Source organism: Phycodurus eques, chromosome 16 (assembly GCF_024500275.1).
Source record: "Phycodurus eques isolate BA_2022a chromosome 16, UOR_Pequ_1.1, whole genome shotgun sequence".
NCBI lineage: Eukaryota > Metazoa > Chordata > Actinopteri > Syngnathiformes > Syngnathidae > Phycodurus > Phycodurus eques.
Genome location: NC_084540.1, coordinates 13,564,015 through 13,636,103, shown reverse-complemented (window position 1 = coordinate 13,636,103; position 72,089 = coordinate 13,564,015). Strand labels below are relative to the sequence as shown.

Below are 72,089 nucleotides of genomic sequence, written 5' to 3'. Positions count from 1 at the left end.
GACAACACCCACCATCCACGCAGACACGCACAAACAAATATAACAAGCCATATGCAGTGCAGTTCCAATACAAAACAGTTTGCCAGTGATTTGAAAAATGTGTTGCGACACCCTCGTGCAAGGTCATAAACTAAAGTCAAACGAGCAAACCAACCAGCTTGGCAGCCAAGTCGGGCCACAAATTCATTGCCACTCCCTGCTTTACGTCATCCATTGTACCGTAGCTTCCTGTTCCTCGACCACAAATTTCTATTCATGCCCAAATGGCCCACTGATCGTTACTAACATATTACATCACTTGATATTTGGACCATCTCCAAGGGGGGTTTACAATACGAATAAACAAGACCCACCACATTAATAATATAACATTAATAATAACAACATGCTTGGACACTTTGTGTAAGTGTAGTTTGCAATGCATCATACGTTTTTTTTTGACTGTAGTTAAATGCCATAAATATAAATATTACAAGGCAACTCCAATTACATAAACGTTGTTCGATAGGTCTAGAGTACCGATCTTTGCAAAGGCAGATTTTTGTTAAAGCAAAGTCAGCGTATTTTCCCTAAGTAGGTGAGTGTGAGCAATTATGCAGGATTCATTAAAGACCTGTTGCTAATAAATGCAATGATGCAAATTACTTTTACATGACACACACGATTGCCAAAAACCTTATTGCAATAATGACAAAAAAAAAGATTTCAACCATCAAATGTAATCTAATTAGAGGATATTGCTTCATATGTGTAACCAAAAAGTGCCCAATAGTCTGGTCTGAATTTAACCCAAATGCAGCAATCTCAGGACTTTTTCTTTCCTCATTCAATGCAGTGACTCACATTTTCTAAATTTGAGTGGCTAATTTTCTTCAATCGTACAAGGTAAGCAAGGAGGTTGTGCCGCAGCCTAATGCAAAGTAACCGACTCACCTATTGTTTGCCATCTGTGGCTGGTCACGGCGAAACGAAACGCCATTCACCAACGCTGCCTCACTCATCCCCTTCCTGCCCCCACCCCCTCCATCTCTACCCTGCTTTCATGAAACAGCCAATAGATTGGTCATCTGCAGCGTCATTGATCCATGGGTCACCACGGCGATAGTCTTACTCCAAGGCATGGGCCAGTTACCAGCTGTGCGTGCGTGCGTGCGTGTGTGTGTGTGTGTCTGCCATCTGGCTTGTAGTTTCTTGCTAAAATTTGATTATCTTCCCATTTACATCCCAATTTCATCTACAACCCCCAATTCTTCACCTCCACACCCCCAGGACATCAAGGGATCCTGACCAGTATTTTGCATCATGTATCAAAGGAACCAGTTAAGATCTGGATCACAGCACATACAGTCACTATCTGGCCACAAACATCTTAAACTAATAATTGATTAGCCCAAAGCTGCTCTGGCCTTTAGACATTTGATACAATATGACTATTATGACCTAATGCTCACATGCCTCAAAAGTACATGACCCACTTATGTATTGGACAATTGAATTCTCTAAAGCCAAACTAATATAATAAGCACATGCAGTGCAGTGCTTTGAGGCCTAGTCTTCGAATGCCGTTTTTTTTCTTTGTTTCTCGTATAATCACAACAGAGCCCCTGTCCTGCTCGTGCGTTCCTATTCCCCACTACCCACTTGACTTCCTCCCAGTGCTCTCTGCTCCAATTGGCTAAAAGTGAAAGCTTTGGGGGCCCTTTCAGGCTCTCAGGAAACCAGACAACTGAGCAAACCTTTAACCACCACAACTATCAAATGACAACGAAACATAAAAGCATCACCTTTAAATCAAAGTGCATAGACGTCATATTATGCAACATTTTGAAATGAACACAATTTTGTATTATAATACAGCCATAATGCAGCAATACAATGTTATGTTCAGCAAAAATAACACGCACGCACACCTTATTCAGTCCGGCTTATCTATCCTCAGCCAACTGTGTTGGGAAGACTCCTTTTTGTATTGACACATTTCACATGCTAGCATTCCTTTCATTACATTCTTGCAACATTGAGGGCTCCAACTTCCTGATCTTCCGCATCCCATCATGCCCTCTTCAGCAACACCAACAAGTGACACAATCCAGGCGCCTACACACACCCATGACACACAGCCGTTTGGCCGTTCCTTTACATAACATCACAGGCCTTCACTCCTACTCTTTAATCAAAAGTGCCATGTATTTCTCAAATTGTATGAAACAAAATGTACGATGTCCACAGCTTCACTGATATGCCCCAAAATAGTGCCTTTAAATAACATCAGTTTCTTACTTTCATCAAAACTTCACATATTTAATTCTGAAATTGTATTTTTTTTTTAAAACTATTTCTAAAAGCACTAACATGCACCACTTCCCTTACATAATCAGTATTCTTTCATCAAAGTTCCATGTATTTAATTCTCAAATTCCATTAAATAAAGCTCTGTCCACAACTTGTACCAACTAACATGTCCCAAAAACACAGCCTCTATAAACAAATGAAAAGATAAAGACAACAGAATGATGGCTAAACCAGTCAAGGATATTTTGATATGCAGTACAAGTTCACTTGTACAAATAAACTCCCCTTGGTTTCCAGTCCGGCAAATCAATAACATTATCCTTGTACAAACAACACAGCATTAAACAGGTAGTAAATAGCCATCCTACCTCAATTGGATGCTTGAAGCGAAGAAAGCTGGAGAAAGTTCTGGACGTTCTCTGTCGAAGAAGCGACGATATCAGTGGAATTCAGAGTGTACGAGCACGATTAATTTATAGCTTTAGCTATGTACAATTACCCTTTCATGCCTATATGACGTAGCAAGGGGGCATTTTCAATCAGCTCTTTAATATTCTCGACGTTACGGTCAGGCGGGACATTGGTATGTGACGTAATAAAGACACCAAATGGTTTACTGTAGTTAAAGTTAACGCTGCGTTTCAGCTTTTTTTTTTTTCCTCCTCTCATTCTTTTGCCTACAGTATTTGAATATTAACATGATAAAGTGATGAACAGCGGTACAGATGTATGGAAAGATGAATGGACGTTTTAGAAACCTCATAGAAGTGTCCTAGCTCGGTGGATAACCACACCTTTTTTTGTAAAATATATTTGAACCACCATCTTTTTTGTTTTGATTTCGGTTTCAGTATAATGTACCAAACATTCACAGAGTAGATGTTCTTCGTGCAAAGTCTAAGTAATATGTCATGTAAATTTGATCAAGAAGAGAAACATTCCCGATCTCCGAGATACATTGAACGCTTCATTAAAAGCAGCGCCCGGCATCTTTAGCACTTTGAATGAACAGGACGCTCTGTTCTGATTGGTTGTCAGTGCCGCAGGCTTCTCTGTTGTGATTGGCTGGCAGTGTCTGCCATATAAGGAAACGACAGCAGCGGCAGAGGAGGCAGGAAGTGGACTAGAGCGGAAGTATAGAACCGGCTCCCTGGTTGAAAGCGTGTCATTCCAGCATTTTCTTAAGTCTTTCCGTTCTCCTGTTACGCTTGTCTAATGAACATCCTCCCCATGACACTCCCCCCCCCCCCCCCCCAATATTATCTTTCACATGGTCCAAAGTCATGTGTTGAGTCATTAAGAACATTTATTTCAGTTTCGTGGCATACACAAAAAAGCTACATGTTTTTAACAACTCAGGGTTGGACAAAGTCTGCGTTGAGCAATATTGTCGTGGAGCAACGTGTTACATCAGCATGACATAATTGAGATCTGTTACAAAATTCAGACATTGACAAATAGATATTTTTTAAAAAATGCACAGAACTGTTTCGATGAAGTAAAAGCTAGCATTATACAAGTCCTGCTAGCTTAGTCAAAAGAGTAAAACAAGTTACTGAGCTTTTATTGTAGAAAGTACAGTACAAGAGGTACATTTATCCATGAATATTACAGGGCTGCAAGGCCAGATGTGATTAACCTTTTGTAAAAATGCAGCATTTGACAATTTTCATGCTGTCTTGTGCTTTTACATCTTGACTTGTGCCTAATTTGACATTCTTTTCGCGTGACAATCATAGCCCACTGAAACGCAACACAGCAAAGATCATGCTGATCTCATGCATGCTTCATGTCTCACCGTCCTTGTGACTGGAGAGGACAGCGTGATGTCACCACTCTTATTGCTTTGTCTTTGTTTATTTGTGTTTGAATTAGCAAAGATGTGCGAAAATCTTGCAGTCTGTGTGCGCAGCTTTGCACATTGTTCTCTATCTATTTGTTGACCTGGACATGAATGAGCGAGGCCACACCCTTTTGCTAAATCTGACGTCCATAAAAGGAGATCTTTAGGTTTGTCACATGACAGCAATCTGAGGAATGCAAGCGTGGTCACATGGGATGCAATCTCAAATGCTCTCAGGACTATGAAATGATGTGCATGTCACTGTGTTGTGTGCAAGTGTGCTCATAAACTCCTGTCCATGCAGTGAGTGAGTGAGTGAGTGAGTGAGATGAGGGGAATTCAAGGCCTCAAAGCTTTCACTTCTCTGTGGGTTGATGCTCCGTCTCTGGAAAGTGCAGAAGAGGAGATTGCTCATTTCATAATGTGATGAGTAATTTGTCACTTCATGTGTGGCGTGTAAGAACGAAAATTAAGACTATTGGGTTAATTTTTTATTTTTTTATTATACCAAACAGTAGGAACATTTTGCCTCTGATCTTCCCCCTTTATGGACTCTTCCATCCCTATACGGTATGTGTGAGTCATGACACTATTCTCTACATGTGTGTTGTTGAAAGAAGTGGAAAAACACAACCTGTGGTTGCAGCTGGTGTGGGTGCATGTTTGCTCAATGCTGTCCCCTAAAGCTGCCGGGGTGAACACTGAAACCCTGAGCTTGTCATTTTTCGTACAGAGGCACTTCCTCCACTTCCTACAACATGAGGCACCATATAAGGTGACAAGTCTGCAGGTATGGACTTAATGGTATCGCCACATGGACATAGTGGATGCGGATGAACACGGGATCGTCTTCACTTTCATCTACTGCGGTGTCAGCATGCATGGTAGTCATGAGGAAGGAAGTTTTAGGCAACTTTGGCAAGATCTCTGACTCAGACACGGCACCTATCACATTTAATCCCGCAACTTCACTGCTTACACACAGCCTCACATTGATTTTCCATCATTTTATCTCTTTGTGTGTTTTGTCTTTTATTCTTGGAGTGCGTCACGTTATAACTGTGACACTTGTATTTGTGTCAAGATGGGCTCACAAGCGTTATACAAAGCACCACTCCCTTCTCTCTTTCGATCTCAAGAAATTCGCTTCTCCCTCGGCATAGTTCCCAACAAGGTGCTTTCCACAAGCTGTGTGGTATTCACTTCCTCTTTGAGGGATGGGGGGATTTTAAAAGTGGAAACTCTTCTTCTACAAAACCAGCATGATGTGTTCTTCTACTTTTGTGTGGAAGTGTGTACATGCACAAGTGCGTCAGTGTTATGTGGAATTATGGAATCATTATGTGGAAGGCTTGGAGCCCAAGCGGACACAGTTGGAGGGCCCCACAATATAGGTCAATACCACTTTCCTTACATTCATGACTATCAAAATCAGAATCAGAATCATCTTTATTTGCCAACTATGTCCAAAAAACACACACGGAATTTGTCTCCGGTAATTGGAGCCGCTCTAGTACGACAGCAGACAGTCAATTGACAGAGAACACTTTTGAGACATAAAGACATTGACAATAAAACACAAGCTGTGTGGAATTCACTTCCTCTTTTTTTTGGGGGGGGGGTAAAATGGAAAAACTAACTTTTTCTACAAAACCGGCATGGTGTGTTCTTCTACCAGTGGTAAATACTGATTGGCAGGTTGACAGCTCTCTGCAGTGATTGGCTGTTGACTGCAGGTAATCACCTGGACTGGATTACCTTTTAAGGACCGGTAGTGCTATAAATCCCTCCTCCCACATAGCTCCTCCTTTTCCCTTTTCATATTGCATCACATCTTTTTTTAAACATTCCCTTCCTGAGTTTACTCTCCTCACCTCTGTGCATCTGTTTTAAAAAAAAAAAAAATCATTTTCAATTCCCCGGCTGCTTTTACACACTCTCTTCTCATAAAGAGTTAAGAGGACAATAAGAGGGGAGAGGTGGAGAAGGACATAAAGATACAAGATGGAGTGAGTGAGACTTTCTTGTTTCGTGAGACTGTAAGGTGATAACCTGGAACATACCAAGGTTGCGAGTTATATAAGATTTAGCAGACCCATTGAGAAACATAATGTCTGTGTGTGTGTGTGTGTGTGTGTGTGTGTGTGTGTGTGTGTGTGTGTATGAGAAAAAGGTATGTGTCACCATACGCCTCACTTTGCTTTGTTTGTCTCCTGTTTCTTTGGTAACAAAAGTAAAACTAGGTCAGTGGACCTTTTTATGTCAAAGTTCCAGTTTTTTCATTCATCCGTGTTGGAATCCTCTCCTAGAAACTCACTTTTATAATCTCTCGTGATTTGTGTACATTTAAGTTGAAATACAATATGGACCTTGCTCATGTAATGCTGTTCACGGTGCTTGCAAATCAGTGACGTGACATTTTCATGAATTCTTTAGTCACATTTTTTTCTTTTTTTTCCTGGAACAACTTTGTTCAATAGAATCCATCCAAGTGGAAGCTACAGACGTTTTAAATCTGAGCAAGCGCGAATATAGGCAGTAGATCAGGACCGTAGCAAACCCAGCCCAAAATTTACAACATTTGGGATCTTAGAGACTTTTTATGATTGTTACTCTACTCTTACAGTGGAAGGGCTGAGTTTGATTACATATTCAGTACTTTTTAACAGAGCGTGCGTGTGTTGGCACATGTGTTTGCACATGGTGTGTGTCTATTAAAGGTTCGCAGTCATCAATTATTCAAACAGTGAGAACAAAAAAACACATTGTAAAATGAATTGGCAAAAAAAATTACATACAGTGTATGTTAAGATGACAGCAGTTTTGTGCTTAAATATCCCAATTTGAGTCCTGTACATGCATCTGCGTTTGCAAAGTATAGGGGAAAAAAAATCCTTTTGGAGGGGTGGGGGGCAGTGGGCTGTGTAATAAGAGGCGGGCAGAGCCCACAACTGCTGTGTTGTATTTGAAGCTCTTAAGGCAGGGGTGTCAAACTCATTTTTGTCGCGGCCCACATTGTAGATACGGTTTTACTCGGAGGGCCATTATGATTGTAAAACCATATCAATGTTTTATTGCCTCATCATATTATTACACATAGACAACAAATTGATTGAACTAATTTGGAAATCAGAAGTCAAGGATAATGGTTTGTTCAACTATTGTTCAAGTAACTATAAAAGGGGTTTGGAGGCAAAACGTGCAATAGTTCATTACTATTTATTACATACGAATATACAAAAATTTGGAACAGATTTGAGCAAAGATTCATGGAAGTTCACACACATGATTTGCTTTCGTGGGCCACATAAAATGATGTGGCGGGCCAGATCTGGCCCCCGGGGCCTTGAGTTTGACACCTGTGTCTTAAGGGGAGGCCCCATCACCTCTTTGTAGCAAAAAGCATCTAAAAAGTCCTGATTGCCAATAAAAAGAAAGATGAAAAGACTGGAAGGAGGGGGTGTAGCGGAAGACACATTGGGAAAGAGAGTGGATGAGGGTGGGGGAATTCCAAAGGGGATAGGGGTGGCAGGATGGGGGCTGGGAAAGTGGTGGCAATTGCCAACAACACCTGCTACTGTTCATCCATTCACAGATGTGGCGTGACATCTATTCTCTACGGATGCTGTGGGTGATGCAATGCTCACTTGTCGCCAGTGGGTGGCACACTGGAGCTCCTTTAAACTCCGCTGAAGAGACTCGAAGACTCCCAGGCAGAGAGAGAGAGGGTCTCATTGATTTTCATAACGCATGCAGACAGGATGTGAACGCTATCTGCATTTGGGCCTAAAGTGTCAAAACATTAAAACAGTTAAATAAAATAAATCATACTCCCCAGAGCTGCTGATTATTGCATTTTTAATATGTTTTGCCAATCTGTCACAGGTTTTGCTCTGACCGACCACTCAGACGTCAGAAAAATGATGACATCATCGAAGGCCAGCTTGCTGGCCCCATAGATATCTGACAGGCCCCGTGAGGATGAATTTGAAATCTGACTGCTTAAAGAAACATTCCCATTGCTAATATAATTTATGTTAGGTCAGCAAGCGCTACTGATTCTGAAGGCCCTGGGCAGACTAGACTGACATGGCAGCACGTAGCGGCTGAAATCTAATAGGACGAAAAATATAACATACATTATAGAAACAGTGCACCCAAGAGAAATGCTAAGAAATGAAGAGGATAGACTGAATAATTAAATTAATACAATTTCATGGAAGAAATATAAAAATTTTGCTTGTAAATAGGACATTGCTTCTGATAGTGTTTAGGGCAGCGGAGAAGGCCTTGCTGACCCAATATAACCAAAATAGAATTTAGTGGGGGAAAAAAGTGCATGCACAGTACACATTATCATTATAAACATATACAATTGCGCTTTTCTATTTTTTATATAGTACCGTGCAAATGGTTTGTTCTTGTGCCTAAAGGAAGCACCAGCCGGTATAAAACACAAACAAGGAGACATGGAAGGAAGTGGGAATACTTGCGCCACGCACAGCAGAGTGCATTCATGTGGACAGGATGTGTCAAAAGAAAGAAAAAGGTATTTTTAGCGGCATCCTGATCAAGTTTCCCCTGTGGTCAGAAGTATCAATGTTTTTTTTTTTTCCTTTTTACCCTGAGAGGAAAAGCCACATGTCTCATGCCACCTCCATCATGCTCAGTCACACACACATAATTTGTCCATGTAAACACATTTATGTCCTTACATGACAAACACACAAACACACACACACACTGATGATCATGTAAGCGCTAGTGTACTACTCATGGCTCACATCTCTGTTGACTGACCTACATCTTGCTGTCAGCTGCAAGCCAGACAGTCCATACGTACATGCACGCACACTGTGTACTGGCTGCCTTGCTGTTGCCATGACAATAAGCGAAGCTGGGGGGGGGGGCAATGCCAAAGCATGCACACGCATGGGGACACACACTGCTCCATTGTGACCTTTGACCTGACCGCTGTCAGGCAGAATGGCGAGTGTGAGGGGTAACCCAGTTGCTCTGGCCTCCACTTCTTTGTTAAAGGAGATGAGGCCCTTGGTTGGGCTGCAGCTGTGTGTGCACACCCTCGCAAACTAAATGCACATTCCTTTATGATTGCGCCATGACACGCACACACACACGCATATGGCCCCCTCAACTTTAATCAAGGTCCTCAGACATCCTTGGACAAACAACAACTTTTCACATTTCTCAACGGATACATACACAGTACAGCGCTTAACACGTTTATTAGACAACCGCCACGTCTTTATATCAGAGATAGCATCATAGAGTGCTTTAATTCAGACTCTTTCATATTCATCGAGCGCTTGACGTTTTACCATTTTGAACAGGGATGAGGAATGTCTAACTGATTTCAGCTTTTTATACCAAAGTTTGACCCAGCTCAATGGTCTTCTCTGGGAAGTCAGAAAAATGCCCCATGTTTAGTGTTGACCAAAGTGGAGAAAAATGCATCTAGATCTGCACCTATATCCAGATCCAGACCAAAATAAAATGGGCTTGGTACACACCGAAGCCCACTCAGTTTTGTGGCCATTGTTTCAGAGACTTTTTGTTAAAATCCGCATCCTGCTCACAAATGTCAGTGAAAACATCCATCCATCCATTTTCTAAAGCACTTGTCCTCTTGAGTCACGAGTGCACAGCTGACTTTTGGCAAGACGCCGGTTACACCCTTGGACTGGTTGCCACCAAAACACAGGGCGCATATAGACAAACATCCTTTCACTCATCTTCAAACCAATGGAAAATGTTGAGTCTTCAATGAACCTAACATGCATGTTTATGGGAGAAAGCCAAAGTACCTGCACCCTAACCCACGCAAGCACAGGGAGAATTATGCAAACCCTACACAGGAAGACCGAAGCAGGGATTCAAACACTGAACATCGAAACTGTGAGGCAGACATGCTAACCACTTGTGTACTTATCTGCCTCAACTAAACAGGCCTTTATCCATCCATTTTCTGAGCCGCTTCTCCTCACAAGGGTCGCGGGCGTGCTGGAGCCTATCCCAGCTGTCATCGGGCAGGAGGCGGGGTACACCCTGAACTGGTTGCCAGCCAATCGCAGGGCACATAGAAACAAACAGCCATTCACACTCACAGTCATGCCTACGGGCAATTTAGAGTCTCCAATTAATGCATGTTTTTGGGATGTGGGAGGAAACCGGAGTGCCCGGAGAAAACCCACGCAGGCACGGGGAGAACATGCAAACTCCACACAGGCGGGGACGGGGATTGAACCCGGGTCCTCAGAACTGTGAGGCTGACGCTCTAACCAGTCGGCCACTGTGCCGCCTAACCAGTCCTTTAAACTTTTATAATTCATTTCTCATTATAACTGAAGTCCAATTAGAAGCATTTACTGAACTTTATTGTAGAGGCAGCAACAGAGTTCAAAAGAATTGCTCTTGATCTTTTTCCTAGTCATGTCACACATTTTTCCTGCCGTGTTTTGCCAGGGAGAATTAGTGGAGCACAATGATTTCATATTCAATTTTGTATCGCAGCTCTGTATTAAATGAAAAAAAAAATTATTAGAAAGAAAGAAAAGCAATACCACCTGGGGTCATGATTCAGATTCAGATTATTTATTAGTCCCAGAAAGGCAATTCAGTTTTACAATCAACCCGTCCATAGTAAAAAAGTAACAACAACAAGGAACTAGATATATGTACATACACAAAGATATACATACACATACACACTAATATTTCATGGCATCACAACAACAACCACAACCAGTGACTGTACAGCCGAACGACATGCAGAATGAATGATTGCTTCTCAATGTATTCCCTATTTTGTGCATTTACCAACCTTATTGCAGAAGGGATACAAGTTTTTTTTTTTCCGGACCGGCACATAATACCACTGACCTGAGTACCTTATGGAAAATTCACCACCAAGTACATGACTGGGTTGGGTTAGAATTTTCTTTGCTTTCTGGACCACCTGTGTTGTCCAAAGGGAGCAGAGGTCCAATAATTTTGGAGCACATTTTAATGATGCATGATGGAGTTGATGTTGCTCCTTTGTGGATGTAAACATGTCTGGATTCATCACTTCAATGAACAGACAAATAGATTGCAGCATTCTGTTTTTAAGATTCTCAGAGTTTTTTTGCCATGAGGTGCCATATTTAACTTCCAGTGACCAGTACGAGAAATTGTGAGGGTGATAACAACAGATTTAACATGCCTGCTCCGCATTCACACTTGAGACATTGTAACACTAACGAGACACGTGACACTGGGAGGGAAAATGGCTAAATGGTCCCAATTTGAACATTTTCAAGTCGGGTTGTCCTCACTTTTGTTGATAGCGGTTTATAAATTATTATTAGTACTTTAAATTGTCGCAAAGTGAAATTTCTTTGTTTTTATCCCATGAAAAGATCTATAAACAAACATAAAAACTTAATATTTACTCACTTTTGTGAGACACTGTAAAAAGATAGAGCCCAGATAGATAGAGTTAGACAGCTGCAAATTGGTCATGGTTTGACATTGAACTGGTGATTCTTGTTTGTCTCTTCACTTCATAAAATGCCTGATCCCAGTGAAAGCTGTCCGACACCTGCCGAGATTGATTCGTATCTTCAGGAACGCTTCGTCTTGGAGGACATGAGATCCTGGCTGTTTCTCTTGCTTGTGTGGAAACATGACCCACCCAGCTGTATGATGCAGGGAAGAGAAATGAGGAGGGCTAAGTCCCACCATGAATTGAGTCAATACAATCAATAGAATCACCAGCTGTGATAATGGAGTTTGAAAATGCTATATTGCAGGGGAAAAAAATATGATGCTATAATGCAGAAAATGCTATATTCAACTGTTCCCTTAACAATGGCCAAAAAGAAATAACTTGGTCATTGGTCCACTTCCCTCCCTCTGCCATTCATCAGCGACATATATACATCTCATCTTTCCATATTTGTCACATGGTTATTATTAGGAATGTCTGATCCTAGGACAACCAATCAAAGTATAACACATAGAAGAATAGTAAATATTTAAAAAATGAATACAGGTAATCTGGTTTTGGGTTGGTCAAGTCAGTGATATTCCATATTTGGCACACACAGTGACACAATTGTTGAAACCTTAGTTGTCATTGGTCCACACTCAGAGGTGTGTGAGGAAAAAAGGATGCTAATTGGGCATCTTTGTCTTTTACTGCAACAATGTAGTGCTGCGCCATCTGCGGGTGTAGTGAGCGCAGCAAGTGTGTCAGGTTGTCAGAGTGTGTGTGCAGTACACTGTTTGTGTTTGTGTGGCTTGATCACTGCAGCAGGCAGCTAGCCCAGTTTGTGAGTCTACATCTTGCAAAGCAGACATCACACCCACTTCTCCTTCCTCTCCATGTCATTTGTGGGCCGGAGCGTTCTTTAGTAACGCATCTACAATCATTTGTTGTCACAGCTGCATACTGCATTTAGTAGCGTTTCAACATGGATTTACTGGCCACGACATTAGGTACGTTTCAGAACCTAATAAGGTTTCTAAAGCATTCAGGGTTTGTAAAAATAATCACGCTTTCGACACTGTCAGACCTGGATTGACTTAATAATTGACTGTATTTATTATTGTGGCGGAATCATGGCCAGCAAGGCCGTCTCTGCTGGCCCAAACATTAGCAGAAGCACCTACCAACATTTACTACCTAAATTCTAAAATGTGTTCCGTGAAATTGTAATAATGTTGTTTCCATACTTATGACGTGATCTACAAAATTGAATCAGTTCACCTTGGCAAAAGATTAAAATGTCTGAAAGTCAAACGCTGCACTGCAAGTAATAGAACTAGAGAGTCCCTAAAACATGCAACTCAGAGTCCCTAAAACCTCCTTGGATGTCCTGGATGTATAAACATCCATCCATCCATTTTCTGAGCCGCTTCTCCTCATTAGGGTCGCGGGAGTGCTGGAGCCTATCCCAGCTGTCATCGGGCAGGAGGCGGGCTACACCCTGATCTGGTTGCCAGCCAATCGCGGGGCACGTACAAACAAACAACCATTCGCACTTACATTCACACCTACGGTATGAATGTAAGAGTCTTAGAGTCTCCAATTAATGCATGTTTTGGGGGTGTGGGAGGAGAAAACCCACGCAGGCACGGGGAGAACATGCAAACTCCACACAGGCGGGGCCGGGGATTGAACCCGGGTCCTCAGAACTGTGAGGCTGACGCTCTAACCAGTCGGCCACCGTGCCGCTGAGTAAGCAAAAACTCCATAATACAGTATTGTAATCTAATTCTTCCCAGAAGAGTGGAAACAGTTGTTGCTGCAATGACGGGACCAATTCAATATTTTCTATCATGATTAGTTCCTTCTGTGAGAAACAGCTGTTCTTATACTTTTGTCCATAATGTGTGATTTATAGGGGCCACTTTGAAGCTAGACAGAAGTCTTGGTTGGAATTTCCTCTCGGTTTGTGTGTAATCCTCTTGATAGAGGGGAAAACTTTGTTATACTTTCTTTCTTAGTCCTTAGTCAACACAGAATTTGGAGTCTAATTCCTGACTGAGTAAATGGGGATTTTACACCGTTACCCCCCCCCCCCCCCTCTTAAAAAGGGAAGAATTGATTCTTGACAGGGTTTTTATTTCAATGTGTTTATAACGGGTCTAAGGTCACAGGGAGCCGCTGACAAGACATCTTTGACTTAAAGTAGGGTAGTTTTACCTCCTATGGTTGCTTTCCACAACTTAGAGATTCCCTCTGCATAGCACCAACAACATCAGTAACGTTCAGGCTGCCAATGAGGTTTTGAAGACTCCACTGCTCACAAAACTTAAAAGGCTGAGCTACATCAGTACTTTCACTTGGACTGAAATATGGCTTGAAATGCTTATTGCACGTGTGTTTGATTGCACACTCATGCACATGCACGCACAAGATGCACGCCAAGATCTGTTTGGCCTCTTTGTTTACAGAGCCAGATCGCTGCTTCCCTCTGATGTGCGTGCTTGCCATCAATGGAGCTTTGTGTGACGATGCACACGTCCCGTCGTCCTCATGACTTGAGAGTCCATCTGAGCAGTTTGAGAAGGCGGTGTGATATTATTAGAGTTAGGGTGACAGTTTATGAAGAAAAAACTAGGACTACCTTGCCTACTCTAAATGGCCAAGCCCATTCCTGCAGGGGGTGGGCCTGTGTGTGTGTGTGGGGGGGGGGTGACCTACTCAGGTATAAAACAGCTGGAAAGGTACATCACATACTATTTAAAAATATTAGCAACACGATCAAAAAATGTGATTACCACGTGCGCCTCGCAGTCAAGAGGTTCCAGGTTCGAATCTCAGCTCAGGACCTCGTGCTTGGAGTTTGCATGTTGTCCCCATGCTAGTGTGAGTTTCCACCCTCAAAACATGTGTACGGTACGTTAGTGTATGTTTCATGGAAATGTCGACCCTCCCAACATGGCTGCCACATAGGCAGGTTGGCCTGGCTGCTCCAGCGCCCTGGCGTATCAAGTCTAGCTATGGTGTAGTCCCTCCCTGGAAGCTAGCGACGGCTAGCTTACCACCAGTCTCAAAATCTGCTGTATCCGCCGACGACAGTAAAACTGTACATTTTAGGGTGGCCTTTTATTGTGAGCAGCCTAAGGCACACCTGTGTGCTAAGCATAGTGGTTAATCAGCATCGCCACACCTGTGAGGTAGATGGACTATCTTGGCAAAGGAGAAATGCTCGCTAGCTATGGACAGATTGGTGAACAGTATTTGAGAGAAATAAGGTTTTCATGTCGAAAAAGGGCGCCACGGTGGTCTGACTGGTTAGCACATCTGCCTCACAGTTCTGTGGACCGGGGTTCAAATCCCGGCCCCGCCTGTGTGGAGTTTGCATGTTCTCACCGTGCCTGTGTGGGTTTTCTCCGGGCACTCCGGTTTCCTCCCACATCCCAAAAAGGTTGATTGAGGACTCTAAATTGCCCATAGGTGTGAAAGTGAGTTTGAATGGTTGTTTGTTTCTATGTGGCCTGCGATCGGCTGGCGACCGGTTCAGGGTGAACCCCGCCTCCCGCCCGAAGATAGCTGGGATAGGCTCCAGCAGCCCGCAACCCTGGTGAGGATAAGCGGTAAAGAAAATGGATGGATGGAGAAAAAGGTAGATCTTTTGAGTTCAGCTCATCAAAAATGGGAGCAAAAGCAAGTGTTGCATTTATATATTTTTTCAGTATACTTAAATACGAACGTTAATGGTAAAAATGAACGTTCACTGTCAATTATATACGGTTTTGATAACTTGGCACAACAACAAAAAAAAAAAAAACTTGCCATTAATTCATGACACATTTCTTTGTACTTGTAAAAGTAAAACAATGACAAATTGCAGTGCAACAGACAAATAAAAGAACAAACAAATTTGTAAATGTGCGTGTATGGTAATCAACGTAGATGATGGGGTTTAGCGGATGACATGCACACATTTGAAGAAATAACGTAATAATAGCTGGTAATAACAAAAAAGTCAATATCTGGTGTGTGCCCTCACACAGTGCAACACATTTGCTGTGCAGGTGAGTCTTAGACTGCCCACAATAAAGGGCCACTCTTAAATATGCAGTGTCGCGTTTATAGTTTGACATTTACAGAGTCTGCACTTCTTTACTTTTCCTCAAGTAAAGCAGTTAAGTCCGTCCTTGTACTGCCACCACAGTGTTTTTTTTGTCCACCCCCCACACGCACACACACACACAAACCTCCACTTAAGTAGAATGAAAGTACTTTTACCACCTCTGGAAAAGTAGTAGCATGTAAAAAGTGAAGCTGGCTTTGCCAGGCCGCGGTTGTCCGAGCAGCGCAGGGGGCGCGGCCTGGCGGTGACGTCACTGATGCTTATATAGGCTGCAGCTGTGGCGGCGTGCTTGCGCTGATGAGGCAGGCAGAGGAGCGGGGGCGCGCGTTCACGGACACTCTCCTCAAACAAAGAGAAGCACGCGAGGCACCACAGCATCCCACCAGGCAGGAAACGCTCGAAAATTCAACTGCCCTCAGACAGAACCGCTCCGAAGCCACCATGACTACTAACGGCGCCTCCAACGGAACCAGCGACATGCTTCAGATCCAGTTCGGCCTCATCAACTGCGGCAACAAATACCTGACGGCCGAGACGTTCGGCTTCAAAATCAACGCCTCGGCGTCGAGCATGAAGAAGAAGCAGATTTGGACCCTGGAGCAGAGCGGCGACGACGCCAGCGGCAACGTGTTCCTCCTCAAGTCCCATCTGGGCCGCTACATCGCCACCGACAAGGACGGCAACGTGACCGGGGACAGCGAGGCTCCGGGCCCCGAGTGCCGCTTCATCATCACCGCGCACGACGACGGCCGCTGGTCCCTGCAGTCCGAACCCTTCGGCCGCTACCTGGGCGGAACCGAGGACCGGATCATTTGCTTCGCCCAGACCGCGTCCGTGGCGGAGAAATGGAGCGTGCACATCGCCATGCACCCGCAGGTCAACATCTTCAGCCTGACGCGCAAACGCTACGCGCACCTGAGCTCCAAGGTGGACGAGATCGCCATCGACAGGGACGTCCCGTGGGGCGTGGACTCCACGATCACGCTGGTGTTCCGAGAGCAGCGCTACCACCTGCAGACCTCCGACAACCGCTTCCTGAGGAACGACGGCGCGCTGGTGGCCGCCACGGACAAGAGCACCGGCTACACGTTGGAGTTTCGCTCCGGCAAGGTGGCGTTCAGGGACTGCGGCGGCAAGTACCTGGCGCCGTCCGGTCCCTCCGGGACCATGAAGGCCGGCAAGAGCGCGCGCGTGGGCAAGGACGAGCTCTTCCAGCTGGAGCAGAGCCACCCGCAGGTGGTCCTCACTGCGGCCAACGAGAGGAACGTCTCCACCCGCCAAGGTGTGTGTGTGTGTGTGTGTGTGTGTGTAATTACTGTGATGGCATGTTTGACTACAACCCCCTGCTCGCAGTACGACAAAAAAAAAAAAAAAAAAACTTGAGCATATCACATTCTGACTTTACTCGTCCCTGGTCAGGCTTTAGAATACAATGAAAGAATATACTGTACATCCATTTTCTGAGCCGCTTCTCCTCACTAGGGTCGCGGGCGTGCTGGACCCTATCCCAGCTGTCATCGGGCAGGAGGCGGGGTACACCCTGAACTGGTTAAGAATATACTGTATTAAAAAAAATATATATGTACATATAATTTACGCACACACACACACACAGCTTTGATCATCTTGATGCCACAGCAGCAAAATCCTCCCATATACACTTTTTTATTATTATAGTATTAATAGAAACACCCAACAAAGGAAATGCAAATGGCAGCATTTTGAGGTGGAATTAAAATAAAGTGAAATGTAATCACCTGTATATGATGCATGTTCATACAGTATGTGGTAAGTAGTCTAATTATGCTACAGTAATTGTACAATTTGTGCAAAGTGGGCATATTGACAGTGATAAATTATACTATACACTATAGTGTGTGTATACTGTTATACACGCACACATAACTAATAGTTCTATTGCACTTTGAACCCGAAACAAATTAATATTCAAATGTGCTGATCATAGTCTTACTTGAACAGTGAGTGCCAATTGAGAGGTGAATAAATATGGATGCTATAAATATGTAAAATGCTGTATATAGATTATATTGGGGGGTAAAAGCTCAAGGATCTTGAAGCCACAAACCTGTTGGCAAAAATCCATTTTTGGAGGAAACTTGTGGTTCTCTAATTTTACGGACGATTGTGGTGAAAAGAGTGCAAAAAGGAGGCCTTTAGGCCCGCTTGTCTATGTGCATGTGTGTCATCATTCACATGTAAACGAGCCTTAAAGTAGAAGGTCCCAGTGGCACACTCCTTGTTTGACGTTTGAACATTCAAGCCACAGAGCTGTAAGATTTTGGAGCTTCCGCAAGTATTTAGTGGGCTCATATTTGGCCTATGTTGCATGTTAAGTCTCATTCACTGCCATTGACGGCTTTAGAAGTCAAATATCCATGTTAACTGGGAGGGCTGGCAGTGAATGAGGTTAGTTCAGGCTTTGTGTTCTGCTGCTCACGTCCCATTTTATGTGGCGTTCTTACCCGTCTTTGTTGCCTTCAATTATTTTTATTCTTCAGTCGACATTTAAATGTCTGCTTGTATCAAATCCAGCTTGTTGCTATTACTAATGAATATTTTATCCATAGAGCAAAGATGGGAAATGACACATTTATCAGTGTAATTATTCATAAAATACCTTTGAATGATTGTTGTAGGAGACTGGCTGAGTTGACCCAATGTTAGCCTCCCCATGTTAGATGTGTGTGATGGTTGTTGTTTCCAGCTGCACAAGTGGGTAAGACAAAAGCTTGTCTCCTTCCTTTCTTTCTTCCTTCCTTCTCCATCACATCTCTTGCATAATTTCCCTCATGGCGCACCTCCCCCCATCCTCTTCAAGCCATCAGGCCTGTCTGCTGTGCGTTAAAGGTCAAAAGCAATCAGTGCCAAGACCAACTAAAATGAGCAGGCCAACTGTTGATGAGCATTGTTTTAGATTTGGGGTGGGGGGGACCCTTTAAATTTGAATTATGCATGTCACACCTAAATCAGCAGGAAAACAATTAGCACAGGCTTAATACATAGCACTATAATACCAGTTGCGGCTCTAAATCTATATTTAGTGCTTGGTCAGATGAACGCACTGTACTCCCTTGTGGTTTGGCACCCTCTTTTCCAAAGAGACCCTTTTCTTTACAACTCCTATCTCTCTGTGACACTCTGAGCCAGTTTGTTCCATCTCCCTGCTGTGCTTACTTGTCAATGGATCATTTATCCCCATCAGCACTTTCTCTGCCGTCTCCACAAAATGGAGTCCAGCAACTGCTGTTGGAAGTACATGGCGGCGCGCTCTGTAGCAAGTTGGCTTGTGCCAGAAATCTGAAAATGACTTACCGTTCCGCTTGTGCATGTTGCATGAGCTTGTCTTTTAATGACAATCCCAAGAGGAAGCCCATATTCACAATGCCAAATAGCGGGATCATTGTGATGCGTATTAAAAACCTGATCGGAATTAAACTGGCTCCAGATGTTTTTGGACCTACAGCTGCTCCTAGCTTCCCTCCACAGCCGACTGGAGCCAACATGGTGGTCGAAGTGGCCTGGCTTGGTCCAAATGCTGCTGAGTGTTATCAGAACGGTTGATTTTTGTGTTGATCAACTTCGCACAATTAAAAACAAAACAATGCAGTTGAGTCTTGATTTTGTGTGAATGTTGGTTTAGCTTAGCTTAAAACACTCAGTAGTGTGCACTATGCATTCAGCTCTGGTTCAATGGTAACGTGAGGCTCTCTTCTAAAAAGCAGTAAAAAAGATTGATAAAGTGAACCCCAGTTGATGGCGGGGATATGTTCCAGACTCATGTGGAATAGGCAAATATCTGAGAGAGAGAACATAAAAAACATTTTTTAAAATGGTTCTACCCCTCCACATGCTTTAAAGACATTTAAACTTATTAAATGTAATACTTAATAATCTAAAACACACTTCAGAGTTCTTTGCGTCCGTTCTTGCTCTCTGTTGCAATTCTCAATTTAAGAGGCAAAGTGTGCTTGCTTCAAGCTCATCACTCCTTGTTGAAGTTTACTGTAAAACTGAGACAAAACAAATTATTTAAACGTTGTATAGTTAAACATGTTCAACCAAAACATAATTTGGTCTAACAAAAGTCTGCTAGCTTAATGCCAACATATGGTGAAGCGCCATAAATGGGCTAACAGAAATTAGCATAGATTTTACGATAATTATAAATTTTAAACTGCTACTATGCCATTTGTGTATGATGCACCAATAATCACAGGCACATCTCTTTCTGGTCTGTGTTTGCAACTATTACTGCTTTTCAGTAGGGGACCTTCTTTGCCTCTTCCAGGAGCACATATTGTTGCCCAGCATGTTGCACCTGCATGAGAACAAATTTAGAGCAAGAAATACTGCATGCATGCATGATATGTCAAAATCTTATCAGCACTTTTAATTGGCCCCAAAACGACTGTAAGGAGGAATAATTTCACTTGCTTTGTTTTTAATTTTTTTATATATAACAATACAACAATTTATTGCAAACTGTTTTCCGGACCCCCAAGTTAGAGCTCATGAGCCACCGGGTGTCTGGGCACCATAGTTTGAGAGATACTGCTGTAGAATATCCTCTTAGCAGATCAACATATTACTGCCATAATCTCGCGATATGATAAAGCTTAGCCCCTGGGGGAGAAGCCAGCCTAATTTTGTGCAGGTTCCAAGCTCTGATGAGTACGGGAGGGTTGAGTCCGGAAGAGTATCTGTCCATTAAAACCTACAGTATGCCAAAAATTGGTGATGCTGGGAAGAATCTAGCTATATATTACATCGTATTCTCTTAGAGCAGTGGACTAAAATATGTGACTGTATGGATTTTCTCTAAATGTAGTCAATATTTTAGTATTTTATTTTGAATGAGTCTACCAGCTATTTCCTGTCATTAGCGCTTGTGGCCTTCCTAATTGTCATGAAAGTACCTCTTCTAGGTGCTCATTTCATCCACTTGCCTCCATCCCTGCTAAAGAGATGCTCCCAAATTCCCAGAGAGACCCTTTATGGACTAGGACATTGTTTTGAGTCTGTTAGCCTTCAGCTCAATGGCGTTTTTAAGTGGTAAGCTTGAAGGCAGAGTGCTTTAAGAGGTCATCATTTCCTGTTTGCCACCGTTGTGACCACTGACTCGTCTTTGCATCTGGTTCCACGCCGACATTAGTAGCTAATATGGGGAGGGGATGGGGTCAGCTTTCACTATCTCAACAATGTATTTTATTGCCGTCTCATTGGAGTGGACTAGAGTTTTAGGGCCTGAATTAATGTGACACATTTGCTGTAAAAATCCAAGGAATGTTATAACATTTGCATGTAAATTCACCAAATCACATCCAGTTTCCAAAAGGAAATGGACTGTAATGTATGAGGTTACTCAAAAATTAGCCTCCTGGCCAATACATTAACAAAGACTTGCTTGGAGGTATTAGCTTACTACAATTTGGGTTTAATGAGGGGTTAAATGTGGCCTGTGAGGAACACTTGCGTCCTGAGGTGGTGATGTCCAGGAGGTTGGTCCATCCGGTCTTTGAAGGGCATGCGCTTTAAATTTAAAATGCCAAATGGGAGATCTTTTTTTTTTTTTTTTGTAATTGGCCTGTGAGGGGAAAACCGCTTTACAAAATTTGTGGCTTTGTGGTTTCATTGATCTTGGTAGATCAGTGAACTGGCATATAAAATAGACCCCTACTGAGCAATTCATTAGGTAAACCTGTACCAAGATCCTAATATACATGAGCTTTCTAAAACTTCCATCCATTTTCTGAGCCGCTTCTCCTCACTAGGGTCGCGTGCGTGCTGGAGCCTATCCCAGCCATCATTGGGCAGGAGGCGGGGTACACCCTGAACTGGTTGCCAGCCAATCGCAGGGCACGTACAAACAAACAACCATTCGCACTTACATTCATACCTACGGGCAATTTAGAGTCTCCAATTAATGCATGTTTTGGGGGTGTGGGCGGAAACCGGAGTGCCCGGAGAAAACCCACGCAGGCACGGGGAGAACATGCAAACTCCAGACAGGCGGGGCCGGGGCTTGAACCCGGGTCCTCAGAACTGTGAGGCTGACGCTCTAACCAGTCGCCCACCGTGCCCTTTATAAAACTTGACTGTCATTATTATTTTAACAGTTTTACTGTACAATTGTGTAGAAATGTGCTGAATTACACTGTAGTGAAGTTTCCGGTTTTATTTTTAAGCTAGGCAGAATAACATCAAATTGTCTTTCGTTGGTCTACTTCATAGTCTGTTGCTCACAAATCTAAGCTTTGCCTCACATCAGGTTTTCTTTACCGTCAGTCTTTCTGTGTGGCTCAGTGTGGTTTGCCAAATGAGCCCTGACACCAGTTCTGTGTCCTTCACCTCCTCCGGCTGGCAGGAACCAAAACATGACGCACACAATTCTGTAAACTGTGACCGTGCGCACACAATAAGGGGAAAAGAGGGCAAGTGATTGCTGTTATCGTTCTGTGTTCTCTGGCTGCTGCAGAATGTGTAAACTATGTTTAAAGACCATCTTGTTGATGTATTTTGAGACTGTGCGGCGGGGGGGCATTAAATCTTCATTATAGGTTAGGCTTCCTGTGTGGGTGCATCTCTACAGAAATGCCCTTCACACTCAGCATGAGTTGAAAATCAATTTATCCTGTGACCTTACCATTTGATACAGGAAGGGTAGTGTGCGCTTGTTTCCTGCAGCTTGATTAGGCTTTTTGAGTTAGTTTTTTTTAAAGGCAGGACTGGCTGGAGGGACCATGCATCTGAATCAGAACAAAGGCTGATGATCTGGTGGCTCCCCATTTGTGCCCCAGCTGTCCACCTCCTCAGTCAAGCCTACTGAACAATAGCGCACACACACACACACACACGGGCAATTGAACTGTGCAAAATCGCGTGCGTTCACAGCAGACCTGGTGCTGGCTCACATTAAACTGTGGCCAACAATCTGTGCCTTCCCCTCCATCAGAATGGATGTGCACGGTGAGGTGGACAGAACGATGGAAAGGGTGTTTTCAGTGCGTGTGTGTGGGTTGGGAGGTTTCTGCATGTGTGGTCACTTTTGTTTTGGTGTGCAGATTTGTTCCAGCTTCCCCTTGGGAACATTTATAAAAACTGATCAGTGTACATTTACAGTATGTGGATTACACACACACACACACACACACACACACATACACACACACACAGCCATGCCCTCTCTGGGTCATGGCTTTGTTTCTACAGGCGTCACTGTAATGTTTTGTCTGTGTCAGTGTTGTGCATTTCTTGTGTATTTTTCTTGTGATATAACCTCTCTTCAAGGCTTCTTTGAGTGTGTTTTAAAAAGAGCATTTCCCCACATCCAAACATTGTTCCACTTCAGATTTGGCCAAAGTTCACTGTCGTATGAAGTATGTTGTAGGAAAGCAGTGTTCTGTTTTGCCTGATTTTTATTTGCGAAGACTGGAAAATTGAGGCGCAGTTCATGTATGCATTTGTAAAACATTAGTTTTAAGACACAGTATATTTTCCTTGCAACAAAGTTAGTCATGTGAGTTGAAAAGCTTTGAATTTAATCTACTATACTTGCTAGTGACTCTTGCTTTAACTTTGTTAGACTATTCTGTTCTTCCGAATTCCAACAAATGTTTTTGTTTTAATGGGCAACAGTTCTTGCAGACACGCTTCAAGATCTTAGTCTTTCCAGAAGACTGCAGGTAGCTACAAAGGGAACGCGTCCTTACATTTCCATCTGCTTTGGCATTATGCAAAGCACATTTAACTAGGAGTTATTGATGGTTGTTTGGGAAAGAGTGTAAAATAGTTTTTTCTTTTTTTTTTTTTTTTTTTTGAGGGGAGGGTTTGTACTTTAAACAACAAAGGTCATTGAACGATAGTTCTGTGTCACATCAATTTTAGCCGTCTGATCCACTGAAGAGTCAAACTTGCTGAAACAAATGAATTAATAATAATTTCCACCAAGGAAAGCCTTTACTGCGCTTCTTTGCGCTTTTAATAAATGTCATCTCTAAAACGGCTGCTATGCCAGCGTCCCTGCTAACGATATCAGGGGTTTGCAGTTGCTTCTAAATCATACCCAAACCATCGCTTTGATCTCCTTGGTGCACCCTGATTGATCTCTTCATCAAACCTATCGCCATCGAGCTTGAATCACTGTGCTGCGCCTCAGCTTTTCGGATTAAACCCTCACAAGTTGTACACAAGTTACAAATCGTGTCCTTTGCAGCGCTGATGGATAGATTAAACAGTCGCTCCTGGCACACTAATGTATAAGCTCTCGTCTGCTACTGTGCTGAGTGTTGGGCTGAGCAGGAAACTGTGACGATTAGAGTGCTGTTCAACGAGGTCTTGACTTAAAGGTGGAATTTTACTCTTATTCTTTGTCTTTTTTCTCCTCCTTCAATCTCTCTGTTGCTGCTAGTTCTCATCTTCTCTGAACATGTGGTTTCCATTAAGGTCTGTTATGTTTCCCTCTCAATCATCTCTCTCTCTGTGTGTGTGTGTGTGTGTGTGTGTGTGTGTGTGTGTCCGTCCACATATCTGGAGAAACTCTATATGTCTGCAGAGGCCAGAGGTCTCAAGTTTTGGAGTTGCTTTTAGTGAGTGCCCAACAACGAGGAATAAGGTGACAGGCCCCCCCCCCACCTCTAAAAACAAAATGTGAGCAGTAATTCTTCACTGTTACACATTACGTAACCCTTACTGTGGCTTACTTTTGGTATGCCAGTGCCAGCAGATAATTACTTTTTCTGTGACTGTTTTTGCATCTCTCCTGGCCTCTTTTCTTTTGTGCGGCCAGCAGATACGAACTATCGTGCCCCATGAATTCGCCGGTTAACAATTGGCAGTGTGAACATGTGGTAGCAAGGGAAAAAACAAATCTTAGCTATTCTCTTCTACATTTGTCCTTTTATAATGAATCACAGAATATTTGGTGTCTTTTAGTACATTGCTGTTGGAAGAGGTTTTCCTGGAATGTAGCCTACCTAATTGATTTGTGCCCCACAACATTTTTGTCCCATATAATCACGGTTTGGCTTCAGTTGGAGAGACCGATGCCTTCTAAATTACACATTGTCACATTGGCTTCATATGAACAGTTTTAAAGTCTTGTAAATGACCAATTTTTCGTTTGGGTTTGAAATGAGAAAAATTGAGTGGGAAGTTCTGGACATCTGCAGCTCGAGGTCACCAGTGTAGCATTTTTGTTGTTCAGCTTTATTTTGAGATTTCTCTTGACGCTAATGGAATGTCCCATTTTAATACAGTGAGTGGCGAGCCTGTAGACAACAAGAAAGATGGAAAAATGAGCCAGCAGCGTTCAGGAGGGTGTCATGGATGAAAAGGTTGAAAAAGAGCACATGATTACATTGGCTTGCTCAAACACAGATTTCTTTCTGCGGACATTTACACAACGGGGCAACACAGACAGTTTCTCTCTCAACCAGGACCCCCGGCTATCGGTCAGCTATGACCTCATAATGCACAATAGCATGTATTGTGCACTTTGAACTGCGTGTGCATATGTGTGTACAGTTGTGTATGGTGTCCCTTAGACTGACATTATGTCTCTGGCTCATTGTGAGACTGCTGTGATGTTAATGAGGTCAGGAGTTGTGTACTTTCGTGGTGGGGTGTGCGCGTGCGTGGTGAAACCCTGCGCTAATCCCAGCTGTCTGTTGCTCATTTAGGATGTCTGATCGTAACCAGATGATTGACGTGTATCTGGATCATCTCCATTTGCCGCTGACCCCTCCCCCAAACTAACTCCTGTGTGTCCCCAGGTATGGATCTCTCAGCCAATCAGGATGAGGAAGGTGACCAGGAAGTCTTCCAAGTGGAGATTTGCCGTGAGAACCGGAAGTGTGCGTTCCGCACAGCCGCTGGGAAATACTGGACCCTCACTGCCAACGGAGGCCTTCAGTGCACCGCTTCCACTAAGTATGTGTTTGACACCACAGTCACAGCTGTTTCAATGCATCACTCCTCTCAGGGCCTGGGAAGGATAATGGAGAATCAGATAGTCCATCACTAATCTTAGTTTGTAGTTCTAGCTGGTTATTTGAGCTACTTGAGGCCGGTGTGCATATGGGGGGTCCTATATGATGCATGGGCGAATGGGGTCAAGGCCTTGGTATGTTGAGGGCGACCTAATGCATTTTTGTCAGCAGCCTCAACCTGTGCAGAGTGATTTTCTTTCTTCTAACCCTCGACTCCAATCCTGTGCGCCTGGGTACTTTCTCTTGGTGCTCTAGAAAGAGACCAGAAAAGACCCTTGTCATCATTCAAATTCAAACAGTTTGGTTTTTATCACGCACATCCCACATAGTTTGTGCATCTACATTTTGAGTTACACAAACTGTTGATTTGAATCCCACCTAGTTTTGTGTTAAGTTGGGGTCTGAGCAGCGAAAGCTGGATACATACAGCGATTTATTTTTAACATTTTTTTTTTTACTTCTTGACCAATTTTCAAAATGCGAGAGACGAGGACTGCCTGATATTTTGTGAGCATTGTCATCGATGTACGTGTGCGCAATACTCACATTGCATGGTCTACTGCGATGTTGGTGTACTGTAATATACAGTGAATCAACTGCACAGCAGAGGGAGCCGTTTGGACATGCTCGAAAGATTGTAAACCTTGCTGCTATGCTGTCGTAACTATGAACTTTCCCAACACTGATCCTGTATTATTGCAGGTTTAAAAAAATAAATAAAATAAAAAGAAAAAAAAATCGCAATGTCATTCCCCCCGCCCCCCATATTGTGCAGACAGCACACGAGGTGGGAAAAAAAACTGACGTGTTCTTACGGTTCCCATAGTCCCACCACACACTGATACTTACACCGACAATTGCAAATTTCCTAGCGCCACACCAGATGTCCTAGTACCAAGACTTACCTGTGAGAGGCAGCAGCACCCATTATAATTGACACTTGCATGCAGTTGATGATGTTTAAATGTTAACTAAATCATTGCCTGTATAATTTAAAAAATATATATACAAAAATTTATGGCAATTATAGGTTCCAGTTTGACTGTGGAAAGGAATACTCCTACAAATGTATTTCCATTATTTCCTTGGTTTTGAATCCAAAATTGGAGGTCGGTCAGCATTCCGGAACAGTTTGACTTCAGAGGTCCCACTAACCTTACACACTTATCTCAAAAGCATCAACCTGAGATAAAACAAAACTGAGACAAACATGATAAGGCAGCCACATTCCATTACCGCACTCTCACTTCTATTCTCTTGACGCCTTCCACGTGAAACCACATTTGATTTCCTCTTGGTTTCAGCTCTAAGAGGAAAAACACAACTGGAGAATGTTTGAGCTAAAACACAGGCTTGCTACTCTTATGTGAAATCTAGACCAGAATGTATTACTTGAGCAATACATTGTGCCAAGTAGAGTGAAATGAATGAAGGCGCTTGCTTCAAATCTAGCAGTTTGTCTCTGTAACCAATTGTGTAACAGCTGCGTGTGTTTACACTTGCCGCTCATGCAGGTGCCACGTGGATGTGATCTCATCATGCCTTTTCATTTGTCGGTCTGTAGGTCAACTAATTGCTACTTTGACATCGAGTGGCGTGGGAAGAGGCTGACTCTGCGGGCCGCCAACGGGAAATACGTTGCCGCCAAGAAAAATGGCCAGCTAGCAGCCACCATTGACTCTGCCGGTCAGTTTGACTCCTTGATGAATGATCCATGTTGTTTCCGTGAGGTTTTACCGTTCTGATTACTTTAGGAAATTTGTTTTCTAAAATCTTATTTAAGCTGTTGGAAAAACTTTTTTGTGCCATTATGACTTCAAGTTTTTGATTGGTCAAATGACCTCATAACCCAGATGTGTCAAACACAAGGCCCGGGGGCCAGATCCGGCCCCCCACATCATTTTATATGGCCTGTGAAAGCAAATTGTGTATTAACTTCCAAGGATTCTTGCTAAAATCCGTACCAAAATTTCAGTCATATAATGAATAATAATGTTGGGATATTGCAAACCTTTTTACCAACCCCCTTTTACAGTAACTTGAAAAAAATGTTGTCCTTGACTTCTGATTTCAAAATTACTTTTTCCATCAATTTGTTGTTTGTGTAATAATATATGCTTAAACGTTGATGGTTTCACTGTCATAATGGCCCTCTGAGGGAAACCGTATCTACAATGTGGGCCCCCAATGAAAATGTTTGACGCCCCTTACAGTGCCATGCACTTGGCATGTGGGTGACAGTCCCTAAACATGTTTTATTGTGCCAATGTTTTTGTTACCATTAGTGTACATTGAACAGATTTTGTCAAGCTATAGTCAGTGATTGTGAAACTGTCAAAATCTTGGCCGTGAGTCTCATGCTAATTTTAACTCAAGGCTGTGAATTGGTTGTCCGGATTATTTTAGCGCACAATGTTTTCAAAAGGATATCGCAAGCCAAGAGTAAATAAAAGTAAAATGTCGAATGAACAAGATCAGAAGTTCTATTCTTCTTTTTTTTTTTTTTTTTTTTTTTTTTTTTTAGTGATGTTTGTTGATCTTGACAGCAAAAGTGTTTGATTTTTGAAAGGGCTATTGTTACAAACCATACCTCCACATTGGAGATTTTATGCTTCAGTTAGTCATCTCACATAAGAACTTTGCCACAATGACTACTACTATACAGTAACTTGCATTACTCAAGTAGGAAATATGCATTTAACTGCCCCAGGGGAGTCTGAGGAGTTCATCATGAAGCTGATCAACCGCCCCATCATCGTGCTGCGCGGCGAGCACGGCTTCATCGGCTGCAGGAAGGTGACCGGGACCCTGGACTCCAATCGCTCCTCCTATGACTACTTCACGCTGGAGTTCAGAGATGGAGCCTATAGCCTCCAAGGTCAGTGTGCTTCATGCTGACCTCCCTGTGTATAATGAACTGTACTGTATGTGCTCTGAAGCTGGCAGAGACTCATTGTTCTTGGACCTCTTGCAGGCATTAAAAGGATTACATCTGTTATGCCCTTTTTTGGATTTACTCTAAAAAGTTGGATTTGATTTGGTTCATAATCTACCCCAAAGGCAGATGTGTTTTTGTTTGTCAGATTATGCGCAAACTCCTTAATTTATGAAGGGGTGAAGCATAGGGCTAAAGAAGAATCCATTAAATTTTTGTGCGCATCTGGATAAAGTTGCAAATACATTGTTTTTGACAATATTGCAAAATAAGTCATTTTTATTATTATTATTTTTAATTAAGTCAGCAATACAGTGCAATCAATAGGCTGGTCATTCTTTTGGTTTGTCTACTAAGTCCTAGGGTCCCACTTTTTTTTTTTTTTAATATATATATATATTTTTTTTTGTATTTCTCCCTGCAATATCAGTCCAATTCCTTGTTCACAGAATGACAGATGACAGACAGGAAGTTAACATTTGTAGGGGTTAACATGTAGGGTTAAATAAAACGGCAAAAATCAATGAATCAACTTTTATTTTGAAATTTTCAATGGGATGCGAGGATTACACTGAATGTTCCAACCATTCTTTTCAACAGTGTGATATTGAGCAGTAAAAAGCCGTTCTTTGACCCTCAAACTAATTTTGACTGAATCAACAGCAACTCTGCTAGTTTCAGCTGAGTAGTGCACTCCATTTTATAACGAAATTGACATAATTCTCACCAACCATGTAAAAAAAAAAAGTCACGATGACGCAACTGTGTTACAAATAATTGACAACTCATAAGTCACGCCTTCTGTCTATGATTGGTTGTTTCCTCGGGTGCGGTGGTTTCTTGTATCAAATTAAGGGTGGAAAATGGGCCAGAGATGGCTTTTTCCCCACCCCCCCCCCCCCCCCCTCTTCCCCCCACAGATCATATAATTTACCACTGTCAAGTCATAGACTGTTGTAACAAATATTTTTTCCAAATTGCAAACTTCCCTTTAATTATGGCAAGCGTGTTACCTCCCGTACAAACTGGAAGATGGCGTGCACAGTTTGGCGCTAATCCGGCCTTGGTGGAAGACTGCTCTACTACTGAATGCCATTCAAGATTTGCTACTTTTGGCATGCTGTAATTGAGACACTGTTTGCCTCACTCCTTATCGTGTGTCCCCCATGTGCAGATTCCACTGGCAAGTACTGGATGGTCGGGAACGAGCAAGCGGTGGTGAGCAGCAGTGACACGCCCATCGACTTCCTCTTTGAGTTTTGCGACTACAACAAGCTGGCCGTCCGCCACGTCAGCGACGGCAAGTATCTCCGCGGCGACCACGCCGGCGTGCTGAAGGCCAACGCGGATGACCTGGAGACGGCCACGCTGTGGGAGTATTGAAGGGGTGGGGGACGCAGTCGTCACAACATGGAACCCTCCCCTCGAAACATCTACTTATCCCCCCTCACCCGTCCTCATATGACATCTTGTATGACTTTATATTTTGAACTGCATAGAGAGAAGAGGAAGGATAGAAGAGGAGGTTATTCTGTCTCCGTCCTTCCTTTCCATCCCTCCCTTTCCCAGCTGCCGACCTATATGTTGCCATAGTTACCACGGGGCTGTGCACTTTTTCCCTTGCTCCCACTCTGGTTCGCTGCTTGTCTCCCTCTCCCTAATCATCGCGCACCTCTTCCTCGCCTTAGCACCGACTGGTCTTCTTTCTACTCGTCTCTATTGTATATTGGTGTTCTTCTACTCGATCCCAAAGAAACAGATTCTTTATCTGCTTCCAAGACCTGGGGTCTAGTTTGCTGGCTCGAGTAGAAACAGTCTGGAAGCTTCTATCAAAACCAGACCAGATGTGTTTCCCAGGCCTGTTGATTGAGTGTAAGGCCTTCTCCTTAACATGAAAATGTTCGTGTAAACTAGCTTCCTGTGTTGTCCTCTAGCTGTGTTCCTATTGGTCGGTGGGGAGTCTGATTGTTTGGGACCAAACAGGATGTAGGAAGTAAATGTCTCTCCCTATTGTCCCCAGATCAGTTGAAAAATAATTAAAAACAAACCCGGGTGCTATCACTTCAGGCACCTCACCAGAAACAAAAGAATAACATTTTGGGCTTGGAGTGATGTACATGTCAAAGTCCAAGGCACAGACATTATCATGACTACGTGAAATAGGGAAACCCAGAAATTAATATTTGAAAGCTGCTTTTTGGATCAGATGAGCACAACATGAGCCTCATTATGTATGTAGACCAAGCCTTGCGATTGAAACTGGATTCAACCATCGCGGCATCTCGCACAAACCTGATACAACTGGACTGTGGTGCTACTAACGTATGTGCTGTTTGCACCAACTATTTTTTTTCCCTCCAGCCAAACCCAGTGAAGCATCGCATCCTTCACGAAGCGCTTGAGAGCCTTGTCGTTAACCAGATCTGCTGCTGCTTCTCTTGCGTTCTTTTCTGTATCGACTTTGACCAGTGTCATATCTGCCTTTTTAAATGAGGTGTGACTAGTGTTTGATTTTTTTTTTTTGGCTTGTCAGTGAAGTTATAAGGCAGGAGAAGGAAAAATAGGATGTGTTCTACTTAAATGTTCTGTTCTACAGTCATGTAGCAGTGAAGCCATGAGTCCTGACTTGTCAGTCTGTTTTCTCCATTAAGCGCCTCCTTATTTTAACTCAATAATTACTAGTACAATGAAATGAAATGTGATTGTAGCCAGCTCCTCATGAAGGTTTATTTTTATTTTATTTTTTTTAAATGAAGGGTTAAGAATCTCAATTAACTAAATGGTGCACTTATCCTTAGAGTCTCCATGGTAACCAAGGCTAAGACAAACTGATGTGGAATGGCAACTATGTGGTAATGACTGTGCCTTACGCATATGTTTTGGGCAGTAGGAAATTAGATGGGTTAAAAAAAAAAAAAAAGATAAAAATCCACATCTTTGCTTTGTATAACTGGAACTTCCTTTTTGTATTATTTTTATATAATTTGTTTGATATTGTGGATTCATCTCTCGTGCCATTGGTTCACCTGAAATCCAACAACCAATAAAACTGGGATTTGGAACAATGTGTTTCCACTTCATTGTTGCCACAGGAGCATTTGTATTACGCAGCAAATACATTCGCAAAGTTTTAATGCACAACATTTCGAACTGATTCAGCCATTAGTAAATCAGTCACATCTGCATATTAATCTCGTACCATTAATGGCCCCTAAGGTTACTATTGCTGGAACCGGTTTCCAAGGCTGGATTTACATTACTAGTACATGGTTGTATTTGGTCCAACCCGAATACTGTGTGGTTGTGGTGGTGGTTTTTTTTATGGTGTTCAGTAAATTTAAATGGTGAGATGAGATGTCTTCTAATGTGTAAATCCAGCCTGAAATGTCCCAAACAAGCATTCATTCTCACTCATTCACCTAATTTGCATGTTTTGAACCTAATTTGCAGACATGCTAATCACTAGTCCAATGATTCCCAATCAGGGTGCTGTGAGAGACCATCAGGGGTGCCATGTGAAATTATCCAATTTCACTGATTGTCTTAAAATTATTAATTATAATATATATTTGTTAATCTGCCTATACTAGCGACGTATAGTGAGCAGGCAGAATAATTAAATGGGTTTCCATCAGATGGCAGAACATACAAAATCTTTGTCGCCGCCTGTTGCCATACAAAAGAATTAGGGTGCTGCTTATCCCTGTTTTTTTTAGATCATATAAGCAGGTATAATCTGTTCACATATAAACAAAAAATATAAACCCTGCTAATATGTAGCCGTTGACTACTTTGCTGGGGGCTGCCATATTGAAATGTCAACAAAGGAGTTTTGATTGGCCACCTGATTTTCTCTCCTCTGCACGTAGCTCAAGTAACACACACTGGTGAGTTTTTCCCCACCTCACGAGACAAAAAATATCAAACTGTATTCATCTCAAGGCTCCATGAGGCAGAAAACCTGGAAAATTAAAAGATGCACACAGCGAGCAGTCTGCTGTGCAAACGGTCTGAAATGACTTTTTGCAGATAACTCCAGCGTGCGGCAGGCTGAAGGCTAAACATATTTGCATTGTAGACTACATTCTTTGCTTAAGCTATATTGTATTGTACTGAGCAGCTAGGACAGAGACGTAGGTACAACCTTCCCAAGTTGCAATATTTTTTTCTTATTTGGTGGAAACAAAAAGAAAAACACACTTAGGTAGTTAATGCTTTAAATAGTCACTAAGCATGAGTTGCTTAAGTTGCGTTACGTCGTACATGATACAGTTGTGCTTTGAGATATGAGTGACTTATTTTTTCAAAATACGAGCCGCTGTTCGGCCAGTTGTGACCACATATGGAGCAGTGCTGTGTTCTGTGCCGCTATTATACACATGAGGGAACGAACTACTTTCCCCCTTTCTTCTGAATAGAGCCTTTGTGTCGAAACATGAATCTAGCACACACACACACACTAGTCATGCTGGTAATGTAATGATGGAGGCTCCAGAGCAGGTCTCTAATCCATTTCGCTCCCATCAGCTTGCAGATATCCCTGAGGGACGCCAAACATGGCAAAACAAACACACACACCCTCTCTACCCAACACCTCCCTTGCCCCTTGCTTCCTGCTTTCTTAACCATCCCGACCATCAATCCCTCTACCAGTCGACAGTCAGCCCACCCTCCGCGCCCCACATCCTTCATCCATGCCCTTGTCCCCCCCCCCTCATCTCCCTCTTTGGTTTGACTTAGCCTGAAAAGATGAGTCACACAAAATATGACCCAGATCCCAGAAATGGGAGCAGTGGTTTGTGGGTAAAGCGTCACGCCGGAGGGACGGCCAGCTCACCACATTTTTTTCTCCCCCTGAGCCAAAGGGAGAGGCTGGGGGGGGGGGGGGGGGGGGGGGGGGGGGAGGAGATGGCAATGAGATTGCGTGTGTGAAATGGCTTCCCTCTCCACCCCCCCCGTTAGGCAAAACCCATCTCCCTGTTGCCATGGCAACCCCGGCCAGCACGAGGCTGCGGTCTGAAGTAAAGAGAGTGGAGACGAGACGAGTTGGGTGTCCGAACCTTCATCATCCACAATGCAGATGGACAGAGGATTAAGTGTGTTTGTGTATGTGTGTGCACACAGACCTCAGAGGGTTAAGATGAGGTGAAGGAGAAGGAGGAGGAGGAAGAAGGAGCCTTTGATCAGTGAAAATGTCATGATTGAGGAAATAAGCCCACACCTCACCTCCTGTGTGTGTGTGTGTGTGTGTATTTTGAGTCTTTTCCTACATTTGCTCTAAACGAATATTATTCATTGGCTATTTTTGTCTGAAATGGCGAGACAGTGGGTCAGTGGGTCAGTGGGTAATCTGTTTAGGGGGCCACATCAATCCCAAACACAAATTAAATTCCACATTGAAGACACACACACACACACACACACAGACACACGAGTCAGGTCCATAAGAAATAGGCTCAGTGTGTTACTGTATGTAAGCAGTATTTCCCCCATTAGAATAGAATAGATCTTTGTCATTGTTGCAGAAAGTGGCTATTATTATACAAGATATTAATATACATCATTCAAAACGACATATAACAGTACATAGTGTCAATTGTAATGACAAAGAACTGTAACATGCATTGAGAATGTAAACAATAAAGAACAGGCAGTGATGCAATATTATTACGGTTTTATAGGGAAACACCATAACATTATCATGTAATAATACACAGAGGTGTGTAGTAATGCACTACGTTTACTTCGTTACATTTACTCAAGTAGCATTTTGAATAAATTGTACTTGTCAATGCTGCATACTTTTTACTTTTACTTGAGTATTTATGTTGCGAAGAAACGGTACTTTGACTCCGTTACAATTATCTAAATGCCGCTCGCTACTTTTATTGATCAATTATTTCTTTTTTATCAACTATTTCTGTTTAGACTACAACTTCGACTTCCGCATTGGGCGCTGTTTGCTCCAATCCAATTTAAGCGCTAGTGACGATTAAGTCTAGTTTACCAATCAAAAGCCACAATGAAGTCACATGACCGCACACAACGACTTCCATTGGGCTTCCCCGGCATAGGTATTAACACTAGATACACTAGCCCGGCTAATCGATGTGCCTACGTGGCGACCATGTTGGGAAGGTCGTTGTTACCATTGAAGGCAACGGCGCGCGACTTCTAACTTGAGAAAACACCTTGCGGTAAATTGTACATTTTGCTGTAGTTTTGGCAGCCCGCATTAGCCCTATTTTAACTAACTAAGTAACTGTAAAACATGTTTGTTATTTATATTTTATTGATGCTCATGAAAAAAATCTGAAGTTACTCACCATTTACTCAGTACTTGAGTAGTTTTTACACTGTGTACTTTTTTGAAAGACAAATTTTTACTTTTACTTGAATCACATTATTGTCAAGTAACAGTACTCTTACTTTAGTGCAATATTTGGCGACTCTACCCACCTCTGATAATACATAAGACTACAAACAATTTTATAAATTAACTGAAGTAACACCGCACCCAGTCCACGCTACAATGTGGCCCTCATGTTGTGTTAGCGCATCCATGCTAATGTTTATTCAAAGATACGATCTTAAAAGACACACATTTTTTTGTTAGCTTTTTAGCATTTGGATTCATTGCTTGACTCATGTAGCTTCGGCCTTGTATTTGCCGGTGAGCGGCTACAGTGTTTTACAACTCAATTATGCAAAACACTTGTCCTCATTTGGGTGGCAAGTGAGCTCGAGCATATCTCAGGTGACTGGGCGAGAGACGGGGTGCAGCCAGGTCTGGTCACCAGCCGACCGCAGGGCACCTATGTGCATTTAAGAGACCTCAGTGTAGCTACCATGCATGTTTTTTGGACTCTGGGAGGAAGCTGTAATCTGTACTCTGTACGCAGAGAAAACCCACTCAAGCATAGGCAGAACATGTAAACACCACACGGAAAGGCTGGAGCTGAGATTCCAACCCAGAATCTTTAGACTGTGAGGCAGGCGTGTTGACCACATATTCACCATGCTCAAAAAAGGTTGATGACTTTTCCACTGAACTTTTAAAAATATTTCTAATATTTTTATAGTTATGATATTTCATTTAAAATGATCTATAATTACACACTATTCAGTAAATCATTAGCTCAGCTCTTTACTGGGGGGGGTGTAACAGTGGGCGACTGGTTAGCACATCTGCCTCACAGTTCTGAGGACTGGGATTCAAATCCCGGCCCCGCCTGTGTGCAGTTTGCATGTTCTCCCCGTGCCTGCGTGGGTTTTCTTCTGGCACTCCGGTTTCCTCCCACCTCCCCAAAACATGCATGGTAGGTTGATTGCGGACTATAAATTCCCCTTCGGTGTGAATGTGCGCACAAATGGTTGTTTGTTTATATGTGCCCGGCGATTGGCTGCCGACCAGGTCAGGGTGTACCCCGCCTCTCGCCCAAAGATAGCCGGGATAGGCTCCAGCATGCTCGTGACCCATGTGAGGATAAAGCGGTACAGAAAATGGATGGATGGATGGGTTCTGTTGGGTCTGTCACCTGATTATTAGCATTGTGTTGTCTACTTCCACTTCAGTTTAAGTCAGCAAATATGGTTCCCTTCTTCCCAGAAAAATGGCTACAGCTGAATTGTTCATGTTACTATGGTGACTTGCAGTAAAAAAACATACAGAAAAAGGGATTTTAGTACAATGCCACACCAGCCTATGGAGAATGTTGTGACTTTTTTTTTTCTGTGAAGAACTATCAAAATGAGGCTAGCCAGAATCATTGAGAAGCCCCCTGGGGTATGTTTGAGATCAGGAAGTAAAGTAAATTTGACACTAAAGTGAATTAATTAAAGGCGCAGCAAGGCCAAGAGGAAACATTTTGTGTACAAGTTGTAATTTCATGGTTTTTTTTTATACTGCATTTTGTGCACAACCAGAAGTCCAGGCTGTATATTAATATTCACCAGTGTGGTACAAAGCTGCCACAGAGCACAGCTTCTGAGAAGGTAAAAAGAAAATTGACTATTTCCTATTGTGGGTGAAAACTACTGTACAGCTGCAAAAACTCACATTAAAAACATACATTGAGTTCTCCATTATATGCAAACAATAACACACTCACACTCAAACACACAATGTCATTCACAGGAATAGTCTAGGGAACACATGCTGCCAGACACCAGACGTCCCTGTAGACACACAAACACACGCACACACACACTTTCACACACACACACACACACACACACACACACACACACACACACACACACACAAATAGTGTAAAGGTCATCTCAATGGGACATAACCAAATTAAAGCTAGAGGAAGTTGAACCCAGGCGACAGGAAGTGTCAGTTCTTTGTATGTGCCACGTCTGCCTCATAGATTTGTGTGGGTTTTTGTGTGTGCATGGGAGCACTCCTCTGCCATCATGTCTAAAGCACGTATTCACTGTGCGCGAGTGTGTGTGTTTAAAGTTTTCAATTCGGAATTGTGACGCCACCATTGACCTTCAAATTTGTGGTTATCACTAAAGGTTAGTTTACATGGTTGCGAAACAATGAGAAGACCAAAAACTATCAGGCAAGGAACTTATTTGGGTTTTATATGGTAATAATCATGTTTACTATTAAAAACATATTTCATTTCATTTTCCGTACCGCTTATCCATATATCCATCCAATTTTTTCTATAACGCTTGTCCACAATAGGGTCACAGGTGAGCTGGGGCCTATCCCTTTGGGCAGGAGACAAGGTACACACTTGACTGGTCACAAGCCAACCACATGGCACCTATGATTTTTTTCTATGAACATAATTCCATTTTAATAAGACTAAGAAAATGATGGCGGATTAAATAAGTAGAAAGTGTTCCTTCCTTTTGAAGTTTTCTCTTCAAAATGAACAATTGTACATATTATTTTTATTTATTTTATATATTCATTTTTCAATTGCGGGCGGCACGGTGACCGACTGGTTAGAGCGTCAGCCTCACAGTTCTGAGGACCCGGGTTCAATCCCCGGCCCCGACTGTGTGGAGTTTGCGTGTTCTCCCCGTGCCTGCGTGGGTTTTCTCCGGGCACTCCGGTTTCCTCCCACAACCCAAAAACATGCATAAATTGGAGACTCTAAATTGCCCGTAGGTGTGACTGTGAGTGCGAATGGTTGTTTGTTTGTATGTGCCCTGCGATTGGCTGGCAACCAGTTCAGGGTGTACCCCGCCTCCTGCCCGATGACAGCTGGGATAGGCTCCAGCACGCCCGCGACCCTAGTGAGGAGAAGCGGCTCAGAAAATGGATGGATGGATGGATTTTTCAATTGCCTTATAAAGGGTTTAATCAGGTCAAACACAGATAACCAAGTTCTGTTGCTTTACTAACCAATAATAATCTACCACAGAGTGGACTAATACATATAATTTATTCTAATTAATTTCAAAATCATAAAACAATTCAAACGTGTAAATGTGACACAAATTTCTATTTGTCGGGTGAGTTAATGTTTTTCTTTTCTGAATTTGCGGGGTAATGGTGTTGCTTTTTTTTAAACTTTCATTTGAATGCCATCTTTAAAACTTGAGGTGAATGTTAGACTGAATTAATCAACTCTTCAAGCCGACATTATGGCTTTGGATGAAATTAGTCATTAGCAGATAATGCTGGATAATACCATTTCAGTGGTAATCCCTGTCCTCTGTCTGAAAGGCGTGGGGTCTTTTTTTGTAGAACAAAAGAACAATAATGAGCATAATAGGATTTTCTCAGAGGCAGACTTTCGCAGAAATCAGAAAAAAAAGCAAAGATGTGGTGTTTGGAAGGGATGAAAAAAAGTCAAGACTTCCGAGACTCTGCATTTATTGATCAAATAAAGATGTACATCAAATCTAATCTAATACTGTTATAAATTTTGCACATAAGTACAATAAAAAAATTTTTTTATGATGTACTCCAAAAATTGCCCTGCATTTGTGTTTTAGAACGGTGGTTCTCAAACTGGGGATCTCCGAGTCGTAGCTTGGGGGTCCACAACATAAGGTGCAATTAATTCTTCCTTTCTATTTAATAGTCCATAAATATTTAGGTTGAAACATTAAAAACAAACAAAAAAATAATTTCTATGGCATTTATGGGTACACGTCATTAACCTAATAACCTTTGCCTGAGTCATTTTCAACTTCACTCAAAAAAAAAAAAAAAAAAAAAAAAAAAAAAAATTTGGAATATGCTCATTAAATTATTATTTTTTTTCCCTGAATCTGTATAGATTCTCAGTCACCCAGGTACTGGTAATCCTCAAAGGTTGAATCGAGGCAACTGGACTCTTCTTGTTTGTTGAATTTATCATTCTTTTCCTCCCTTGTTTTCGGAAAACAATGAAACGAAAAAAATAAATAAATAGTGACTTGGTCATTTATGCTATTAGGCTAACGACCTGGCAGTTATGTTTAATTTGAGTTTTGGGGAGGATGATGACGGGCACCCCATCTTGTAAAGGCTCCGTGGACATAAGTTTGAGAACCCTTCCTTGCTTTAGAACATTTATTACAAAATAATATTCCATCACTATAAAGTAGAACGCTATTGTTGCAGTTTTTAGTGAAATATCTGTTTTCCATTAGTTGTTTTCCTCCCAACATTCTGATGTTATTAGGCTATTTTTAACGTGCCCTAAAAAGCGTAGCCCACACACTGTTGTATGAGCTCTACTGAGCTTTGTGACGAGCCTCTAGTTTAAGTGGTCGACTGGACCACATCGAAGGAAAATGCCCAGAAGGCCTTTCTGAAATATCATGTGACTGGATCACAAGAAAACAATGCGTCCCACAATCATTTGGTGTCCATGTATGAAAAGCTGTTTGAGCATTTAGTTGATGTCCTACTCGTGCGCAGAACAGGCCATGAACTAGTATGCTCTTTGGCCACACCAATAAGACAAATCAGTGCACTCGTAGAATGACTGTTGGAATGATTATGTCAGACTCATTTTTTACACTATTGCCTTCAACTACTGTATGGCATTGTTGCACACGGGTAGAACGACTAGGGGGCACTAATAGTAACGCATTCTACTAGTAATAGACACCTTAAGACATTTCTTTGAGGCCTGGACATCCGACTAGTGCGCATTAGTAGAACAAGTTACTCGTGAGGAAAAATTGTTCGAGTTGACACCTGTACGCTTAAATTACTACTAGTGAAGTGCCGGTTGTCAAGTATAATTTTATATTGCCACTAATAATACAACCCCAATTCCAATGAAGTTGGGACGTTGTGTAAAACATAAATAAGAACAGAATACAATGATTTGCAAATCATGTTGGTTGGTGTTACATCACCTTTTCGTTTAACAACATTCAATAAACGTTTGGGAACTGAGGACACTAATTGTTGAAACTTTGTAGGTGGAATTATTTCCCATTCTTGCTTGATGTACAGCTTCAGCTGTTCAACAGTCCGGGGTGTCCGTTGTCGTATTTTATTGCCCGTAGGTGTGACTGTGAGTGCGAATGGTTGTTTGTTTGTATGTGCCCTGCGATTGGCTGGCAACCAGTTCAGGGTGTACGCCGCCTCCTGCCCGATGATAGCTGGGATAGGCTCCAGCACGCCCGCAACCCTAGTGAGGAGAAGCGGCTCAGAAAATGGATGGATGTATTCTGTTTTTAGTTATGTTTAACACAATGTCCCAACTTCATTGGAATTGGGGTTGTACTAGTGAGATCATTTTCCTCAGTATTAAAGCAATTCAGCGCACTACACTACACTACTGCCTTCCAATACTGTATGGCAAAATGACTAGTACTAAACACTGTATGACATTTCTGCACACTAAGTAGAACGACCAGGACACATTGGTAAAACATGTTACTTGTCAAGCAAAACTGCATCAGTTGACATCCACGCATTACTAGTACTGTAGGGCTGTCACTATCGAATCTTTTTAGAATCGACTAACTTATATTTTGTTGAGTTTTAACTATTAACATGCATTTTGTTCTCATTTGTGTGGGCTGGACTTCTATCCTTAAACTGCATATGTTAGAACTGAGGTCTATGTTATAAACTGTACAGAATTAGATAATTATAGATTTTTTAAATTAGCGGTTAGCATTGGCGATTAGCATTAGCACGCAATTACAATTAGGGTAACAAAAACAAACCGCTACCTACCATTCAGCGCACTCATACATCATATTATATGTATATTACTTATCTAACAGCATCTTAAAAATCACTTACAAATGCTCCTCTTGTTTTTGTCAATGTTTTTCATTTGTCCAAAGGTGCGTCCGGCCACATTAAAAAGTCCCTGCTGTAAACAGTGACAGTGGCCAAATAGTTCCGGGCGACGCAAATTGTGTCCGAGTGAGGCAAATATGCTTTTATTCATATTCTATATTGCCGCAAGACAGAAATGTTTGCGTCGACATAGATTTTTTTTCATAGCTCTATAGTACTGAAGTGCTACATCTTAAGGAGTAAAATTTTGTGACTAGTAATACCAGCAGCATGCAGTTGTCACCCATTGCTTCACTAATAAACATGTAGTAGTTAGTTGTTCTACTAGTGTGCCTAATTGTCTTACCAATGAGAACAAGGAGTGTCCTAGTACACGGACAATTCAGAGCAATAGTAGGGTATCGAATAAATGTTCACCGGCTCGCAATATTTGTAGTCTAAGCTGACCGAGATATGAGAAACTACAATACAGCAAATGTAGCATCTGTGACTAAAGCTATCAAGAAGCTTGCCCATGCTGCTTTCCTCCTCTTCCGACACACACACGATGCTAGTGCGATTAGTTATTCTCGCAGCACACTTGGCTGAAGAAAGAAGTCCACTCTCGGGCCGTCGCCATACCGCTGTTGGTTTAAAGCGTGCTTTGTCATGCGATTGGTGCTCTTTTATCATGAGTCAGCTCTTTTTGTGGGAGCCAGAAAGAGTCAGGCCCAAGTCTATGGAACCATTAAGCACTCCCGGTCCTTTCATTTGTTTGTCCTGTAATTGCCCCTTGTCCCATATTGTGCTGCACTTGTCTAATTGCATATTACATCCATCCATTTTCTATACCGCTTATCTTCATTAGGTCGCAGGTTAGCTGGAGCCTATCAGAGTTGACTTTGGACGAAAGGCCTGTCAATTGCAGGGCACGTACAGACAAAACATTCACACCTAAGGACAATTTATCTTCAATTAACCTAACATGTTTTAGGAATGTGGAGTACGCGCAGAAAACTCGTACATAACAAGGAAAACGTGCAAGCGTCAGACAGGAAGACCAGAGCCTGGCTTTAAACCCCCAACTTCAGAACTGTAAGGCAGATGTGACAACGAGGCATCCACCATGTGCATAAATGTTCAATAAATAAATAAATAAATAAATAAATAAAAATAATCAAGCCTTGAAATGATAAGACGTGTATGACAAGCATGAGAATGTGATTAAAAAGCTTTATTAGAAAACCTCGCGTCTTCACACACTTTTCCAAAGACGTACTAACAGGAATGCTCAACTTTGTTTTGTCAGAAAAATTACGTATAAAGTGGAAATTTAACAATTGCTTTCATATTTTTTTTTTTTTTTTTAATTTTTTTTAAACAGAACAGATGGGGGTGCAAACAAGCCAGCGTCCATGGTTCGGTGTGAGAAGGCCTAGTGTGTGTGTGTGTGTGTGTGTGTTTGTGTGTGTGTTGTTGTCTAGAGATGTGCGTTCCATCAGATGAACGCTAAACGACTGACATCGGATGAAGGTCGGCAGACAGGAGGCGCACAGGAAAAAAAGATAAACAGTAACGACGCTGTGAAAGCAGAAAGTGGATCTGTAAAGTATGCGTGGGCTTGGAGCTGAATGAACACAGTTACCTCACGCGCGTGTGTGTTATAGGTGTCCGAAGAAGCGGTGGGCGGGCCCGTAGTGCATGGGCATGTCAAACACGTCCATGTTTAGAGGGTGACGGTCACCGGGCCGATTGTTGTGGTGGTGGTGGTGATGTAGGTGCTGATGGTGATGGTTATTGTTGTTTAGAGGGAGCAGATTTGGCAGGGGGGGCACGTAGGGCGCCTGGGGCAACGGCATCATGAAAAGTCGGCCTTGGGGTAGGGCAGGAGGGTAATGGGCGCGAGGGGGCACAAAGAGGGGAGCCTGCACTGCTTGGGGATGGCGGGGAAGCGGGGGAGGAGGGTTTTCGGGGGCCGGACCCACACGTGGATGCTTGCTCTTATGGATGTCCTCTGGGGGTGGGCCGACTCTCTTTTCCAAATTATCTGAGCAAAGACGACGGGGGAGTTAGTACCAAAGGGTCTCAGTCGTTCACATTCAATAGCCAACTAAAAACTCACCTGCAAACTTCTTATTCAGCTGCACTTCTCCCTCCTTCTGGATCTCCTGAATATTTCGCTCGTCATCTAGCTGCAGGACCACACACACACAGACGCAACATTAGCGAGTCAGCTACGTGTACGTCTCTTCAAAAAGTCCAAATCAATTTGTTCTGGTAGGCTGCTCCACCCCCACCAAGAGAAATGCCATTAGAGCAGGTGTCACCAACGTGATGCCCAATGGGCACCAAGTAGCCCCCAAGGACCCCATGAGTAGTCCGCGGGCCTGTTCTAAAAATAGCTCACCAGTGATGGGACATTGTGATTTTCAAGGGATGTTGTAGACGTCATCATTTAAAATGTAAACGGTGGCAGAGATTCATTAAGTGTTGCATATTGATATATGTACACATTTCCAATGATTGTGAGAAATAATTGACATGATCAGTGTCTTCACATAAATTATAATAATTAACTATTAATAATACAAATATTCATTCATTCATTATCCATACTGCTTATCCTCACCAGGGTCGCAGGAGTGCTGGAGCCTATCCCAGCTATCATTGGGCACGAGGCGGGGTACACCCTGAACTGGACGCCAGCCAATCGCAGGGCACATATAAACAAACGACCAATCGCACTCACATTCACACCTACGGGCAATTTAGAGTCTTCAGTTAACCTACCATGCATATTTTTGGGATGTGGGAGGAAACCGGAGTACCCGGAGAAAACCCATGGAGTCACAGGGAGAACATGCAAACTCCACACAGGTGAGGCCGGATTTGAACCCGGGTCGTCAGAACTGTGAGGCTGATGTACTAACCAGTTTTTCACTGTGCCACCATCATAACATTATTAAAGGAAATTAGAGCAAATTTGTTATTTGAGAATTGTGTATCAAACTGGTATCCCTTCACATTATTTAGTACCCAAGAAGTAGCTCAGTTTCAAAAAGGTTAGTGATCCCTGCATTAGAGTAATCCCTCGATTATCTCGGGGGTTACATTCCAGACCACCCTCACAATGGACAAAAAGTAGGGGCCAAGTATTCATTGTATTATTTATACATATTTTAAAGCTTAATAGATACACTGCAATACCTACAATCAGTATATGCATGTAAAGTGCAGGTATTATTTTTGTACCCTTGGGGTGGCCATATGTGAGCGAGCATGAGGACGTACAGGTGGTTGGCTGTTTACTGGCTTTAGCCACTGTGCGTACAGAGTGACGGCATCAGTTGAGGCTGTCGGCAGGTTGGCTAAGAATATGCTCGTGTTTACTGTATTTTGTTACCGCTTGTTCAATTAAGTGATTGAAAGAGCACCATCCTCTCTCTATCCAAACCACTTATGGATTTCAATTTGTTCTAACAAGTGTTGGTAGGCTATATTCCATCATCCAACAATTATTTACTTTACCGCAGGCTTTGAGGTTAAGATCCTCCCACCATGGAGAACCAGCTTCAAGTCACCAAACGGCAAAAGAATGTGGGCAAAAATAAATAAATAAAACGTCAGCTTGACAGAGCTTGAGAGGATGCAGCAACGCATCATCCACCCCCAACATTCGCCTGACCAACAGCTGTGGTGCAAGATACCAACACCCAGACCTGCTCCCTGGGCACGACAGTATCCCCATGGCTACTGGGCTCCTTTCTTGCCATACGGAAAACATTTAAAAATGTAAAAAAAAATACAAAAATCCACTCATGTTGTCTGTTTCTTGGCAGGAATTAAAAGTAGTTGCTTTTAGTTGAGAAAATAAACAAAACTAATTTAGGGGGTAGAACATTCACTAAGTTATTGTCTGTGCTTATGTTACCTCACTTCACTCTAATCACCCAGCCCTCGTTGACGCTGGTAAAATTGAGACTTCAATACAATTGAACACTCATTCTTAACAAAGGAGTAATGCTGTGTATCTCACTTAAGCATTATTAGTTGTCAATTAAGTTTAAGTTACACACAGTTAATAGTAAAAAGAGGCTCAGAAGTGTCAAGGTCTGTTTTCCACAAGCTTCTTGCCAAGCCTTGTTGAAAGTATTTTGTCATTTCTTGGCTGCCTCTTCGGGACAAGCTCACTGTAGCTCGTGAGGAGTACGAGTGCTAATTACTACTATCTGGTTGCCAGCGGTACTGTAGCCAGGTCACTGTGGGCCTCCACAGGGGCCAGATGGTCTGGGTCAAAGACTGTGGGGAGTTTGTGTACATATTAGGTGCTGGGACTGGATGTACATTAATAGAAGGTATACAAAGGCAACAGAACAAGCCAAAAACAGAGATGAGGTCACACAATTTAGCGATACCAAACATTTTTGTGCCATGGACCACAATTACAAAGTATGCTACTTGTCCAGTAGGGGGTGAAAAAAAGAATTTGAATGACACGGTAAGTCGACTTCGAAAATATCTGCCTTGAAGCTCCGCTGGGATACAAAGTTCCGCCTGGAACCATGTTTGCGCCCCCGGAACCAATGTTTCACAAACTTTTCCAAAAATGACAGAGGAGCTTCTGTAAGCGATTTTTAAGACACTGTTAGGTGTGTAATAAACATCTAACATGATTTATGAGTTTGATGAATGGTTGGTAGCGTTTTTGGCCTAAAATGGCAATCGCTACCGCGTTTATGCTAATCGTGCTTGCTAACCGTTTGGCATTCAGCATTTTGCTGTTTCAAATTCTGTACACCAAATTTATACCATACACTCAGTACCAACATATGCAGTTTAAGAACTGAGTCCATCCCTTATAAATGAGAATAAAATGCACGTGAGTAGCTTAAAAAATAAAAAAATCGATTCTAAAAAGATTTGTTAGTGACAGCCCTATTGTCCAGTCTACATTATAATTTAGTTTTGGTCGCTGTCATTGTAGAAAATCCTGCTCCACAAAGTGTGGGAAATGTGGGAAATTTAAACAAGGTATATTGCTTTATGGCAGTTCTGAAGGCTTCATTTCCTCATTCGTGAGCCTGTCACGGAAAGACGCTATATAAATCTAATGTATTATCATCATAATTGGCGCTATATGAATTAAATGTATTATCATCATCATATTACGGAGAGTGGGCATGGCGCTTGAGAATCACCTGTAGTGATAAACCTGTTTTTAGTAGGATTGCTGATATAATCTTAAAACCATCTTTTTCTGGGAAGTTGTAGGCTTGTCTCCTGTCTCATCATTTGGCCTTTTCCCCTTTCTGAAGAAGCTCCCTTTAAGAATGTTTTTATTCATTTTTGCTAGCTTATGGTGAACGCTACATTGTGCTGGTCTGCAGCCAGGTGGTTGGGGCCCAATGATGGAATTCATAGTTCTCAAAGCTATATTGTGTGTGTGTGTCTGTACCGTGGGATCAGTCCAGAGGGAACACTTGCGGCAGTGTCGGCAGGGAGCGCCTGGCGAGCGAGCGTGCTGACAGAAGTGGTTGTATCCAGTGATAGCCTCTCGGCAGAGGTAGCACATGAAGCTGCCACAGCGACACGACATGCGGTTGCAGCCCTCCGACTTGACCAGGCCCATCCCGCACTTGACACACTTCCTCACCCGGGCGGCCGTCATGCGCTCCTCACTGAGCACAAAAGAATATGAGACTGTAAAAAAAAAAGCCACATATGCGCAATGAGACGAGAGATCATCCCGATCCAAGCTTCGATCGTTTGGCATGTTTTACTGCCTGGCTTCTGGCTGAGGTGTTTTCCCACTGCTGCATTGACTGTCAGTGGGTTGCTTTCACATTCATATTTTAGTAGGATGTAGGATGGAACGATTTCATTTTCTAATGATGTGAAGAGGTTTAGGCTGCTTTTATATTGTATTTTATTTCTTACGTTTAAACAAGGCGTTTTTTGTGTTTATTGAACATATACAGCAAACAAAATCAACAAACGTTTTTGACAATGGAAAAACAAAGCAAATTAAAAAACGAAATAATATTCAAAGGAATGTACAATATACAGTCCCCGACAAATGAATTGGAACAGCAGGGTCAATTCCTTTGTTTTTGTTGTATACTGAAGACATTTGGGTTTCAAATCAAAAGATGAGACAAAAGTTAAGAATTCTAGCTTTTATTTCATGGTATTTAGATGTGTTAAACAATTCAGGACAGAGCATCTTTTGTTTGAAGCCACCCACTTTTAAAGTGAGCAGAAGTATTGTAACAGACATCATTAAATGTACTTAAAGTGAAAAGTGAACAATATATTTAATATAATAATATTAAAAATATATAATAATATATTAATGTAATATTTGGTGGCATAACCCTGACTTGCAATAACTGCATCAAGCTTGGGACCCATTGACTTCACCAGACTGTTGCATTCTTCATTTGAAATGCTTTTTCAGGCCTTTACAGCACCCTCTTTCAGTTCTTGTTTGTTTCTGCGGGTTTCTCCCTTCAGTCTCCTCTTTAGGAGGTAAAATGCATGCTCTATTGGGTTAAGTTCTGGTGATTGACTTGGCCAGTCTAAAGGCCTTCCACTTTTTCCCCCTGATGTAGTCCTTTGTTGTGTTGGCAGTGTGTTTTGGGTCATTGTCTTGTTGCATGATGAAGCTTCTCACAATTAGTTTGGATGCATTTTTCTGTACTTTTACCCAACAGTGGGGCTGATCTAGTAATAACCACGCGACACCCACTTTCTCTGCACAATATGACCAACGAGGCTGGGTGAAGGTCCAGAGCCACTTGCAGGTGGCGGCCAAAACTCCACTGGTACAATCATGCAGAAACAATCACATTCCCCATGGGTGCAACGGCCCTGCTATCATGTCAAAGCCAAAGGGTAAGCAGAGCTGCATTGAGTTTTGTTGGCTGCACAGATGAGCATTATCTTATGGTGCTAGCTTCTGATAAGAAGCACATACTTAAGATTGCTCTGTGAAGTTGTCACCGCAGTGGAGTGGGCATTTGTGATTGGTATTTTACACACATACACACTGTCTAGTATATGAAATGCTGCATCCATTTATATATTACACACACACACAACCTGATATTCTGGTTACTTCTCCAGCAAGTTGAAGCTGCTCTCGACTCAATAACCACGCCATGCTCCCATTTGTCATGGTATTTGCCATTGGCCCAGCAGCATATGGCACGGGGTGTCCAGTCGCTCACTTGCATGAGACAGGATTGGCCCCCTTAAAACAGGCTACTTTTAACAGAACTAGGGTGTGTAAAGTCAGTCAGCTTTAATTTTGACGAATGCGTACCAGACATGGTAATAAAAACCTGTGACCTGTTTTACATTGTGAAGAAAACGTTTGCTTTCCAAGAATTGCACGCTGAATGTGCTCCTTAAATCTCTATTAACTGACTGTTGAAAAGCCATTTCTTGTTTTTAACTTTCAAACTGACTGAATGACACACTCGTGTTGGGAAGTTTGGGGTCAGTTAGAAATGCCCTTAATTTGCAAAGAAAAACACTTTTTTACCAATGACAATAACATTCAATTAATCAGAAATACAGTCTAGATATTGTTAATGTGAAAAAAAAAAAGCCTTTTCTTTTAAAAATAAGAACATTTCTTAGTGACCTCAACACTTATGATTGGTAATGTATATCTGTGAAATTTGTTGTTGTCTTAATGATCAAGTTGATCCACAGATCTTTCTATCTGGCCACTTCCTGTCTCTGTCATCACCAGGAAGTAGGAAGATCTGCTCAATGGCTCAAAACAGGAAGTACTGCCGAGTGGGCCCACGGGAAGCAGACCGCCCCTTTGCTTCCCGTAGGGTCGTCCGGCAAACGGAGCAGTTTACCCGGCATCCTCTGGCGTGTAGAGGGGAAAGGATGGTGGTTTGAAGAGACTGGAGAGAGTGTTTTTCTCTATGTTATCGTTTCCACTTACATGAGCACCCTCATGCGGATCTCGTCCTTCTCCAGGACTTGCTCGCACGTCTTCCCCACATGCTTCTTCCATTGCACGTGGCATTTTCGACAGCTTTCCTACATATTGAGATAAAGACAATCGTTGAATAAAACCAGAGAAAAATATCAGCCTGTGCTGCAGACACAGCAAGGTGTGGCCCTGCGGCGTGCATGCGTGAGTGTGGCGGGATTTGCTCTTTTTACCAATTGCCTGGTTGCCTAGAAACTGCAAACCCATCCTCTGAGCATCAGCTACAGCATATACACAGTATTGCTTCGCATGCATGCTGAAGCTAGTGCTAACCCATAGCTAAGTGGAGCCAGGCATCATCAATATTTGAGTCATCACTCATCTAACATTGAAGATTTAGCTGGTAGGAGGGGGTTGCATGTGCATGTCTGTGGTCTTTCATCCAAGGTCAGACAGAGGACAAAGAAAAAGGCAGGAGCCTAAAGATGGTATGCGGCTATGCAGAGAAGAGATGCACTTTGTGGATGGCCACTGATTCAACGATTCTCCCTTTAGGGGACAGTCTGCGGTAGAGGCTTAAAGGGTGTTTTATGAAACACATGAAAAGGTGACCAAAAAACACATTTGAATGTTTTTTGTTTTTTTTTGAGAAAAGTGTGATGGAAGGATACATTAAACAGTCAGACAAGAGTGTTTGTACATTAATATAGACAACATAAAAAGGTGACAGGATGCAGAAATGTACTTTTCATAAAGAGGGTGGCTAACAAAGGGGTGCAGAGTGTGGTGAACCATCGCCCCCTACTGTTCGACTATGTTTACCAGGAAGCACGGCTGCTTAATGGAAGACATACACCACACACACACGCGCACGCACACACGCACAAGCGCGCTCGCGCACACACACACACAAGCAAAGAACACATTCTCCAATGTGCCCCACATCTGTCCTTTCAAGCCTCAGCTTGTGCCCCTCCCGAGCATCCGTCCCTCCTGTGCTAACTTGTCATTACGCGCCATTCCCTGAGGTTCTCCCCTCCTTCATTCATAGCATGCCTTTTCCTCGCTTCCTCCATTTCTTTTGTCTACACATTACCTTATAAGGTGGTGCAAGCCCTATTGCAGGGGTTCTGATCGGGGTGGGGTCTGCATTGAGCCGTGATACGAGGTGTTTTTTTTTATGCCGTTGGGATAACAGACAGGTCATGGGGAGGAAAGATGGTTTAGACATAATAGTACATTTGAAATGTAATTGCAGTGACGTTACTACAGCAGTGACGTTACTACATTAAAACAGCAAATATTTAGCAGTTGTCGGACAGAGAATTTTCTACTGGCCTACATTCACTATAGAGAAATCCTATGCAGGCCAGGAACAAGCTTGTTCAGATGTGCTCATAAGCACATGTGGAATACATTAAGAGAGAGTGGGTAAAGGCGGGATGGAGGGGAGGAGAATGTGGGTCAAACTTGATGTGAACCACATTTGAAACGGAGGAGGACGTTTTCTCAGCCAATGGGAAACCAATTTGAGGGGTGTGGCGAGAGGAGCCCGCCAATGCTGAAGCATCCTGAAGAAGGAAAGGTGGGCGGACTTGTGGAAGTGTGCCAATTACATAAGAAGGCCCCAGCCCAAGAAGACCATCGGGCTTGCTTAATGACTCACTATGAAATAGAGCAAAAAATAAAATAAAAAAAACACTCCACTATGAAAACTACCCAAGTTTAATAATGGAGGTCTCATTCGCATGTGGGTTTTCAGCAGTAAGCCCACAAACAAAAAGCCCCGCCCCCTCCCTTTTTTTCCCCAGCCTATCTGCTCATCCTAAGAGAACACATTACACGTATGTGTCACCATATGGACATATTATCTGACTAACATTTGCAGCTGTTGAATGCAGCCATATTACACGGAGAACAGGATCTTGGGTGTGTGCCTGAGCTTAAATAAACTGCGGGGGTGGGGGCGTACCCAAGGGTGGGCGTAAGCAAAGGAGAGGCGTAACAAAAAGGAGAGGTTGCATGCTGAAGACAGATACTATTGAACTATACATTGTTCACTCGAAGAGTAAAGTGCTCCACCTTCGGCCTCAAAGGTGGAATTGCACGAGAAGAAATGGGCATCCTGTAATTTTAACCAGTCGTTTTCTATATCGGTCAACAGAGGTGAGCAGAAGTCTATCCCAGGTGACTTTGGGCAAAGGTGGGGTACACTCTGGACTGGTTGCTTATCAGTCATTTGTCAATAGAAACAACACCATTCAGACTCACATTCACACCTATAGACAATTTGGAGTCTATAAATAAGCTAACACGCATGTTTTGGTAGTACGGGGGGAAGTCGAAGTACCCGGCACAGGGGCGCACATATAAACTACACAAGAAGTCCCGGAGCTGAGATTCCAACCCCAAACCTCAGAAGGCAAACGTGGTAACCACCACAACTACCATGCTTCCCGGATAGCATTGTCGTTTCATATTACGTCTGCCAATGACGGTTTGTCTTAAATGCTCTATATATTTTTTTTGTATACAGTGCTAAACAAATGTAAGGTTTATTCCAGAACCGCCCTAAATAATAATATATTACCCAAATTATTTTTGTATGTTTCTGTGACAGCTAATACTGTACACAAGTAGGAAGAATCTCTTTAACACAAATGTTATCTTCAATGCTAAGTAAAATATTATTATTATTGTCCTTCCACCCATTTTCAATACCGCTAATCCTCACTAGGGTCACGGGCATGCTGGAGCCTATCCCAAATGACTCTGGGCAAGAAGCGGTGTACACCCTGAACTGGTGGCGCATATGAACAAACAACCACCCCCGCACTCACATTCACACCTACGGGCAATTTAGATTCTGCAATTAACCCACAATGCATGTTTTTGGGATGTGGGAAGAAACTGTTACTACTATTATTATTATTATTATAGACACTGTTATGTGTCTTATTATTGTGTAGTACATTATTTTTAGGATCAGGATGTCAAATCATAGGTATTTATTGGCATTCCTAACCCCCCCCCCAAAAAAAATTCTAGTTAATTTCTGCCTTTCTCAGAGAAGCCAAGTGCACTGGCTCAAATTTAAGACATAAATATACATATCTGTCAATCAACAATCACAGTTACATTCAGTTCTCCAGGTTTCAGGGTGAATTCTTCATCTGTATGGAACTTCCTGCTTTAAGCTGTCAAGATACTCTACATTCTCAATGTGATCCCGTAAGAAGTTAAACTCCAAGGCTTTCGACATCAAAATCTGATGTTGAACAGGTAGAGCAACTAGCTGGCAAAACTGAAGCTCCAGTCACTCATTAGGTGGTGTTTGGATCTTCAAATGTCAGAACACAATGCGAGAGGAACAAGGAATCCAGGCTGAGGAGGTAAGAATGTAGAGGTTGTCTACAGCTAGTTGCAACAATTGGGGGCTAGGGTCGAAAGGAAGCTAAAAACTGCCGTTGGGACACTCCAGGAAAAGGAAATCAACAACTATTTCATTTCCTTGCACTCACACAAATACTTCTTTGGTTGAGGTTAAAAAAAAAAAAAAGGTAGTGAGTTATGGAGTGTTATGTGGAGGGTAAAAGGTTAGATTTTATTCATGTGTGTTGGTACGCATTTCCTCCTGATAAAGGTGATTTAGAGACTGAAATGCATTGCCCGCCTACCATCCCTCACACCCCAGCATTCCTCAGACAGCGCAAAGAGGTCGTGATAAGAGGCGGTGACCTCTCCAGATGGAACCCATTTGGTCCCTGTCAATCCTTGCTCTCACACATTGGGTGACCTCTGCAGCCTTCATGATTCTTGTTGGACCACTCACTTTCAGTGCATTTGGACCAACAAATTCATGTTGTCACCTACTTAATTTCGATAATTCTTCTTAACAGCTGAGACAATGTTACAGGCTGTACAAGAGCCGGTGTGTATTTCCTATTGAATGAAATTCACTTTTAGTATCTGATAGTCAAACCAATTTCGGCCTCAGTATAACCTCCATACAGGTACATTTCAATAAATTAGAATAGTGTCAAAAGCTTAACTTAGATAGTTTGATTCATAAAGTGAAACTCATATTTTAGAGATGCGCTACACACACTCAGAGTGAAATATTACATCATTTTAAAATATAATTTTGATTATAGCTTACAGCACATGAAAACCCCAAATTCACCATCTCTAGAAACTAGAATATTACGTAACAATCAAACAATGTAAATTATTTTTAATGTCGACATTAGCCAGGAAATTGCCCTCTGAAAAGTATTTTCCCAGGTCTTTAATGAATCTATATGGTAGAAATCAAGCAAATAGAGGACTGACCTTGCGGCAGCGAGGGTTGGGGCAGCTAAAAAGACACATATCTTTGTCTAGCAAGGCTGGAAAGTTGCAGAAGGGACACCTGGGAGATGGGTGAAAGTGATGTTACTTTTAACGTTCAAACCACAATTATACAATATCTAAGATGATGCAGCCCACACACAAATGTTACAAGCCAACTTAAAAGGTTACTACTTTGCGTCAATGTTACTACACTTTGCTAGATGGGTTAACTCATGGTAGAATATACAGTGTTAACGCCATATTTTGTCATATTGTAGGTAAAAGCACAAGATACTTTAAGGTCAATATGTAGTGTTGTTTATCCATTTCTCAGTCAACAAGAACTATTATCAGAATTTCTATCATTAGACTCATACATTATGGTTGAATTCCTGTTAGTTTTTTTATTTTGATTATAATGAGGCGATTCAAAAGTCTAAATTCTCAAAGCCTGCCGAATGTGATGTCTAATCTTTCTTAGCAGCACTATATAGAACACAACTAAGCTCCACCCTGCTGTACACACATAGCCATCACAGCACAGCCTGCATTGGAGTGGGACCTTTAATATCTAATAGTCAAATAAATGTTGGTCTCAGCATAACCTCCATAAAGGTACATTTCAATAAATTAGGCTTGAGTTTATAAACATGATTACACAGACACAGGCTTACCTAACTAGTTCATCCGCGCAAGTGGCAGCAATAGCCTCCTCCGCCTGCCTCTCGTAATATTTGCAAAGGATGTTTTCTGGTAGGACCTTCTCCAGTTCACAGACTGGGTAGGAACAAAGGCAGCCTGCTTCCATGCAGCTCAGCTCTGACTGCAAAGCAAATACATACACATACAGAAACTGACAGATCTTAAGAGAAAAATTACTCATGCTTTCACTACAAACAACACGTACAACTCAAATTTCAAAATTTGTTTACTTACATTAATAGTTTGGTAAGAGTATTTTGCAAATTGTTACAAAAGAGAGGGAAAAAAACTACCCTATACCGTTGGCTACATCTAATCAGATTTGAACAGATTGCACTTTGTATGCAATGTTAAAAAGGTGTAATGTCAAACCTAACTGTAACCAGTGTGTGCATTTGGGACCATTTTCAATTTCCTTTTCAACATCTTCAGTATATTGGCTCAATACTACTTTCTGAAATGATGTGCTACTTATTCCTTTATTTTTTATGTGGGTGGACTGAAAACATCAAAACATGAATATGAGACACAACACAATGAGAGATTTAAATTCCATTTTTGTCACTGATTCGATGGCATTTTTAAGACTTTCGAAAGTCAAATTTAAGGATTAAATGTAATTTTGAAGGATAACAAAGGCCCTATTTTTTTGAAAATCTAATTTCATTCTTAAACAGCAGACGGCCTGCTATGAAAATCTTAAGATCGTCAAAGCACCACTCATTGATTATTCAGGTGACATGTGCTGAACAAGTTTTTAAGTGGCCAACATACAATCGTACTGATCACTTCAGTAAACTGGGGAAAAAAAACAAATGGAATGGGCCCTTATTTAGTTCAGTTAATTTTAAAGAACACAGCGACTTCCTGTAGTATATATTTTTGGATACTGTGGACTCTGCAAGTATCACTTATTGGTGGTGTGGACGTACCTTTCCGGAGCCAAACACTGCCTCTTGAGCATATTTGACGAGGCACTCTTTACAGAACAGGTGACCATCTGAACACTGCGTCATTTTTTCAAAGGCAAACTCTCCGTAACAACAGCCACACTCAATCAGCTGGCCATCCTGGACAAACAGGAATTATCAGGAAAAGTACTTCTCTTATTCAATCATGGTAGAAAAATCAAACACATAAAAATACATTATATTATCTTATAGAGAGTGAAACAAACCTACTTTCTTATATTCATCTTCATTGACTTGCAGTGCCAGGAGGAAGTCCTCATGCTGGAAAGAGAACAGGAAATATCAACACATTGAATCGCATTTTAACAAAAATGTAACAACGTGACAAAAAGAACTGTATTTAAGAATACCTCTGCCCATTCCTTGGCTTTCTGTTGAAAGAAGGTAAGCTCCTTTTGTAGAGAAGCTTCCAAACTGTTGTAAGTTCTGCAATAACGTCGACCCTTCTCCAAAAAGTACATCCTCTTGTCAAACTTTACCTGACCTGCAGCACACAGGGGGGCAGCACACTGCTATATTAACACTTCTTCTATGGTTCAATATCAATTCTCACATACACAAGTACAGAGAAAGCTTTTTACCCCTCACCATGCTCAAAATGGAAATCGATGTAGCAGCGCCCAGTAGACATTCTGTTTCGTCGTCGCTTTCCTGAGGGGTCGCCTGATTCTTGAAACTTCTTCAGAGCTTCAAATAAGGCCTACGAGAGAGTGAGTGTGAGAGGGACAGAGTGAAACCACAAGCACTTGAATGCATATTATCCCCATGAAAATAAATATTTAAAAATGGGTAAAAACAGATCATGTACATTTACGCAAACAGAGCTTTGAACTTATTTAAACTTGCTGTTACGACGGCACAAACATAAGCATGATTCCACCTTCCATCCAATTGACCTCTCTTTTGACAAAAAAACACAATCATCCTGGCTTTTGGTTGAATAAAATGTAACTTTTTTAAAGTGAAGTAAACTTCAGAGCAAGAATCGAGCAGGGGTAGGAGACAGTGATTACCTTGCGTGTGATTGCATAGTGTCCTTTCAGGGCATTGAGGGCCCATTTAATGTCCTGACAGCTGATCATCCGGAAGTCTGCCATGAGCAAGTCTGCGGCCTGCATCACCGTCTCTGGACCTACCGGGCCCAGCTTGGCATAATCAAACAAATCCTCAGTTACCTGAAAAGATACATCAAGGTTAAAATACACCATACTATTTGACTTGTATTAAGGGGGGCGGTGTATTGTTATGTTGTATTTTATATAGCTTATAGGAGAATTAGTATTTTTTTTTAACAATTATAACAGCTGCCAGGTGTCATAATTTCTATGACGCGCTTTTGTCAAACCACCCCAAGAATAAAAAAAAATTATAGCATATTTTACACATATTTTTTATCTCATTGAAATTAGTCATCATTGCCCTGTGACCGTCTCGCCTCACCGCCACCAGTCTCCCCAATTTTAATGCAGGACACCCCACCACACACACGATCACACTACAAGGACAACAGTTGCCAGTCGGAGACCTGGTAACCATAGTAATAGGGTGGGTGGTGGGTATTCACATTTCTGTTGGCTTGACTCCTGGGGCCTGCTCCCCCCTTCGGTTGTCAGGCCGCTGGGAGATGGGGTCCGCCCCCTTGTCCCTTTGGGGCCGCGCTTTCCTCCCCCCTCCCTTGGCGCCCTTGCCCATCCTTGCTCATGACGGGCGTTTAACATGGGCTCGTGTTTTGGCGGGCTATGACCGTATGCGAGTGGCGGCTGGCTCTTGCGTTGGGCCCTGTTGGTGACTGGGGCCCCATGGCGGCAGCGGTGGGACATGATGGGTGGGGTGAGGGTGGTGCGGTGCCCGTGCCCCTCCTGTTGGGACTGGTCGAGTGCTTTGGTTGGGCTAGGGACTGCCCTGTGTCCTGGGAAGCGGGTGGCATCCCCCTGGTTGGGTCGGGCTCGCTGGCCTGCCCCCCGTGTTCATTCACAAAAGTTCGGTTGACACACTATAGGCTTTAATTGCTTGGGCTGGGACCACTAATAACACAGCTTATACTAACATTATCAACTCACAGGTTCTTACAGGTGTTAAGACACTAAAAAGAATCCCACCGCACCATTCATCAGTAACATTGCCTTGCTCATTTTTTGTCTTTTTTAATTTATTTTTGTTCATCTAATTTTATATTTGGTCTTCGAAATAAACTGCTTCATTCATTAATTACCTCTGCGTTACTGTCTCCGGACTCGAGTAAAATACTGGTGGGCGCTACTGTGGCTGCAGCAGCGCTTGTCTTTGGGTATTCTGGGTTCTCCAACAGCAGGTTACAGATACTAGAAAACAGAAGAGGAAACGTCCATGTAAACATGACTGTGTGTACTATGCACTGTTATAGTTAGGCACAATGATGATTTTGCAATAGTAGCTGCCAGACTATTAAAGATAGCTCATCCAATCAGTTTAAGTGCAGTGAAATACAATAAATCACCACACACAAACAACCATGAAATAATCCAAACATTTCGTTGACATTCAGATACTAGTCCAAATTCACAGACAAATGCTCTCATTGTGTTCTCACAATTAGCAGTGCAGAAAATCACTTCAGAAACCACAGTTTTTAAAAAAAAATGCTTCTCACACATTCAAGTCTTTGACATTATGTGTTTGAATCAGTTCTGCTACATAGGCTTCTTGGACATTTGGGAAGAGATCCAACTTGAGAGAGAGAGAGAGAGAGAGAGAAAAAATTAGGGCAGACATTTAAAACAGAGAAAATGACAAAAACGAGGTGTACTTTACTACTTACGACACTAGTGATGAGGGTTCTGACATGGTGTTGCAGCTCAAGCCTCTCTTGTGGCTGAGAGGGACCAGGCCTTGCATCTTCTATTCTGGGAATATCCTCAGGAACAGGACGGAATGCGAGCAGACCGGGGACTGGGTTGACCCTTTCTGGGTTTGGGTCTAGATCCAGAATGTGATGCATCTCTATTCTGTTGTGGGGAACTGAAGCTGCCATAGCTAGACCAGCTGGAGGATTTAAATTTGTATTGGTCTGGATTTGTGGAAACGCACTGGGGGCGCCACCCTGTGGCCGGGAATTGGAACCAGCCTTCCCAGCTAACTGGCTCCCTAACATGATCTGGTGGCCCGCCTCTGGAGGTCCTAACCTCTGAGGGGCTGCAGCTACTAGCACTGCAGTGTGTGTTACAGGTGCCACCTGACGGGCCTGGGGCGCTTGGACTGGAGCCGGAGCTGGGGCCTGGGCGAGGGGTTGGGGTTCAATCTGAATAAGATTGCCATGCATGGGATTTAAGACAGGCTGGGGCGTGTGCTGCTTCTGAGGCTGTGTGATCAAAGTGAAGGCTTGGATGCTCGGTTGTTGTGGAAGGATGATGGGCTTCAAATTATTCACCTGGCAAGGACGGGCTACTACTCTCACTGACCCACTAGGCAGAAGCTGTGTAGATGTGCTCGCTTTAGGCTGCGCCTCTGCAGATGAAGTACTTGCCTGAGGATTGTCTTTAATGCTGGTACTTTTACATGCCTTTTCTCGAGTCGTCGGGGAGGCAGGAAGTGTCTTTGAAACAACACCGTGAGATGTACTTGGCTGAGCCCTGGTTACTAAATGTCCTTTGGAGCAAGCCAGTCCAGATGTGCTGGGCTGAAGGTGCGCTGCATCTTCAAACGCTCCTAGTGTGACAGCTTGAGCAAGTGAGGAGGTAGATCGGGTTTGAGTCGAACAATCAGATCGGTCCTCCACTTTTATCTCTTGTGACATACCAGCTTTTGCCTGCTGGGCGTTTGTTGTAGGTTTTGGTTGTCTGACTATGGATGCGCTGACTGCAGACAAGTGGGCAATAGCATCTCTGGAGGTAGAGGGGGCAGATGGGTTCCTAAGCCCCACAGAATTTGCAGCAACTTCAATAAGGTTTTGTGAGGCCCCACTCCACTTTGCTGCTGGCCGTATTAAATGTCTGCGCGCTGGAGTTACTTGCTACAAAGAGGTTGCAGAAAAGACCACATTTCAAGATAAATACAAACAATTATGCTTACGAGAGCAATAATAATGATAAAGTAATATGACATTAACTGCAGCCTGTGATGTGTTAAGTATAGTAGTAGTTTGGTACAGTTCAGTAAATATTTTGTGTATGGTGCCCCAAAAGACACTAACCATCATGTGACAAAATTTCCCCAAAAATTACAGTCTGTCAAAATTCTGAGTCTGGTTGAAATTGCCTCTTCAAGTGTGGATATTACCTAGTATACGATCTGTATCGTTAAAATGGGCACCACATTGCTTTGTTTGTTTGTCTGGAAAATCTATATTCTACTTAAGAAAGGTGAGGCAAATTGGGAGGCAAATTGACACGGGTTGAATGGCTGCCAACGATGCTGCGCCCAATGAGGAAGACGTTTGCCCTGAGTGCCGACTTGCAGCAAGAAACAAGTTCAGTTTCGCCAAAAATCGATTTTCTGGGACCAACTATGCCGAGGTCTGTCTGGCTGGCTAGGCGGGTCACACGCCCTTGGCTCGGTTTGGGAACAAATGGCTGCTCACCACGTGGGTAGACTGTGGTTTTGCCTTACAGCAAAAATCAGGGTTCCACTTTGATGTTTACGACCAAGAATCGTTCGGTGACGACTGCACACAACGCCAGCCAGCGGCACGTACACAAAAATGCGATAAACATAGAAAGAAAAGAAAACTTGTGAGCTAAACCAGCTAGGGTGAAACCTAGCACCCAGAGAGCTCAGGAACCAGAGCAAGAACTAGAGCTTCTCTCAGAGGCTGGCCGAGAGCTTCTCCTTTTAAATTTCCCGGGAGACAAGAAGGGGAGCTGTGTGCTAATTGCTTGAAAAATAATTTGGAGGGAATCTTTTAAACATTCTCTCGTATCTCCCGCTTGCCTCATAATTTTTATTTCAAGAAAACATACTAAAACACAAGCTGAGGAGACCCCTCGTCTGGAGGTCCCCACAGGTGTCTCTTGTCGTAGTTAACAGAACCTTCATAAGGGACTAATTCTCTTTTATCCACCAGTTTGTGGCTTTGCAGATCAGACTTATCACGCTATTGCTAATATTAGAGGGTTCAGATTGTTGATTTACTTCTCTTTGCCTTGAGAAGGGAGGATGAGGCGTGATGGTATTACTGACGGCTGGTTTGGGTGATCATTTGTCCTTTAAAGGAAGGTTTGGACTTCTCTCATTTTTGGGGAGTCGGCCATATTTGTTATAACGGCTTCCGGAGAAATTGTGTTTTTTTTTTTGTGCCAGAACAAAAAAAAAACTTTCTGGAGAATGTTTTTGTGTGATATTGCCTATATAAAATCTGGTTAAAAAACTACTTCAAATTAGTGCTGGGCGATATATCGAGAAGCTCGATGCGATCAATATTTTATTAAAGCTCAATATGGAAAAAGGGATCAGCAATTTTATTTTCTATACTTTTCACTACTCCGCGAGAATTCCGACAACATGGCGAAGATGGTAGCAACTCGGGAGCCATAGTCCCAAAAAAAGTCACGCCCGTTATTTGGAAACAACTGTAGTCTGCAAAATGTGTATAAAAGATGTTACAACAAAGATAGATTTACGACAAAAATCACCTGAAGATGACGCATGTATCACGTTAAAGAGAGCCGTAACCCTGTTTTGCTCCGGTAACCTCCATCCATCCCTTTTTTGTACCGCTTTATCCACACTATGGTCGCGGGCGTGCTGGAGCCTATCCCAGCTATCTTCGGGCGAGAGGCAAGGTACACCCTGAACTTGTCGCCAGCCAATCGCAGGGCACATATAAACAAACAACCACTCGCGCACACATTGACACCTAAGGGCAATTTAGAGTCTTCGATCAACCTACCATGCATGTTTTTGGGATGTGGGAGGAAACCGGAGCCCCCGGAGAAAACCCACGCAGGCACGGGGAGAACAGTTTGTTGATCACAGTCGAGATAGATTCACGAGGTTTAGTTAATTAGCTTTAGCAGCATGAGCGAACCCAAATAGTTTTACAGTGGCGTCGCTCTCCGAGCTAAGTGTTTCGGACAGTTGGGTTTCCAAAGTATGGCATCCTCAAGAATCAGTCATGTAGTTTTTTTTTTTTTTTTTTTTTTAACAGATCGTCGCATTGTATCCATTCCACATGACATCACGTTTCTTCACGCCTTCTTGATTTCCGGCAGACTGGGCATGTTTAAGTGCATACCCTAACGGTTAAGTGATGAACAGAGCCAAACCCTAAGAAATACATTAAAATAAATATTGAAGCCATAATTTATTAACAATTACAACTATAGAGTCATGATTATGGTGCGCAATTGAACAGTATCCAGAATTATTTTTATCCTATTACATAATAATAGGATATAATAACTGTCCCACAGTAATGTTCTTGACATAATTTCTTCTTGACATAATTTACAAAATATGGAAAACGATAAAACGTAAAAATATAAGGGATATTGGATCAAACGGACCGTCAGGACTGAACAATGTGTCCGAAAGTAGTTTCCATTTGTCACGGTTAAAACAAACTGTCGGGACTGAACAATGAGCCCAAAAGTAGTTTCCATTTGTCACTTAAAATGCCGTTGACAAAGTCTGTTAGTTCCAGAATTCGCCGCTGTTGTTTACTGGCGCTGAAGCGCAATGCAGGCAGAGAATGGGAAGAAAGTATTGCCGGGTCAGAGATATACAATAATACTAGATCATCCCGTGCCTATGTGGTGGCCATGTTGAATATGGGGGACTGACATGGCGGCCATGTGAAGATGGTATATCTATTGTACATCGAGCAGAAAGAGAGAGAGCGTCAAGGCTACAGTGATGAGGAGTACAAAACATGTCTTTAGAGTCTGGAACTTGCTATTTTTGTACAGTAACAGTTTTTTTCTGAGAAGCCGTTCACTTTTTGTCACAGATTTGGAACTAGTATGCACGCTAATTCCTCACGGCTCATGAAAGTGACTTGCCTACGATGAGTACTGTACGTCAACAATGTCCCCATGACCAAGCACACCGGTGTGGTAAGTTTGGATAATATGTGAAATCGCCACAAGTGCGTCATGACAAGACCTCTGCGAGGGACCGCATTTACTTGCCTCGCAGTTGTGCGCATGCGCACTGTGACGTCCGGTTTTGTATGCATGCTTTTGCCAAAACAGACGTGTTCCTTCCACAATAGAAGCCGCATTTGTTTTTGTAATGTAAACGACTGCATAAAAAGATCGTATTTAACAAAAAAATCCGAATTGGGCATCGTGCCCTGCAGTGTGAATGTAGCCTTAACCCCTTCTATCGAGCTTCCACTGTATTGTATTTTTCTGCTCATATTCAACATTTTGGAAGTGTCCCTGAAATTGCTGTCCACTCTGTCATTATGGGGTAACTGTCCCTTTAAAAAAAACTTTGGATGTTTTCAGTGACATAATGACCGTCATTTTTTTTTTCTTCAATAGAGGCTGAAACAGTGGATAGTTGCAGAATAAATAATTAGGCTTATATTTTCTAATTGTCATCATATTATGTGTGATTTCGCTGTTGTCAAGGTTAACATGTTAACTGGAAGGGCTGGCAGTGAATGAGTTTAATATTTCCACTCTGTCATAGTGAAATATCAGCTGATATATTAAAAACGTTTCAGCAATTCCCCATATTTTTTAAACATTACTGCCTTGGAAATTAGTTTGTCAGCGTGAGATGAAGAAATAAAGTAGCTAATTCAAATATGTGTCTTTAACAAATACATTATCTTGGTACTAACAAGTCAGAGAATAGTGTGCATTCAGTCAACCAACTCCTCTTTTCTACCTGCTTCTCTGACCAAAGACTATGGCAGTAATATTATTAGAGTTTGACTTGGGATGTGGTCGTACCCCTCCCCGCGAACACCTAGCATAGACACCTAGCAGCAATGTAGCAACTTCAGTGCCTTGCAAAAGTATTTAGCCTCCTTGGCTTTTTACCTATTTTGCTCCAAGAAATTTCAATTTACCATTTCTAGTGGAAGGTGTTGTACATTAACAAAAGAGTCAAAGGGTGTGTGCATGTGTGGTCTTCTGATGCAGTGCATGACCCCCCCCCCACCCCCCCTTAGTGCTTGGAACCCCCGTAAAGAGGAAAAACGGTTCACTCCTTTAAAGAAGCATTGTTTGTCACTCACCTCTAATATGCTGACATCATCTTCAGAATCATCATATGGAACTAAAAAAACAGGACTGCTGGGTAACAGAGTCACAGCCTCCTCATCCGAATCATCAGAAATAGTGATGAGCTCCCTCTGACGGCTGCTGGAGCCTAAACAAACTCATTCATTAATATTGTTAGACATCCTGGAGAGGCAATTTAGAAACAGCATGGCATGATTAATAAAATTATGGTTCTTGATATTTTCTTTAAATGCCTTCATCTTTGTATTATTTTGTCCCAATTTACCTTGGCTTCGGTGGATGTTGAAACTTGCTAGGTGAATGACATCGTCATCATTACATCCATCTGCCATGATGATACTCAACTCACCAGCTCACTAAATTGGCTTGTACACAGTCCCTGCTTGATTTACACCATCTAGAACACACAAACAAGTTAAAGTGCAGGTGCTTCCAGAATCTATCTACATTATTTTAAATGCGGTTGACTAATATGAGGTCCAAATATCAATGTGAAGAAGAGCCGAGGAATATTTGAGAGGAAGCTGATATCTCATTTAAATGAAGTGAATTACTAGGAAATTTAGATTGGCGTCACTTGGACATAAAACTCAGAGCTTGACATAGATATGTGCATATCTGCTGCTGAATGGCTCTCCAATGTGCTCACTCAACAACCACACCCATAATCGCACATTTTGAGTGGCGGCGGCAGCGCTGTTTTCACTGAGGCACTGTTCTCGATGTCCACGCGATGTTGCAGAGACGTGTCAACCAGGACAGCCCCACAACATCTAGAGCCTTTCGGAACACCGGGCAATCTCATCCACCTTTGGGGTTTTGCCACAGAGGAGCTTTTTTTAACCACCTCGGTGGAGATAGGAGAGCACGCCTCAGAGATCCCCGACTCTGGTTCCTCATGGGAAGGCGTGTCGGTGGAAATGAAGAGGTCTTGGAAGTATTATCTCTACAGACTGACAACGTCCCGAGTCGAGGTCAGCCGCACCCCATCCCCACTATACACAGTGTTGACAGTGCACTGCTTCCCCCTCCTGAGACGCCGGACGGTGGACCAGAATTTCCTCAAAGCCATCTGGAAGTCTTTTCTCAATGAGCTTACCACCTCACACAGTCAGCCGGCTCAGCAATGGAGGTGCAGAACATGGTCCACTCGGACTCAATGCCCCCCGCCTTCCCCGGGACGTGGGTGAAGTTCTGCCGCAGGTGGGAGTTGAAACTCCTTCTGACAGGAAATTCTGCCAGACGCTCTCAGCAGACACTCACAACACGTTTGGGCCTGCCAGGTTGGACCGGCATCCTCCCCCACCATCGGAGCCAATATACCACCAGGTGGTGATCAGTTGACAGCTCCGCCCCTCTCTTCACCAGAGTGAAGTGAGTGTCCTCACTGTCATTGCCCACGTGATCATTGAAGTCCCCCAGCAGAACGATGGAGTTACCCTCTCTGAGCCGTCACCTTATCATGGTGGACGGGTTTGTGTCCCAGTCATCCTAGGAGCTAAGTTGTCTGGGGCTTTATGCCCCTGGCAAGGGCACCCTGGCAAACAAGCCCTAGGTGAGGGACCAGACAAAGCACGGCTAAAAGACCCCCTTTGACAAATAAAATTAATTGATCTAGATTTCCCTTGCCCGGACGCAAGTCACCGGGGCCCCCCTCTGGAGCCAGGCCTGGAGGTGGAGCTCGATGGCGTGCGCCTGGTGACCGGCCCTGCGCCAATGGGGCCAGGCCGGGCTGTAAGGGTAAGGTGGGTCCCCTTCCCATGGGTTCACCACCTGTGGGAGGGGCCATAGGGGTTGGGTGTAGTGTGAGCTGGGCGGTGGCCGAAGGCAGGGACCTTGGCAATCTGATCCCCGGCTACAGAAGCTGGCTCTAGGGACGTGGAACGTCACCTCTCTGGCAGGGAAAGAGACTGAGCTGGTGTGTGAGGTTGAGAAGTTCCGACTGGACATAGTCGGATTCGCCTTCCCACACACCTTGGGCTCTGGTACCAGTCCTCTCGTGAGGGGTTGGACTCTCCCACTTCATTGATACTAGTCATTTGAAAATAGGATAAAGATGAAGAAAGTTATTAAGGTTTAAAACTTGCATTCAACAAAAAAGGTCACACTTAAAATCTTGAGATTCATTGACTTTGCTTATGACGTTGACCATAAATTGATGCATTTTCACCAGTTTTAAAGAGTAATAACTTTAACATTTGTCACAGGAAAACGGTACTTATATTACTGGAATCGTCGAACAAAAAAATTTGTTCGATAATGCCGGTCTCGTGTATATCAGTTAAACTTTAAAATTATACACATACTGTATCTATAAATTGACGAGTATTCATTCAAAGTAATCCGAAGAGATCAGAACACGAAAAAAAAAAAACACGTCTTAGCCTTACCCTTAGCCCTAAAAAAAAAGAAACCTGGAGCGAGCCTGGTACACACGTGCACTATATATTCACTTGTTTCACATAGTAAGTGTAATTACATCATTAACCAATTAATTAGAAACATCACCATCATATTCATATGTTGTGTGAATCTGTTTCGCAAGCTTTCCATTGATACTAGACAATTAAAAATAGAATACAGATGAAGAAAGCTATTAAAGTTTGAAACTCGCATTCAACAAAAAGGGTCACACTTAAAATCTCGACTCATTGACTTTGCTTATGACGTTGACCATAAATTGATGAATTTTCACGCGTGTTAAGGAGTAATAACTATTAATATTTGTCTCAGGAAAACAATACTTATATCAGTGCAACCGTCTTTAGAAAAATCTATCCGATAATGTCGGTCTCGTGTAAATCTGTTAAACTTTGAAAAATTATACACATACTATACCTACAAGTTGACGAGTGTTCATTGAAAGTAACCTGAAGAGATCCGAACACACGAAAAAAAAAAAACGTCGCCCGTCGAGATTGGGTCTTTAACTTAAAAGATAAAAGACTTAGGGAATAAAGTATAAAAATCTCTATGTTGTATGATTAAACAGAAATGACTATCAAAGCTCTCAACGACATATAGCTGACAATGCTGAAATATTCAACCAAATTCTTCATCATGGTTTTGACATTAGCGCTAACGTTATCATAGTATTCTTGTATATAGGAAGCCGCCGTGAAACACACACATGAAGAAAAGCAACGGATCATTTCCACACAAATTGAAAGAGGGGAAAAACCAATGTAGCCAGCTAAGCTAACGTTAATCAGCTCGGCCAGCTAGCGAGCTAGCCAGTAGGTTAACTAGTTAGGGGACTTCTAAATGAGTGTCCACAACAGTGTCTCAAACCGTGCACATTCAATACAGGACCAACGTGTTAAGTAGAAAGACAACAGAACATGACAATACCACTGCTTTTTGCTTGAATGCCAGTACCAGCCGTCTTCTTTAATGACTGATAATACGCGGAAAAGCCAAACAAGCTGCCAAAACAAGAGCATCGGGGAAGTTAGTGACGTCATGCGTTCAAAGCCTGGTGACAGGCATGGCGTCCTGGGAAATGTAGTTCTCAATCAATCGGCTCTCCCATAATTTGTAACTTTGAACATTTTAAATTCCTCTTATTTTGTGACAATGTGTCTCCACGAAGCTCACTGTGTTCTTGGCTTCATCTTATTTCATACGTTTTAGTTGAACGGCTATCCGATTTTGACCGGCATGCATCACTCAGACTTTGATTCAGTGGAAAAGGATTGATCAAAATATTACTTTCATAATAATCCAAGATTGTCTGCAGTAGATGAAAAGTGACACAGAACACATCGCATGTTGTCACTTGTTTTCAAAGTGAACGGGAGAGGTAGTTGTGGTATAATGTACAAGTACTTCATTTCAAAACAAGATACTGAAATACATAGGGCCTTCCAATATGAAAATCAAAACGGGGATTCTTGTAAGGAAAAACATAAAAAGCAAAATGCAGTAACAAATACGTTTCATTTAAATCAAGTCAATTACACATTTACATTTACACACAATAGAGCAGACACAGGAAAGAAACAAAATAATTAATGAGGAATGTCTATACTTTTTGAAAACCACTTCTGTCAGCCAACAGATGCTCAATATAAAACGTGTTTTCATTAGTTGTTTGGCGATGTGTGTTTTCATTTCTTTTCAAAATTTATTTAACCTGTATTTAACCAGGTAAGGTAATTGAGAACATTTACTCATTCACAGTGGGGACCTGACTGCAGCGCAAAATAAAAGCAAATACAAAAAAGTAAAAATACTGCAAACTGTATTATGTGACGTACCAGCATACGGCCGACACAAATCATAAAACATAAAAACATAACGTAAAATATAAAATAAAAACCCAAATTCCAACTGAATTGGGGTTTGTAGATTGATGACCTTAAAGGCAGTTTACGTCAAAACGTTTGATAAAAGGACATGTTCACGTTTTCCGGTGACGCCTTTCTACCTGATGGTCGATCAAAGCACAGCCTCTGCATTTAAAGAATGACCCATGACCCTAGAGTCCTCTTTATGTCAAAATGTTGATCAAAGCATATGTAGAGGACATGTTTTCCAGTACGTACGCAATTTGATGAATGGGAATAGTACTCACATGACTTGTCTGGGTCTGGCTGACAGGGTTTTGTTGGTATAATTGTGCAGTTGATTCTTGTGTGAAAGGTCACAAAATTAACTTCTTAATTACCATCAGAGCCAATCTGTACAAATATTAAATATGCGGAATTCCCATGTCAATAGCTAACCGTAAAAGAAATAAGATTTAAATGTGTATTTACTCCACATAACATTTTAGATGTACATTAGTGTGGGCTACTGGGGGCCTTGAATATGTGTTAAGTTTCAAAACATGTCCCGTCAAACTCCTTTACGCTTATTGGCATTCAATCAAAGCCATATGTGGCCAAGCGTGACCATATAATAAATACATCAATTTAAAAGGAAACCTGACATTTCGTAGTAATTTCCATCAAAACCAGAGTCAAATACATGGATGTTAGCTGTTGTTCCATATCAACTAGGATGGGATTAGGGAGTTACCATGGCGATACAGTATCTAAGCATAAAATAAAACATAAAAAAACATCTTTTTTAAATCTCTTCCTTCCCTTTGCAAGTCTGCTTTCCATGGTGTAAAGGGTGCCTCACATTTGATAAAAAAAATAAAAAATAATCCTTGAATGCAAATGTAAGCATTTCAGCAGGATCTCCCTGCCCCATGATGCTTCCAGGCGCCCTCTGCAAGTCGAGGTCTGGGTTGCCAGGTTTAGGGCATCCACCACTCAAAAATAATAATAATCACGTTTCTTTCAAAAGTCACACTCTCTTGAAAATTTCTCATATATTGTCCGTGCACTAGATATTTATAAAAACCACAGGTGTGAGCAGCGCCGCTGTGTGACGTGTCTCCACTCCAAACAAGGTTGCCAGCGTTGGCTTTGCTGGCCGCAGTATTTCCTGTTTTATTTTGGTCAGTATTGGCAGATTAGTACGTTACGGTCATTTGTATTGGATATTAATGAAAACACGGAAGTAGTGTATTTTTTTTTAAAAAAGTGATTACAGTGGCGGGTAATTGTTAGTTTTTGTTAAATTAGTTTCCCCCGAGTGGAAAAAATAAAATTAACATTCTTAAATGTGTGCTGCATTCAATCACGAAATATTCAATGATGTTCATCGTAGTCCATGTACTGACCTATGACAGATCTTTTAATAAGAAAAATATGTACAACAATTGATCACACAAGGATATTATTTTCAATTTAATTTCTTTTAATATAATCTTATTTACAGTATTTTTCATAAATGTTTTAGTACATAGTAAGTTTCAATACTCTTGCATCCATACACAGTGAAGTCAGAACCTAAAAAAACGCAGATTGAAACTATTCTGCTTAACAGTCATCAATCTACAGTAAAGCCTGATATTTTCCACATTTCTCACTCAAGAGTTAGATTTGTTATTAATTCATTCACATCTGTGGAGGACTGGTAACGGTTAAAAGCGCTTGTTCATTCATGGCTGCCTTGAGGTTAATGACTGCTCGAGAAAGAGCTGGAGAAAAATAGATGGACAGAGAAACATCAGGGTTGCCAAAGGGGAACATTTGCAAAGTTGATATTAAAACAGAGTGAAATGTTTGAGCTTTTATTAAACAGGTCACATAAAACCTTCCTGAAGCTGACTCTTCCTTTGCATTTCCTCGGCTCATTTAGAAATGAATAACGCTGCGCCACCTGACCTCTCAGTAGAGCAAGATTTTAAAATCAGGACTTGGAAGATTGATCCCTTTCACCTCAATAAGCATACCATTGCATTCATAGTGTACATACACTCACACGAATATTTGCATTAATATGCATGTTAAAAAAGTAAAGAAATTAATCAAAACCCACTTTGTGGATTACTTGAATTGGAAGTGAATTGACCCATGAACTCTGCGAAAGGGGACGAACAGATTAGTGTGAGCTCCTTGCAGAGCATATAGCAGCTTGGTCAGTAATCACTTAATAAATAATAAAACATCAGAGTGGATCAGAGTGGTCGCAGGTACATACAAACAGAACAGACACAAAAGTAATCTAACAGAGAGAGGAGCAGGCTCATTTGATCGTTTGACAGCGTAATCGGGTGCCATGCCACGCCCGCCCGCCCACGCACGCACGCACGCTGTCTCACATGTACACGTACGTAGACACATTCGGATACGCGACAGTGGTCAAAAGCGAACGCATGAGTACAAGTCAGTCAATCAGGACATCACACATAGACAGTCAGCCTCAGCTTTGTTCTCCGCCCAGACATCATTGCACCGTGTCTGTTTGCAGGCTCATGATTGGTGACGAGTTCGCTGTGGTTGTAGACATTCCAAGGAATTGACATCATAGCTTGTTAAAACTGAAAAGATAAAAATGCTTCTTCAAAACATCTGAAATTCTGTTTGTTTGTTTTTCTTTCTCATTTGTCTTCCTTGCTGTGCTTCCTCCTTAACTGCCAACATTTCGGGCAGCGACGGGTTACCCTCCATACTCTGTGCATATTCCATGTTCTGTGCATGTTGTGTACGTTTAAAAAAAGTCAAAGAGTTGAATGCAAGTGCAAGCACGAGTGTGACTGTGTGTACGTTGGTTTGGTTGTAGGGGTTTTCACTCCACAGCGAAGCCACAGGTCTCCTCCACAGCAGTCAGCAGTTTCTCATAAAGTTTCTCGTAAGACTCATAGGGGGGGATGTCTATCCTGTTAAAACTGGTCACAGGGAAGCATGGTTAGAGAAACAAAGCTGGACCACGTTTGTAAATAAAGAGGTATTTGTTGTTTCTTTACCACGTGTGTGCCTTAGGCAAGTTGTCAGTGTTGGCGTCTATCAAATGGATGGTAAAAAGTCTTGGTCCTGCAGAACCTGTAGAGCCTTACACACATACATTCTAGTTATCACTGCTCTATTCTACTACACAGAACAACATTTGAAATAGTTTAATTACTACTTTTATTCGACTCATTATATAGCAAGTTAGTATGGTTTACGTCAGTAATTCCCAACCACTGTGCTGCAGTACATTAGTCTGCCGTGAGAGATCCTCAGGTGTGTTGCGTAAAATTATCCAGTTTCACTTAATTGGGCCGAAACTATTTATTTATACACTACAAATAACATAGCTGTGTTCATTTATCTATGCCAGCGATGTATAGTGACAGGCAGATCAATTAAATTCTCTTCCACTAGATAGTAGAAGGTTATCTGTGTATCCACATTTTGCCAAGCAGTTTCTTTGTTTCAACTAAACAGGCCCAGATTTTACACCTAGTAAATTTCCAAGTAAATTGAGATCACTATTTCCATGTATATACTTTTCGTGACATCTGTTTGGTGGTGTGCTGTGATGTTTTTCCCAAATGAAATATGTGCCTTGGCTCAGTAAAGGTTGAGAAACACTGGAAATAACTGTTCAAGTGCTTTGTGTCTTCTTGTAAGTGCAAACCTAAATAAAATGTGATGAATTAACCTTTACTTATTGGCTATGTTTTCATTAATACATTGAATTTCTAGAACGTGGTGTACATTAATATACAGTTCGAGAGTCAAATATGAAAGGAATATGTGTGTGTGGCCTACTGAACCAGTGCATGACCCACCCTGCAGTGCTTTGAACCCCTGTAACGGGACCCGGGTGGAGCCTGTGACAAATTGGAGCAGGCGCCCTCTCCTCTCCTCACTGAACGCCTCCACTGCCTGCCAGAACCACCGCACCACATTGCTCTCACTTGTACAGTGCTTCAGGCGCGTGTTGGTCTTCCAGTCAGCCAAGTCGATTTTCCCCAATCCACCGATGATCAGCTGAATTATAGGCAGCACAGAAGGAAATAGGTATCATGAACATCATAAATTTAGAGGGGAAGCCAGTTACTTAAAAGTAGACTTTAAAAAGAACGTACCTCAAGTTCTTTATGGTCGAAAGGTTTTAGGAGATGTTGGGGGATAAGCTCACTAAATCCCTTCTGGAGAGCCAGAAACTGGGCTTCAATTCCTCGCATAAACCTCCAGTTCACATAAAGCCTAAGAACAACAATAAACATACATTTTTTAAAACACACAGCATATTTGGTGTTTAATCATTGTATGAAATAAGGAGATTATTTCTTATAGACTATAATTAGTAAATTAGTAAAATAGGAAGTAGAGGTTGAATGACTAGAGATTTTTTTGTTGTTGCGTTAAAGTTATGCTTGTAGCATACGCCAGCAATATACACTAACATCAGCGTCGTAAACCTACACAAATGTTGTGCAGTTAGTGGGTGTTATATCATACAACTTCTAAGATGAATAAAGTTCTCGTAATCACACAGTTGTTGTCCGGGCATTATTGGACCTAACATTTTGGTGATGAAGATGGAGCTGCACGTTGCGCCGTTACCCTTGTTCCTGGCCACCAGTCCCTGGATTCCGCTGCCGCTCGCATGAATATTTTAAGACTAGCAGAGTTTCTTATGGTCGAAGCTAGCGAAGCTAACCACTATGCTCATTCACAACCATTTTATTTTCGTACTCTCCGACCTGCGCGGACGTATGAAGACTGTGCTCGCTTGTT

At 42.3% G+C, this 72,089-nt stretch overlaps 4 protein-coding genes across 7 annotated transcripts in view; 1 reads left to right on the top strand and 3 right to left on the bottom strand.

The window, feature by feature from the left end:
* actb2 (actin, beta 2) overlaps positions 1–2,768 on the bottom strand; it is an 8,445-nt gene extending 5,677 nt beyond the window's left edge. Inside the window, exon 1 of the mRNA XM_061699692.1 lies at positions 2,661–2,768. The gene's annotated coding sequence lies outside the window, so the exon portion shown is untranslated. The remainder of the gene's footprint in view (positions 1–2,660) is intronic.
* A 13,260-nt stretch (positions 2,769–16,028) lies between these two features.
* fscn1a (fascin actin-bundling protein 1a) lies at positions 16,029–31,748 on the top strand. Its single transcript, XM_061701332.1, has 5 exons — positions 16,029–17,023; positions 25,533–25,689; positions 27,313–27,434; positions 28,459–28,626; positions 29,858–31,748. Exons 1-5 carry the CDS (start codon positions 16,039–16,041, stop codon positions 30,064–30,066), a joined length of 1,641 nt encoding a protein of 546 aa, XP_061557316.1. The 5' UTR covers positions 16,029–16,038; the 3' UTR covers positions 30,067–31,748.
* A 10,359-nt stretch (positions 31,749–42,107) lies between these two features.
* rnf216 (ring finger protein 216) lies at positions 42,108–66,460 on the bottom strand. Of its 3 annotated transcripts, none has more exons than XM_061700126.1 (17): positions 65,857–66,460; positions 63,284–63,415; positions 63,012–63,145; positions 57,645–58,835; positions 57,477–57,553; positions 57,060–57,168; positions 55,861–56,022; positions 55,436–55,547; positions 55,198–55,331; positions 55,058–55,108; positions 54,809–54,946; positions 53,849–53,997; positions 53,175–53,253; positions 48,852–48,949; positions 46,344–46,566; positions 43,011–43,080; positions 42,108–42,935 (listed from the first exon to the last, which is right to left on the bottom strand). In XM_061700126.1, the coding sequence occupies exons 2-17, from the start codon at positions 63,348–63,350 to the stop codon at positions 42,550–42,552; spliced, it is 3,180 nt and encodes a 1,059-aa protein (XP_061556110.1). In that variant the 5' UTR covers positions 63,351–63,415; positions 65,857–66,460; the 3' UTR covers positions 42,108–42,549. The 3 variants fall into 3 exon arrangements, with proteins under 3 accessions (XP_061556110.1, XP_061556109.1, XP_061556108.1); XM_061700125.1 differs by having other exon boundaries at positions 65,861–66,460; XM_061700124.1 differs by having other exon boundaries at positions 66,370–66,459.
* A 2,675-nt stretch (positions 66,461–69,135) lies between these two features.
* smurf1 (SMAD specific E3 ubiquitin protein ligase 1) overlaps positions 69,136–72,089 on the bottom strand; it is a 17,023-nt gene continuing 14,069 nt past the window's right edge. The window contains exons 15-18 of one of the 2 annotated variants that reach the window (XM_061700079.1): positions 71,435–71,555; positions 71,135–71,336; positions 70,325–70,409; positions 69,136–70,246 (exon numbers count right to left, since the gene is read on the bottom strand). In XM_061700079.1, the coding sequence (XP_061556063.1) occupies positions 70,147–70,246; positions 70,325–70,409; positions 71,135–71,336; positions 71,435–71,555 (508 nt within the window). In that variant the 3' untranslated portion in view covers positions 69,136–70,146. The remainder of the gene's footprint in view (positions 70,247–70,324; positions 70,410–71,134; positions 71,337–71,434; positions 71,556–72,089) is intronic. The other variant, XM_061700080.1, reaches the window with a different exon arrangement.

Excerpts from the sequence above, each read along its gene's own strand:
- fscn1a (XM_061701332.1), top strand. The coding sequence starts at position 16,039 with ATGAGGCAGGCAGAGGAGCGGGGGCGCGCGTTCACGGACACTCTCCTC. Across the intron at positions 17,024-25,532 it reads GAACGTCTCCACCCGCCAAG|GTATGGATCTCTCAGCCAAT; the intron begins GTGTGTGTGTGT and ends GTGTGTCCCCAG. Across the intron at positions 28,627-29,857 it reads TGGAGCCTATAGCCTCCAAG|ATTCCACTGGCAAGTACTGG; the intron begins GTCAGTGTGCTT and ends CCCCATGTGCAG.
- rnf216 (XM_061700126.1), bottom strand. The coding sequence starts at position 63,350 with ATGGCAGATGGATGTAATGATGACGATGTCATTCACCTAGCAAGTTTC. Across the intron at positions 58,836-63,011 it reads ATGATGTCAGCATATTAGAG|CAAGTAACTCCAGCGCGCAG; the intron begins GTGAGTGACAAA and ends ACCTCTTTGTAG. Across the intron at positions 42,936-43,010 it reads GCTGAATAAGAAGTTTGCAG|ATAATTTGGAAAAGAGAGTC; the intron begins GTGAGTTTTTAG and ends GTCTTTGCTCAG.